Here is a 72,089-nt window from a genome sequence, read left to right as displayed (position 1 = left end):
GGAGCTAGCAAAGCTATTGGAAGCCGGATTCATCAGAGATATAAAACATCCGGACTGGCTAGCAAACCTGGTGATGGTACCAAAGAAGGACAAATCCTGGCGCCTATGTGTCGATTTTAAAGACCTCAACAAGGCTTGCCCAAAGGATCCCTTCCCTCTCCCCCGCATCGATCAAATTATCGATGCCACCGCAGGACACGATTCATTGTGTTTCCTCGACGCATATTCTGGCTACCATCAAATCATGATGGCAGAATCAGACCAAGCCGCAACGGCATTTACCACACCATACGGGCCATTCTGCTTCAACACAATGCCCTTCGGGCTCAAAAACGCCGGTGCAACATATCAGTGCATGATTCAGACATGTCTGGCAAGCCAGATCGGTAAAACAGTGGAGGCATACGTAGATGATGTGGTCGTCAAAACAAGACATGTTGAATCTCTAGTAGATGACTTGAGGATCACATTTGATAATCTTCGAACATACGACATCAAGCTCAACCCGGAAAAATGTGTTTTCGGCGTCCCAGCCGGAAAGATCTTGGGCTTCACTGTATCCAGTAGAGGAATTGAAGCCAATCCAGCCAAGATCCAAGCTCTGTCGCAATTGGATATCCCAAAGGACCTCAAACAAATACAAAAGTTAACCGGATGTGTGGCGGCTCTAAGCCGCTTTATCTCCCGCCTGGGAGAAAAAGGCCCTCCCCCTTTACCACCTCCTTCGGCGCACCGAACACTTCAAATGGACGGACGCAGCCACGTCCGGACTCGACGAAATAAAAGCCATACTGGCAACAAACCCAGTCCTGGCCGCGCCAAACATCAGCGAACCAATGCTATTGTACATCGCAGCAACACATCAGGTTGTAAGCGCAGTGCTCGTCGTCAAATGAGAAGAGGACGGACACAAATTCCCCCTTCAAAGGCCTGTCTATTATGTGTCCACTGTCCTCACTCCCTGCAAATCACGGTACCCGCATTATCAAAACATTGCGTACGCGGTATTCATGGCATCCCGGAAGCTACGACACTACTTCCAAGAGTGTTCAATAACAGTAGCCTCGGAAGTACCACTCAATGACATTATTAACAACCGTGACGCAACGGGCCGGATCGTGAAATGGGCCATCGAGCTCCTCTCGTTCGACATAACTTATAAGCCACGACGAACCATCAAGTCACAAGTTTTGGCCGATTTCGTCGCAGAATGGACGGAGGCCGAACTCCCTAAAGAGTACGACACATATTCAAATTGGATCATGCATTTCGACGGATCCAAGATGTTGGACGGACTGGGGGCTGGTGTAGTTTTGACGTCCCCCACAGGAGACACAGTTCAATACGTACTACAGATTATGTACACAGACTCCAACAATGCAGCCGAATATGAGGCCCTTTTACATGGTCTCCGGATGGCAGTATCCATGGGCATTCAACGCCTAGAGGTGCGCGGGGACTCGAACCTCGCAATATCCCAAATAAATGGAGACTTCGATGACAAAGATCCAAAGATGGCAGCTTACCGTAACGCCGACCTAAAAATGTCAGCTCGGTTCGAAGGGCTTGAATTTCACCACATAGCCCGGGAAAATAATCAGTCGGCAGATATCCTGGCACGCATCGGCGCAAAACGTGATGTAGTCCCCCCAACATCTTCTTGGAAAGGTTGTTCAAGCCATCCGTAGTATGGGAAGGGGAGCCGCACAACAACAGCCCAGACCCAACCGCACTGCCTGACAACGAACATTTTGACACAATCGGCGGCTCTGCCAATGAAATAACACCCTCAGCCCACGTAATAATGGCCGTCATAGCCCCGTGGACAGAACCATTCCTCACCTACCTTACTAGGAAGGAACTCCCCGAGGACCAAAATGAGGCACGCTGCATAGTGCAGCGATCCAAAGCCTACAAAGTCCATGAAGGAGAGCTTTATAAGAAAAGCACTACCAGAGTCCTTCAAAGGTGCATCTCCGAAGAGGAAGGGCGGGACCTCCTGGCTGAAATTCATGCCGGACTCGGTGGTCATCACGCTGCAGCTCGGTCCCTTGTAAGCAAGGCCTTCCGTACAGGCTTTTATTGGTCGACGGCTCGGGCAGATGCCCAGGACTTAGTCCAAAAATGCACCGGTTGCCAGCTCTTTGCAAACCAAAGCCATATGCCACCTACTGCCCTCCAAACCATCCCCATCACTTGGCCTTTCATGGTCCCGGGGCTTGACATGGTTGGACCGCTTAAAGGCGGAACCCATAAGCACAAATACTTACTGGTCATGGTGGATAAGTTCACCAAATGGATAGAAGCCAAGCCAGTTAAGACGGCCGAATCCGGACCTGTGATAGACTTTATATCCGGGGTTGTACACCGTTACGGCGTCCCCCACAGCATCATCACTGATAACGGCATGAACTTCACGGCTGACGAGGTAAAACTCTGGTGCAAAACATGGGCATCAAGCTCGATTATGCTTTCGTCTATCACCCACAAACCAATGGCCAGGTCGAACGTGCAAATGGTCTTATCATGAGTGGCATCAAACCCAGGTTAGTGCGGTCCCTCACGGAATCTAACACACACTGGGTAGAGGAGCTCGACTCCGTACTCTGGGGGCTGCGGACCACGCCAAATCGTACCACTGGATACACACCATTCTTCATGGTGTACGGCGCTAAGGCAGTTTTGCCTTGCGACATAATTCATGACTCACCTCGAGTGCGCATGTACGAAGAAAGAGAAGCCGAGCTCGATCGGCAGGACAGTTTGGACGCATTAGAGGAGGAGCGTGACGTGGCAAAGGCCCATTCCGCATTTTATCAACAGCAGGCTCGAAGATACCAAAGCAGAGAAGTATGGGCCAAAAATTACAACGTTGGCGAACTAGTTCTACGCCTTCCGGACAAGAAAAAGGACAAACTCAAGCCCAAGTGGGAAGGTCTCTTCATCATCGACCAAGTCCTGACTGGTGGTGCGTACCGCCTGCGAAGTGCATCGGATAACCGACTCGAGCCGAACCCATGGAACGCCGCCCGCCTCCGAAGATTCTATGCCTAGCGCCGGATCCCGTGTTCGTCTCCTTACTCTGTCCATTTTTTATATATACCTTCTGCCGTACATTTCTCTCCTTCTCTCTCTCTTCCCCTCTTATAGCCTTTATAGGCTCACAAAGTGACGCGCTATCCGCGCTCAGCAAACCTGGGGGCTTCTTTCGGCAGCAGCTTACTTCTACGGGCTTCACGCCCAACACATGTGTCAAACTTCCGCATGTACCTTTTATTCACCACTATATGCATCGATATGACTTAAGTTTTGGCCAAGCTGGGTTGCCTAGCTCCTGTGCTTACCCCTATGTTCCCGATTGTTCGTCTAGGCGGTAAAGGGAGCACCTCTGCGATTGTTACTGCCGAGTCAGCCGGACGTGTACCTCAGACTGGGTGAAGCCGAAAGCTAGCGTTCTTAAGGGAATATTTGGTCGGTGAACTAAAGACGATCTTTTTTATTTTTTCCACGTGCCCCCAGATGTTTTTTCAGCGTTTCTCTTCGCAGCATGGACATGCACTTTAGGGCATGCCTCCCAGGGAAAGGAACCCCTAACGGAACTATTCTCCCTGGAAGATGTTTCTTACTAACCATGTAATATAACATAACTAGTCGGGCACTTGTCTGTTCACGCCACAATGACCCCTACGCCTAGTCTCCACGCATTCCCCGGTTCCTATATAACCGCATGGGAATTCGGACACACTCCAGACCGTCAGGTCCCGAGGTTGAAGCGAAAAGGTCGGCCATGACAAATGATCTACAATCCGGCTAGAAGGCATTATAAATGTCAATTAAAATTACATAGTCATTTTGACTGACTGTACTCCTCCTCAATACCATCTAACAGGCTGTCCAATTTACAGTCCTGCTGGGAATACTTTGCGGCCAACTCCACTTGGCCGTATACTAAGCTCACAGGGATCTCCTTCCCATCGGGCCCTACAGGACCAACCTCGGCCATATGGTTGGGGTCGTCTTGTGAATATCGCGTCTTCACCATGGCCCAGGCCTCCCTAGCGCCTTGACGGCAGGCTGATATCTTCCACAACTGGAATCGCCGCCGTGCTCCCCTCAGCTTCTCCGCAAGCTCCCCAAGACCTTCGGGTGTGGAGACGGATGGCCACAGGACTTGGGCGACGCCTCGCATCGCCTGCCAAACTCGATCGAGCAATTGCAAGAGCTCGAGAAGAAGGTCACCCATAGAACCGGGCATCTCCTCTGCAGGACGACCTGTTAACATACCTATGGATATTGCTCTGTTAATCAACGGCACCGCCGAACTTTCTTTTAAAAGGTTCGCTCAAGCACTTACTAAATATGCCGCGTCGAAGCCACTGATTCTCCTTCACAGAGTCTGACAGCTGGGCCCAAACATCTTTTAGCTCGACGCCCAGCCGGGTGTTGGCATCTTGGAGAACGTTCTCCCCCCCATCACCTTTAATAGCACCCTCTCACCAGCCTTTAGTAGGCGTTCAAGGTGTTGCCTTTCCGGATTCAATCCGGCGCCATCTGCGATTTTATTTGTCAGATTCGCACACAAGCCACGCTTCACCACATACTTATCTTTCGAAACGAATATTACCAGAGGGGGTCTCCTTAGGCTCCCCTGCCGCGGCTAGTGTGGCCTCTAGTTGGGCTTTGCACTCTTCCAGCTCCTGGGTCAGTAGGAAATTCTTTTCTGTAAGAACCTGCATTTCAAATGATCCTTAAACCAGTTATTCTAACTGTTTTCAGTCTCGGGGGCTACTGCTACATATATATTTATCAAAAATTTCTTACCCGTATGTATTTTACATATTGCTCCGTGGCTCTGGCTAGACCATTTTGAGCGGCACGGAGGTGTGCATCTCCCGAATTGAAGGCATCTAATGCCTCTTGGGAGAAGCAAGCGTCGCGAAGAATTGTCCAGCGACGCCTGTGGTTCATGGCACTTTCCACCTCTGAGTTGGTGGCAGATAACCCGTCCGCATCTTCCTCGGAAGAACGTCTGGCACACGCCTTGCATTCGCTTCCGCCCCCGGACCAGGCCTTGGAGCCTGGCTGGTGGAGGCACGATTAGCAGCCTCTCCGGATATAGCCCGGCGAGGTCTCTTCATCCTGAAAAGGGCACGAGTGTCAAGTGTGCCTCGAAGGTATAACAACTGGGATAAAGGGGCGTGCCATACCTTCGCGTTGACGCCTCGGTCTGGACTACACCTCTTTTCCGCCCATGGGGCCCTGCGGCCCCTGGTTGGTTTGTCGCCACAGGTTCGGCCTTCTGCCTCAGAAACCTCCCCTACAAAGTTCGGTTGCAATCAGGAAATTAAACACGCGTGGACGGATCCCTGTCCGAGGTACAAGGACTTTGGTCTTAGGTACCTGGGGTGTTTGAATTAACCCTGGGTAATCGGCCATAATGGCCACCAAGGCGCTTTCCTCGCTCAATTGATGGAACACTCCATCAATCAACTCCACAGATATGTCCGGATCCTCCTAAGAGGCCGGGTCGAGAGACCGTCCTGAGTCCTCAGGTTGTGGAGGCGGGCTGCTTATGTCCTTTATGGCCCGGCGCAGTTCCTGCGTTGAAGTCATCAGACTAAGTATTTAACAATGGGAACACTAAACGGATGAGCAAGTAAAAGCGACCACTTACCCAGCTTGGGGGATTGTGCATAGAGAATCCACCCTGTGGGTTGACGCGGAGAAATTCCTCCTCTTCCCCCATGTACAAAGTGGACAAGATGTTTAATAGAGCGGCAAGTGAATCTGGCCCTTTATGGCCGTAGCGGGTGGCGTCGTCCTCCCCGTTGAAATCCCACATGGGGTGGCTTCTGTACTGAAGCAGCTGCACCCCCCGCATGATGCATTCGGCCATAACTCCGATCATGGTTAGTCCGGAATGGGCTAACAATCTTATTCGGCCCATGAGATAAATGATGTACCTGTCGCTTTCCCTTTGAGGGCTCCGTGGACGCCAGCTTAGGCGCTTTTTTAAAGGAGCACTATCGAACTCTGGGAGGCCGATCCGGACAGGATCCGACAGCGGGACGTCTTCTATATAGAACCATTCCGAGGGCCAGTCTTTGGATGCCTTCTTTGGGGTTCCAGACAGATATCCGGTCCCGGCGATGCGCCATACTTCGGCTCCGCCCACTTGATACATTGACCCTTTCTTGGAACGGGGCACGAGGCAAAATAGCTCCTTCCACAGTCCGAAATGAGCTTCGATACCCAGGAACAGCTCGCAGAGGGCTACAAAGCCCGCGATATGCAATACTGAGGCAGGCGTGAGATGATGTAGCTGGAGGCCGTAGAACTCCAGCAACCCCCGGAGAAACGGGTGGATGGGAAATCCGAGCCCCCTTATTAAGTAAGGAACAAGGCACACCCGCTCTCCTTTAGATGGATTAGGGGCATTCTCTGCTTGCTCTCCGCTGTTGTAGACGGCGAGACCGGCTCGGACCGGGACCATATAGGCCGGGGGGAGAAATCCTTTGGTCTGAAGCGTCACTAGCTTGCTGTGCGGAGTAGAACATCTCTCCCAATATCCAGGCTTAGGGCTAGAAGGACGAGAGGAGGAGTTGCGGCGGCTGGCCATGGTGGAAGGGACTTTTGTCGGATGCGCTCTGATGAACACTCGTGGAGGGGAGAAGGTGTGGATTGGATCTAAATCCTCGTCCCCTTAAAAAGGGCAACTCATTCACGCAGCTAGGGGTGTGAACGTAAAAAACACTCAGACTTTTCATATTCGTTTGACACGTGGAAACGGCCATTATTGGGCGTAGAAGCCAAGGAGCGCAACATCTACAAGAAACCGGACTTTATTCGAACAGGTACACAGAATTTGGAGGAGAACCCGCCTTGCAATGCCGAAGACAATCTGCGCACTGGACTCATCGTCATTGAAGCCTGGTTCGGGGGCTACTGAGGGAGTCCTGGATTAGGGGGTGTTCGGATAGCCGAACTATACCTTCAAGCCGGACTCCTGGACTATAGAAGCCAAGGAGCGCAACATCTACAAGAAACCGGACTTTATTCGAACAGGTACACAGAATTTGGAGGAGAACCCGCCTTGCAATGCCGAAGACAATCTGTGCGCCGGACTCATCGTCATTGAAGCCTGGTTTGGGGGCTACTGAGGGAGTCCTGGATTAGGGGGTGTTCGGATAGCCGAACTATACCTTCAAGCCGGACTCCTGGACTATGAAGATACAAGATTGAAGACTCCGTCCCGTGTCCGGAAGGGACTTTCCTTGGCGTGGAAGGCAAGCTTGGCAATACAGATGTTCGGATCTCCTACCATTGTAACCGACTCTATGTAACCCTAACCCTATCTGGTGTCTATATAAACTGGAGGGTTTTAGTCCGTAGGACAACATACACATCAACAATCATACCATAGGCTAGCTTCTAGGGTTTAGCCTCTCTGATCTCGTGGTAGATCAACTCCTGTAATACCCATACCATCAATATTAATCAAGCAGGACGTAGGGTTTTACCTCCATCGAGAGGGCCCGAACCTGGGTAAAACTTCGTGTCCCCTGCCTCCTATTACCATCCGGCCTAGACGCACAGTTCGAGACCCCCTACCCGAGATCCGCCGGTTTTGACACCGACACTTTGCCTGGTCATCCTCTTAAGAAACCTGAAATACTTGATATCTTTTATAATGCACTAACTGATGCTTCCAGAGATTACCTGGATAGTTGTGCTGGTTCTCTTTTCAGGGAAAGAACACTGGATGAAGCTGAAATTCTATTGAATAATATGTTGACAAATGAAAATAATTGGGCACCTCCTGAGCCACCTCCTGAGCCAGCTCCTGCTCCAATTACTGAGCCTATTCTTAAACCAACTCCGAAGAAGAGAGGTGTTCTATTCTTCAGTCCCGAAGATATGCAAGAGGCAAAGAAATCTATGAAAGAAAAAGGTATTAAAGCTGAAGACGTTAAGAATTTACCTCCTATTGAAGAAATACATTGTCTTAATTCACCACGTGTTGAAGAAACATATTATCTTAATTCTTTATTTATTGAAGAACCCCCTGATCCCGATATCCCGACACAGGTAGTAAAGGTAAATTCTCTCTATAGATATGATAAAGCTGAAGTCCCTCCTACTAAAATTGCTAGTCAGTGCTTGGATGAGTTTGATAACTTTATGTTTAAGCAAGATGACTTCAATGCTTATTTTGGTAGACAATTAAAAGAAAATGCTTATATGACTGAATGCTTGGGTGATTATATGGCTAATATTAAAGTTGAACTTAAACTTGTTAGAAAACATGCTTCTATGGTTACCACTCAAGTTGAACAAGTACTTAAGGCTCAAAAATAAGTGCTTGATGAAATGAATAGTAAGAAAAATGATTATGCTGTTAGAGTGGCTACTAGAACTGGTAGAATGACTCAGGAACCTTTCTATCCTGAAGGCCACCCTAAGAGAATCGAGCAAGATTCTCAAAGAAATAATATTGATGTTCCTAGTCCTTCTAAAAAGAAGAAGAAGAAAAATGATACAACTATGCAAACTTCTAGTGAACCTATTGCTGAACCACCTGATAATCCAAATGATATTTATATGTCTGATGCTGAAACAAAATATGGTAATGAACATGAACCTAATGAAAATATTAATGATGATGTTCATGATGATGCTCAACCTAGTAATGACAATGATGTAGAAGTTGAACCTGCTGTTGATCTTGATAACCCACAATCAAAGAATCAACATTATGATAAAAGAGACTTTGTTGCTAGGAAACATGGTAAAGAAAGGGAACCTTGGGTTCAGAAACCCATGCCTTTTTCTCCGAAACCATCCAAGAAAAAGGATGATGAGGATTTTGAGCGCTTTGCTGAAATGATTAGGCCTATCTTTTTGCGTATGAGATTAACTAATGTGCTCAAAACAAATCCTTATGCTAAATATATGAAGGATATCATTACTAATAAAAGAAAGATACCAGAAGCTGAAATTTCCACCATGCTTGCTAATTATACTTTTAAGGGTGGAATGCCAAAGAAACTTGGAGACCCCGGAGTACCTACTATACCTTGCTCCATTAAAATAAATTATATTAAAACTACTTTATGTGATCTTGGAGCCGGTGTTAGTGTTATGCCTCTCTCTTTATATCGTAGACTTGACTTGAATAAGTTGACACCTACTGAAATATCTTTGCAAATGGCTGATAAATCAACTGCTATACATGTCGGTATTTGTGAGGATGTGCCTGTTGTGGTTGCAAACGTTACTATTTTAACGGGCTTTGTTATACTTGATATTTCCGAGGATGATAGTATGTCTATTATTCTTGGAAGATCTTTTCTTAATACTACAGGGGCTATTATTGATTGCAACAAAGGCAATGTCACTTTTCATGTCAATGATACTGAGCATACGGTACACTTTTCGAGGAAACAACCTCAAGTTCATAGTATCAACTCTATTGGAAAAATTCCATCGATTATATTTGGAGGTTTTGAATTTCCTCTTCCCACTGTCAAGAAGAATTATGATATTCTTATTATTGGGGATGTGCATATCCCCGTTGGGGTAACTTAGTGTTATTCGAAATTTCTCCGGTTTCATGATTATCGAAATGAGTTTGTTAACAAGACTTGATCAACCTTGTTAGTGGATTCTTTTTGATGAGCATGAGATGGATGAAACTAGAAGCACAAACTTCTGTACCCTCTCTATACTTTCTGTTAATTAGTAGAAATAAAGTAAAAATAGTATTTTTCTGTCTCTTTCCTGACTTACCCGTGCAATATAAAAATATCCCGAAAATAAAAGTCCTCAGAATGCCAAGCCAATTTAATATGATTTTTCGGGAATATTTGAGGATTTACTATGCAAAAATTACCGCGGGAGGAGCTGCCACCTGGCCACGAGGGTGGTGGGCGCCCCCCCCCCTCTAGGGCGCGCCCCCTGCCTCGTGGGCCCACGGTGGCCCTCCTCCACTTATCCCAACACCCATCTTCTTCCTCTATCTCACACAAACCCGAAAAACCAACTCAAGCACGAGTTCCAGCCACTTTTGCTGTTATTTTCGATCTCCTTGCTCAAAGCACCTCTCGCAAAACTGCTTGGGGAGATTGTTTCTTGGTACGTGACTCCTCCATTGGTCCAATTATTTTTGTTCTAGTGCTTTATTCTTTGCAAATGCGTGCTGCATAGGTCACCATGTTCTTGAGCTTGCATGTCAAATTTATATGGTTCAAAGTAGTTCTAATGCTTGATATAGGCTCTAGGCACTTGTAGGAGTAGTTGCCATCAGTTTTATTAAAGTTGGTTCATTTTTGTTTGAAGTTATTAAAAATTTCGGATTATTTCAAAAAAATAATGAGGAGATTTTTGAGGGGCTCATCGAGCCAAAGCTCGAAGGAAAAGGCACCGAAGCCTAAGTATAATTTGCCACGCACCGCGGAGATTCGGGCGTGTGAATGGCCTTCTGAAGATTTCTTGAGAGCAGCCGGTATCTATGAAGATTTTCATGAATTGGCTCACAATGCAGGCCTCACCGCTTTCCTCCACGACCAATGCGATCAATATCTCTTACTCAAAAATACATTTGTGCAAAACTTTCATTTTCATTCTAGGAACTCACCACCTACGGTGGAGTTTCATTTATATGATGAGCATAAGGAGATGTCACTTTATGATTTCTGTCAGATTTGTTTAGTCCCTTTTAAGGGCAAGACAGAAGAACCACATCATGATGATGTGGCTGGGTTTATTGATACTATCACTGTAGGAGAAACTAGACAGGTTTCCGATGCACGAATCACTAGCATACATTTTCCTGTTTTACGTTACTTTGCATTATTTGCTAGTCGTTGTTTAATTGGACGCAGAAACTGTGGAAACCTTAGTATCCCTGATATAATTATTCTGCACCACGGTTTATACAGTGATAACACTTTAGTATGGTCGGTATTATTGCTAGACGGTTAAGTATGAACCGTACCAAAGGCCCCATCTTTGGAGGTGTCTATGCCACACGCCTAGCTGCACATTTTAACATACCTATTAGGCATGCTGAGAAGGAAGAAAAGGTGCTGCCCCGTGTTTATATAGATCATAAAAGTATGGTGGCACATGATTTTATTGTTAAGAATAGGGCAGGAGAGCTTAAGTATCAATTGTTCTTTAACAAACATCATCCTGAGACCATTATCCTGCCTACTCCTTCTTTGTTTAATTTTGTAGGACCCTACCTCGTTACGTGGGCTGCCGTCCAAGCTTACAAGAATCCTGCACCAGCCCCGGAACATGAACCACAAGACTACGACCCCAACAACTATTATTATGGATATCCGCCAGGCCAGCCGTGGCCATAAACCAACTTAGGCCAAAAGCCTAAGCTTGGGGGAGTATGTATTTCTCACTGACATTACATTTATGTTCACACACACTCATTGCTAGATGTCGGTGCTCATACTTTTTCACTGTAATATCCATGCTAGTTTAGTTTCCTTTTCATGCTTTCTTGTGTGTTTGTTAAACCTTAAGAAAAACAAAAAAATAGTAGTAGTTTATTTTTCTGCTGTAGCAGTAATAATTAAAAAGAAAACCCAAAAATATTTCCCGTTCTTCTTTTGCTTGTTGGGAGCTTTCCCGTGTAAATAGTTTTATTTCTTTTCTTTTCCTTGGGGGCCAGTAGGAGAAGACCATAATTAAATTGTTGAAGTGGCTCTTATATGCATTATTGTTGATTTAACCAAGAGCCCATATTGCCTTGTCTTCTCCTGTTTATTGAATGCTCGCAGATTCCAGCTTAGTCCAATGCACGTACACACTTATTATTATTCACACCGTTTGGTCGTGCAAGTGAAAGGCAATTATGATGATATATGATGGACTGACTGAGATGAGAAAAGCTGGTATGAACTCGACCTCTTTTGTTTTTGTAAATATGATGAGTCCCTCGTTCTTGATTCAGCTTATTATGAATAAACATGTTTGCAATGACAATTAGAGATCATAGTTGCTTGTGCCATGCTTGATTAGCTATGAGTTATAATGGTTTACCTTGTGTGCCAACATGCTATTGCGATGATTATGATGTGGTATGATGGGGTGGTATCCTCCTTTGAATGATTTAAGTGACTTGACTTGGCACATGTTCACGCATGTAGTTGAAACAAAATCAACATAGCCTTCACAATATTTATGTTCATGGTGGATTATATCCTACTCATGCTTGCATCCAATGTTTATTAATTTTAATGCATGTACATGGCTGTTGTCGCTCTCTAGTTGGTCGCTTCCTAGTCTTTTGCTAGCCTTCACTTGTACTAAGCGGGAATACTGCTTGTGCATCCAATCCCTTAAACCCCAAAGTTATTCCAGATGAGTCCACCATACCTTCCTTTATGTGGTATCTACCTGCCGTTCCAAGTAAATTTGTATGTGCCAAACTCTAAACCTTCAAATAAACATTCTGTTTTGTATGCTCAAATAGCTCATGTATCAACCAAGGTTGTCCTTATCTTCCGTGTTAGGCGGGTTATTCTAAAGAGGAGTGGACTCCGCTCCTCACTCGCGAGAAAATGGCTGGTCACCGGGATGCCTAGTCCCATGCTTTATGCAAACTAAATCAAAATTAATTGCAAACAAAACTCCCCCTGGGACCTGATGTATGTTGGAGGAACTCGTTGTTTCGAGCAAGCCATGGATTGATGCTTGTTGGTGGAGGGGGAGTATAAACTTTACCATTCTGTTTGGGAACCGCCTATAATGTGTTTAGCATGGAAGATATCGCCATCTCTTAGTTGTTACGTTGACAATGAAAGTATACCGCTGAAAATACAAATTATCTCTATTTCAAAACTGAGCTTTGGCACCTCTACAAATCCCTGCTTCCCTCTGCGAAGGGCCTATCCATTTACTTTTATGTTGAGTCATCACCCTCTTATTAAAAAGCACTAGCTGGAGAGCACAGCTGTCATTTGCATTCATCACTGTTAATTTATATTGGGTATGACTATGATTGGATCTCTTTTACCATGAATTACAATGTCTAGTCAGTCCTTGATCTTTAAAGGTGCTCTGCATTTATGTTTTGCGGTCTCAGAAAGGGCTAGCAAGATACCATCTTGTTATATCATATTATGATTGTTTTGAGAAAGTGTTGTCATCCGAGATTTATTATTATGGCTTGGTAGTTGATTATGCTATTGATATGACTAATCATGAGACCTGAGAATTATTGCAAATGTGGTTAGTTATGATCTATGCTGAAAACTTGAATGCTGGCTTGACATAATTACAACAACAAGAGCAAACAGAGTTTGTAAAAGTTTTTCTTTCTTTCAGTTTGTCAACTGAATTGCTTGAGGACAAGCAAGGGTTTAAGCTTGGGGGAGTTGATACGTCTCTGTTGTATCTACTTTTCCCAACACTTTTGCCCTTGTTTCGAACTATAACTTGTATGATTTGAATGGAACTAACCCGGACTGACGCTGTTTTCAGCAGAATTACCATGGTGTTGTTTTATGTGCAGAAAACAAATATTCTCGAAATGAACTGAAACTCCACGGAACATCATAGAAAAAAATAAAAAATCCTCGCCAAAGATGAAGACCAGGGGGCCCACACCCTTCTCACGAGGGTGGGGGCGCCCCCCTAGGGCGCGCCCCCTACCTCATGGGCCCCTGGATGCCCTCCGACGCCAACTCCAACTCTATATATTTGCTTTCGTAGAGAAAAAAATCAGAGAGAAGAAATCATCGCGTTTTACGATACGGAGTCGCCGCCAAGCCCTAAAACCTCTCGGGAGGGCTGATCTGGAGTCCGTTCGGGGCTCCGAAGAGGGGTATTCATCGCCGTCGTCATCATCAACCATCCTCCATCACCAATTTCATGATGCTCACCGCCGTGCGTGAGTAATTCCATCGTAGGCTTGCTGGACGGTGATGGGTTGGATGAGATTTATCATGTAATCGAGTTAGTTTTGTTAGGGTTTGATCCCTAGTATCCATTATGTTCTGAGATTGATGTTGCTATGACTTTGCTATGCTTAATGCTTGTCACTAGGGCCCGATTGCCATGATTTCAGATCTGAACCTATTATGTTTTCATGAATATATGTGAGTTCTTGATCCTATCTTGCAAGTCTATAGTCACCTACTATGTGTTATGATCCGGCAACCCCGAAGTGACAATAATCGGGACCACTCCCGGTGATGACCATAGTTTGAGGAGTTCATGTATTCACTATGTGCTAATGCTTTGTTCCAGTTCTCTACTAAAAGGAGGCCTTAATATCCCTTAGTTTCCAATAGGACCCCGCTGCCACGGGAGGGTAGGACAAAAGATGCCATGCAAGTTCTTTTCCATAAGCACGTATGACTATATACGGAATACATGCCTACATTACATTGATGAATTGGAGCTAGTTCTGTGTCACCCTATGTTATGACTGTTACATGATGAACCGCATCCGGCATAATTATCCATCACTCATCCGGTGCCTACGAGTTTTCCAAATACTGGTTCTCGTTTATTTACTTTCTCGCTGCTACTGTTACAATCACTACAAAATACCAAAAACATTACTTTTGTTGTCTTTACTTTTGTTGCCGCTACCACCACTATCATATTACTTTGCTACTAAACACTTTGCTGCAGATACTAAGTTTCCAGGTGTGGTTGAATTGACAACTCAGCTGGTAATACTTGAGAATATTCTTTGGCTCCCCTTGTGTCGAATCAATAAATTTGGGTTGAATACTCTACCCTCGAAAGCTGCTGCGATCCCCTATACTTGTGGGTTATCAGATGCATATTGTGAGGATTGCCATTTTCATCGAACTTCATAAGAGAATTTACCTCTACCTCCTTAGGCATTAGTGGTGTATTAAGCCCATGTATTTCTTCAGTAGGAGGTAAATTTTTAACATCCTCAGCTTTAATACCTTTTTCCTTCATAGATTTATTTGCCTCTTGCATATCTTCAGGACTGAGATATAATATACCCTCTTCTTCGGAGTGGGTTTAGGCGGTGGTTCAGGAATAGTCCAATCATCATAATTTTTCAATATGTTATTCAATAATTCTTCAGCTTGAGCAACAGTTCATTCCCTGAAAACACAACCAGCACAACTATCTAGGAAGTCCCTAGAAGCATCGGTAAGTCCATTATAGAAGATATCTGAATGCTAGAATGAAATGTGATCCTAAGTTTGCTACTTCACCTCTATCATTGCAAACTCTAGACCATCTCTATCATTGCAAACAAGAATATCTCTAGTTTCTTCTTCACTCATAACATAACCTTCCGGTAGCTTAGGCAATTCATATCTAGGAAGGCTAGTTCTAGCAGGTGCTTCAGGAGTTTTAGTTTCAAGCTCATCATCAGATTCAACAACATCATGTTGTATAACTAGCAATTTTTCTATCAAGAAATTCACCAAGTGGCACATCATCATTATCAAGCAAGGTACTAGCATCATCATAAGAATCATTCATAGTAGAAGTAGCATCATCAATAACTTGCAACATATCAGGATTAATAGCATGTGGTCGTGTTGCAAGATTACTCATAACAGAAGGTGAATCCAAAGCAGAACTGGATGGCAGTTCCTTACCTCCCCTCGTCATAGAGGGATAAATCTTAGTCTTTGGATCGTTCAGATTCTTCATAGTGATAATATGATAATAATCCCAAGTGACTCCACAAATATAGCTATGCTCCCCGGCAACGGCGCCAAAAAAGGTCTTGATAACCCACAAGTATAGGGGATCGCAACAGTTTTCGAGGGTAGAGTATTCAACCCAAATTTATAGATTCGACACAAGGGGAGCCAAAGAATATTTGAAGGTATTAGCAGCTGAGTTGTCAATTCAACCACACCTGGAGATTAATTATCTACAGCAAAGTAATCAGTAGCAGAGTAGTTTGATAGTTTTGATAGTAGTGACAATAGAAATGGTAACAGTAATAGTGGTAGCAATATTTTGTAGCAAGTGTAATAGTGATGATAGCAGTAGTAACGCAGAAAAATCAATAAAGATAAATTCGTAGGCATTGGATCGGTGACTTGTTGGATGATATTCATCATGAGACAGTTATAACCTAGGGCGATACAGCACTAGCTCCAGTTCATCGATATAATGTAGGCATGTATTCCGTAAATAGTCATACGTGCTTTACTAAAAGAACTTGCATGACATCTTTTGTCCTACCCTCCCGTGGCAGCGGGGTCCATAATGGAAACTAAGGGATATTAAGGCCTCCTTTTAATAGAGAACTGGAACAAAGCATTAACACATAGTGAATACATGAACTCCTCAAACTACGGTCGTCATTAGGAGTGGGCCCGGTTGTTGTCACTCCAGGGTTGCCGGATCATAACCGTAGTAGGTGACTATAACTAGCAAGATTGGGTCTATAACATAGATATAATGATGATAACATAAACGGTTTAGATCTGAAATCATGGCACCCAGGCCCAAAGTAACAAGCATTAAGCATGGCAAAGTCATAGCAACATCAATCTAAGAACATAGTGGATTCTAGGGATCAGGCCCTAACAAAACTAACTCGATTACATGATGAATCCCATCCAACTCCTCACCGAGCAGCGAGCCTATGAAGGAATTACTCACTCCCGGTGGGGAGCATCATGGAATTGGCGATGGAGATTGGTTGGTGATGATGAAGAACGAAGATTCCCCTCTCCGGAGCACCAAACAGACTCCAGATTTGCCCTCCCGAGGAAGAACAGGGCCTGGCGGCGGATCCGTCTTGTGGATCACGATAATTCTTTCTCCCATGATTTTTTCTGGAATAATGTGAATTTATAGCATCAGGGGGGTCATCAGTGGGGCCACTAGGTGGGTACAACCCACCTGGGCGTGCTAGGAGAGGGGAGTGCGCCCTGATGGGTTGTGCCCACCCAAGGGCCCCTCTCCGGTGGGTCTTGGCTCCAGAAATTCTTATTATTGATATAAAAAATCCTCAAAAAGTTTCGTTCCATTCTGAGAACTTTTATTTGTGGACAAAACAACACCATGGTAGTTCTGCTAAAAACAGCGTCAGTCCGGGGTTAGTTTCATTCAAATCATGCAAATTAGAGTCCAAAACAAGAGGAAAAGCGTGAGAAAAAGTAGATACGTTGGAGACATATCAGGCGCGCCCTCCGACCTTGTGGTTGACTCGTGGACCCCCCCCTGACTTGTTCTCGACGCCAAAACCTCTTATATATCCCCAAACCTCTAGAACAGAACCTAGATCGGGAGTTCCGCCGCCGCAAGCCTCTGTAGCTACCAAAAACCAATCGGGGCCCTGTTCTGGCACCCTGTCGGAGGGGGAAATCATCACCGGTGGCCATCTTCATCATCCGGTGTTGGGGAACGCAGAAATTTCAAAATAATTCCTGCGCACACGCAAGATCTATCATGGTGATGCATAGCAACGAGAGGGGAAGAGTATTGTCCACGTACCCTCATAGACCGTAAGCGGAAGCGTTATGACAACGCAGTTGATGTAGTCGAACATCTTCATGATCCGACCGATCCTAGCACTGAAGGTACGACACATCCACGATCTGCACACGTTCAGCTCGGAGACGTCCGGCGAACTCTAGATCCAGCTGAGCGTCGAGGGAGAGTTTCGTCAGCATGACGGCATGATGATGGTGATGATGAAGCTACTAGAACAGGGCTTCACCTAAGCACTGCAACGATATGACCGAGGTGGATTATGGTGGAGGGGGGCACCGCACATGGCTAAGACAATTGTCAACTTGTGTGTCTATGGGGTGCCCCCTCCCCCATATATAAAGGAGTGGAGGAGGGGGAGGGCCGGCCCTCTAGGGCATGCCCTGGAGGAGTCCTACTCCCACCGGGAGTAGGATTCCCCCCCCCCCTTCCCTAGTTGGACTAGGAGAGGAAGGAAGGGGAGGAAGGAGGAAGAAAAGGGGGGCCGGCCCCCCACCCAATTCGGATTGGGCTTGGGGGGGAGCCCCCTCCTAGGATTCCTTCTCCTCTCTCCCACCATGGCCCCATAAGGCCCATATACTTCCCGGGGGGTTCCGGTAACCTCCGGTACTCCGGTATATTCCTGAACTCACCCGGAACCATTCCGATGTCCAAACATAGGCTTCCAATATATCTATATTTATGTCTCAACCATTTCGAGATTCCTCATCATGCCCGTGATCACATCTGGGACTCCAAACAACCTTCGGTACATAAAAACACATAAACTCATAATATCGATCGTCACTGAATGTTAAGCATGCGGACCCTACGGGTTCGAGAACTATGTAGACATGACTGAGACTCATCTCCGGTCAATAACCAATAGCGGAACCTGGATGCTCATATTGGTTCCTACATATTCTACGAAGATCTTTATCGATCAAACCGCATAACAACATACATTGTTCCCTTTGCCATCGGTATGTTACTTGCCCGAGATTCGATCGTTGGTATCTCAATACCTAGTTCAATCTCGTTAATGGCAAGTCTCTTTACTCATTCCGTAATGCAACATCCTGTAACTAACACATTAGTCACATTGCTTGCAAGGCTTATAGTGATGTGCATTACCGAGAGGGCTTAGAGATACCTATCTAATACACGGAGTGACAAATCATAATCTCGATCTATGCCAACTCAACAAACACCATCAGAGACACCTGTAGAGCATCTTTATAGTCACCCAGTTACGTTGTGACGTTTGATAGAACACTAAGTGTTCCTCCGATATTCGGGAGTTGCATAATCTCATAGTCATAGGAACATGTATAAGTTATGGAGAAAGCAATAGCAATAAACTAAACGATCATTGTGCTAAGCTAACGGGTGGGTCAAGTCAATCACATCGTTCTCTAATTATGTGATCCCGTTCATCAAATGACAACACTTTTTCCATGGCTGGGAAACTTAACCATCTTTGATTAACGAGCTATTCAAGTAGAGGCATACTAGTGACACTCTGTTTGTCTATGTATTCACACATGTACTAAGTTTCCGGTTAGTACAATTCTAGCATGAATAATAAACATTTATCATGATATAAGGAAATATAAATAACAACTTTATTATTGCCTCTAGGGCATATTTCCTTCACCCGGTGCCCTCCATGACGAGGAGGGAGTAGTTCACCCTCAGGGGTGAGGGTATGTACCAGTAGCTATGTGTTTGATCTCTCTCTATCGTGTTCTTGACATGGCATGATCTTGATGTACCGTGAGCTTTGCTATTATAGTTGGATCTTATGATGTTTCTCCCCCTCTACCTTCTTGTAATGGATTGAGTTTTCCCTTTGAAGTTATCTTATCGGATTGAGTCTTTAAGGATTTGAGAACACTTGATGTATGTCCTGCATGTGCTTATCTGTGGTGACAATGGGATATTCACGTGATCTACTTGATGTATGTTTTCGTGATCAACTTGCGGGTTCCGTGACCTTGTGAACTTATGCATAGGGGTTGGCACACGATTTCGTCTTGAATCTTCGGTAGAAACTTTGGGGCACTCTTTGAAATTCTTTGTGTTGGTTTGAATAGATGAATCTAAGATTGTGTGATGCATATTGTATAATCAAACCCATGGATACTTGTGGTGACATTGGAGTATATAGGTGACATTAGGGTTTTGGTTGATGTGTGTCTTAAGGTGTTATTTTAGTACGAACTCTAGGGCTGTTTGTGACACTTATAGGAATAGCCCAATAGATCGATCAGAAAGAATAACTTTGAGGTGGTTTCGTACCCAACAATAATCTCTTCGTTTGTTCTCCGCTATTAGTGACTTTGAAGTGACTCTTTGTTGCATGTCGAGGGATTGTTATATGATCCAATTATGTTATCATTGTTGAGAGAAGTTGCACTAGTGAATGTATGAAACCCTAGGCCTTGTTTCCAAGCATTGCAATACCGTTTTCGCTCACTTTTACCACTTGTTACCTTGCTGATTTTATATTTTCAGATTACAAAAACCTATATCTACCATCCATATTGCACTTGTCTCACCATCTCTTCGCCGAACTAGTGCACCTATACAGTTTACCATTGTATTGGGTGTGTTCAGGACACAAGAGACTCTTTGTTATTGAAGGAAATGTGCCCTAGAGGCAATAATAAAGTTGTTATTTATATTTCCTTATATCATGATAAATGTTTATTATTCATGCTAGAATTGTATTAACCGGAAACTTAGTGCATGTGTGAATACATAGACAAACAGAGTGTCCCTAGTATGCCTCTACTTGACTAGCTCGTTAACCAAAGATGGTTATGTTTCCTAGCCATAGACATGTGTTGTCATTTTATGAACGGGATCACATCATTAGAGAATGATGTGATAGACAAGACCCATCCGTTAGCTTAGCATAACGATCATTTAGTTTTATTGCTATTGCTTCCTTCATGACTTATACATGTTCCTCTGACTATGAGATTATGCAACTCCCGAATACCGGAGGAACACCTTGTGTGCTATCGAATGTCACAACGTAACTGGGTGATTATAAAGATGTTCTATAGGTGTCTCCGATGGTGTTTGTTGAGTTGGCATAGATCAAGATTAGGATTTGTCACTCTGTGTATCGGAGAGGTATCTCTGGGCCCTCTTGGTAATGCACATCACTATGAGCCTTGCAAGCAATGTGTCTAATGAGTTAGCCATGGGATGATGCATTACAGAACGCGTAAAGAGACTTGCCAGTAACGAGATTGAAATAGGTATGATGATACCAACGATCGAATCTTGGGCAAGTAACATGCCGATGACAAAGGGAACAACGTATGTTGTTGTGCGGTTTTGATCGATAAACATCTTCGTAGAATATGTAGGAGCTAATATGAGCATCCAGGTTCCGCTATTGGTTATTGACCGGAGATGTGTCTCGGTCATGTCTACATAGTTCTCGAACCCGTAGGGTCCGCACGCTTAACGTGCGATGACGATTTGTATTATGAGTTATGTGATTTGATGACCGAAGATTGTTCGAAGTCCCGGATGAGATCACGGACATGACGAGGAGTTTCAAAATGGTCGATAGGTAAAGATTCATATATTGGAAGGTTACATTCGTACACCGGAATGGTTCGGGTCGTTTCGGATAAGTTTCGGAGTACCGGGGGTTACCAACCCCCCCCCCCCACAGTTGCACACCTCGGTCATATTGTCGCAGTGCTTAGGTGAAGCCCTGCGCCGGTAACTTCATCATCATCGTCGCCACGCCGTCTTGCTGGCGGAACTCTCCCTCGTCCTCAACTGGATCAAGAGATCAAGGGACGTCATCGGGCTAAACGTGTGCTGAATGCGGAGGTGCCATACGTTCGGTGCTAGGATCGGTTGGATCGCGAAGACGTTCAACCGCATCAACCGTGTTACTAAACTCTTTCGCTTTCGATCTACGAGGGTACGTGGGCACACTCTCCCATCTTGTTGCTATGCATCTCCTAGACAGATCTTGCGTGATCGTAGGATTTTTTTTTGAAATACTACGTACCTCAACAGTGGCATCAGAGCTAGGTCCATGCGTAGATGTTATATGCACGAGTAGAACACAAAGAGTTGTGGGTGATAATAGTCATACTACTTACCAGCAATGTCTTACTTTGATTCGGCGGTATTGTTGGATGAAGCGGCCCAGACCGACATTACATGACCGCGTTCATGAGATTGGTTCTACCAACGTGCTTCGCACACAGGTGGCTAGCGGGTGTTTGTTTCTCCAACTTTAGTTTAATCGAGTTTGACTATGCCCGGTCCTTGTTGAAGGTTAAAACAGTGCACTTGATGAAAAATTGTTGTGGTTTTGATGCGTAGGTAAGAACGATTCTTGCTAGAAGCCCGTAGCAGCCACGTAAAACTTGCAACAACAAAGTAGAGGACGTCTAACTTGTTTTTGTAGGGCATGTTGTGATGTGATATGGTCAAGACATGATTATATAAATTGTTGTATGAGATGATCATGTTTTGTAACACAGTTATGGGCAACTGGCAGGAGCCATATGGTTGTCGCTTTATTGTATGAATTGCAATCGCCATGTAATTGCTTTACTTTATCACTAAGCGGTAGTGATAGTCATGGAAGTACTAGTTGGCGAGATGACAACGATGCTACGATGGAGATCAAGGTGTCAAGCTGGTGATGATGGTGATCATGACGGTGCTTTGGAGATGGAGATCAAAGGCACAAGATGATGATGTCCATATCATATCACTTATATTGATTGCATGTGATGTCTATCCTTTATGCATCTTATTTTCCTTAGTACGACGGTAGCATTATAAGATGATCTCTCACTAAATTTCAAGGTATAAGTGTTCTCCCTTAGTATGCACAGTTGCTACAGTTCGTCGTGTCGAGACACCACGTGATGATCGGGTGTGATAAGCTCACGTTCACATACAACGGGTGCAAGCCAGTTTTGCACAAGCAGAGTACTCGGGTTAAACTTGACGAGCCTAGCATGTGCAGGTATGGCCTCAAAACACTGAGACCGAAAGGTCGAGCGTGAATCATATAGTACATATGATCAACATAGTGATGTTCACCTTTGAAAACTACTCCATCTGACGTGATGATCGGACATGGTTTAGTTGATATGGATCACGTGTTCACTTAGATGATTAGAGGGATGTCTATCTAAGTGGGAGTTCTTAAGTAATATGACTAATTGAACTTAAATTTATCATGAACTTACTCCTGATAGTATTTGCATATCTATGTTGCAGATCAATTGCTCGCGTATAGCTTCCCTGTTTTATTTATGATATGTTCCTAGAGAAAACTATGATTGAAAGATGTTAGTAGAAATGATGCGGACTAGCTCCGTGATCTGAGGATTATCCTCATTGCTGCATAGAAGATTATGTCCTTGATGCACCTCTAGGTGACGAACCTATTGTAGGAGCAGATGCAGACGTTATGAACTTTTGGCAAGCTCGGTATGATGACTACTTGATAGTTTAGTGCGCCATGCTTTACGGCTTAGAACCGGGAAATTCAAAAATGTTTTGAATGCCATGGAGCATATAAGATGTTCCAAGAGCTGAAATTGGTATTTCAGACTCATACCCGAGTCGAGAGGTATGAGACCTCTGACAAGTACTTTGCCTACAAGATGGAGGAGAATAGCTCAACTAGTGAGCATGTGCTCAGAATGTCTGAATACTACAATCGCTTGAATCAAGTGGGAGTTAATCTTCCAGATAATATAGTGATTTACAAAGTTCTCTAGTCACTATCGCCAAGTTACTGGAACTTCGTGATTAACTATAATATGTAAGGGATGACAAAAAGATTCCCGAGCTCTTCACGATGATGAAATCAGCGAAGGTAGAAATCAAGAAAAGCATCAAGTGTTGATGGTTGACAAGACCACTAGTTTCAAGTAAAAGGGCAAGGGAAAGAAAGGGAAATTCAAGAATAATGGTAAGCAAGTTGCTACTCCCATGAAGAAGCCCAAAACTAGACCCAAGCCTAAAACTGAGTGCTTCTACTGCAAAGTAAATGGTCACTGGAAGTGGAACTGCCCTAGATACTTGGCGGATAAGAAGGATGGCAAAGTGAACAAAGGTATATTTGATATACATGTTATTGATGTGTGCTTTACTAGTGTTTATAGCAACCCCTCAGTATCTGATACTGGTTCAGTTGCTAAGAGTAGTAACTCGAAACGGGAGTTGCAAAATAAACAGAGACTAGTTAAGGGCGAGGTGATGATATGAGTTGGAAGTGATTCCAAGGTTGATAAGATCACCATCGCACACTCCCTTTACCTTCGGGATTAGTGTTGAACCTAAAATAAATGATATTTTGTGTTTGCCTTGAGCATAAGTATGAGTGGATCATGTTTATTGCAATACAGTTGTTCATTTAAGTCAAAGAATAATTGTTGTTCTATTTACATGAATAAAACCTTCTTGTAGCGACCAGACCTCAAACAGTCCAATCTCTGTGCTCAGGTGTCATCCTTGGATCAGTAATGCTGACACCACACAGTACTTGAAGGATTTATAACAGAGTAGCAATCACACACTTATTACATCGAGTGTCTCAAAAGAGAACTTATTACAATAAATATGACTTAAGGCCATCTAATAACGATAACAGCGGAAGGCTTGGAAGATAAGTGAGTCCATCAACTCCAACAGCATCACTGAGTATAGAACCACGACCTAAAAGCACCTTAATCGTTGTCTGAGAAGTCTGCAACATTAACGTTGCAGCCCAAAATGGGTCAGCACATGGAATATGCTGGCAATGTAACACATAGAGAGTAATGGAAGAAATAGGCTATACTACATGCATATTTGGCTGGTGGAAAGCTCTATGGTTATAGTTTTGCGTAAAGCCAAGTTTTCCCTACTGCAAAGGAATAAATTTTATTTAACTATCATGGTAGTTGTTAAACAATCAGAATGGTTGACAGCATTCTCAATCCCAATTAAGCAGCATCATTAAACAAAACCTGACAAATTAATTTTAGAGTAACATGATGAGATTCACATGATAATCTAGGTACTAGATACTCAAGATGTCCATAACCGGGGACATGGCTAACCATGATTAGTTTATACACTCTGTAGAGGTTTGCGCACTTTTCCCCACAAGACTCGATCTCCTCCATTGGATTTCTCGCACTACATGGTGTTTGAGAAACGGATGACTGAGACATAGTCTTTCAGAAGTGCTAGCACCTTACAAACAGGTAGACCATACCAACCTACATCCCCTACATCTGCTAGTCTACCACTATAAGAGTTCACACGACTTAGTCAACTATGCTAGAGCCCATAGTAGCTTGTGGCTGCACACGGAAGTTTCTAGCATGAATAATCTCATGATCCCTTTGAGCCTGGGTGGCGGTCCAAAAGAAAATAGGCAATCGCTGGAATACCCAGGTGCCTCAATCCACCCAGATGTGTATTTAAGTTGCCACCTTAGATAAACCATTAATTTAACAATCTCACATCTGTCATGGAAACACTCACCCAATCCACGTCTACTAGCATAGCAATAGCATAATAAGCAAACGTAGAAGTAACTCCCAAAGGTTTGATAATAAACAGGTAATAGGTTCTACCTCAACTACTTCCCAAACCCACAATTTAATTAGATCCTAATCATGCAAAGTGTGAGGATTGATCTAATGCAATAAAACTGGGTAGTAGGAGGTATGATCAAAGTGTTACTTGCCTTGCTGATGATCCGCAAAACCTAGCGATTCGAAGTAGCAAGCGGCGCACTCCGGGTACTCTATCGCAAACAACAAGCATACAATAAGTACTCAACTAATGCACAGGTAAAACTCAAATAAGAGATATAACCAGAAAGTTCAACTTAAAAACTCCGGTTGGCAAAAAGAATCAAAACGAATGAAGCAACGAAAGACAAACGGCAAAAGAAACAAGCTTCGTATACTATTCTGGATCTAGGGCAATTTTATAGTGACAAAAACTTGTTTGAGTTGGTTAAACGGAAAGAGGGTTTCGAGACGAAACTCCAGGCGCTTGAATCGCCTAATTCCGATAAACGATCGAAAAGTTATACTAAAACGAACATCGGATCAGAGATCGCGATCGGAAAAATCGCGGATTTAATCTGAGAAAAAGAAAAATGATGAACGTTCATTAAAACGAACGAATGGGCGAACGCTCGCTAAATAAATAAACCGGAAAAGCCGATCTATTTAAAAAACGAAATTAAAAAAACGAACGAACCGACGGAAAACCGATCGGTTTTCTAAAAAACCGGCGGCGAGATCTACCTTCGGCGGCGGATCCGGCGGCGGCAGCGGCGGTGGGCTAGGGGCGGCTAGGGTTTCGGTGGGGGTGGCGGCTGGGCCTCCCGGTTATTTAAAGCCGGCCGGGCCGGGAGTCCAGGTCGGACACGGTCCGGTAAGTCGGTTGCGTGTTTTTTTAAATAGTTACGCTCAGAAAAAAACAAAAGGAATAATAAACAGACTCCAAAAATCCCGAAATAAACTTTCCCCGGCTTATAAAATCAAGACGCATAGGACGAACATTTATTTGGGGCCTAAATGCAACTTTTAAAAACACACATTTTTCCTAAATTCAAATAAAATAGCAAATAAAACCAAAATAAAATCTTATTTGATTTTTTATTAAATCCTCAATATTTCTTTATTTTTGGAAAGTCATTTTATTCCGACTGTCATATTTTGATAATAGAAATAATTGAAGATAAAACAAATAAAATCAAATGATCCTATTTTCAAAAATTTGACAAAACTCAAATATGAAAATAACAAAATCCCCAACTCTCTCTGAGGGTCCTTGAGTTGCGTAGAATTTTCTAGGATCAACCAAAATGCAATAAAATATGATATGCAATGATGATCTAGTGTATAACATTCCCATTTGAAAATTTGGGATGTTACAAACCTACCCCCTTAAGATGAATCTCGCCCTCGAGATTCGGGTTGGCTAGAAAATAGGTGAGGGTGGTCCTTCAGCAATTCATCCTCTCGCTCCCAGGTGGCTTCATCCTCCGTGTGGTGGCCCCATTGAACTTTGCAAAACTTGATAACCTTGCTGCGGGTGACTCGACTGGCATACTCTAGAATCTTAACTGGTTTCTCCTCATAGGTCAAATCACTGTCCAACTAAATCGCTTCCAGTGGCACTGTATCTCTCAGCGGTATATCAGCCATCTCTGCGTGGCACTTCTTCAACTGGGAAACATGGAACACGTCGTGAACTCCTGACAATCCTTCGGGCAACTCCAACTTGTAGGCTACTTCCCCCATACGCTCCAAAACCTTGTATGGGCCTACAAAACATGGCGCTAACTTTCCCTTAACTCCAAAGCTCTTAACTCCTCGAAGTGGTTATACTCGAAGATAAACTCGGTCTTCGACTTCGTAAACTGTTTCCTTGCATTTTGAATCTGTGTAGCTCTTCTGCCTGGACTGGGCTACCTTGGGCCTATCGCGAATCAATTTTACTTTCTGTTCAGACTCCTTAATCAGATCCGGTCCAAACAACTGGCGGTCTCCAACTTCATCCCACGACAATGGGGTCCTGCACCTCCTTCCGTACAAGGCTTCGAAAGGGGCCATCTTCAAACTGGATTGATAACTGTTGTTGTAAGAGAACTCTGCATATGGCAAATTCTCGTCCCAACTAGATCCATAATCTAGCGCACAAGCTCTCAGCATATCCTCCAAAATCTGATTGACTCTCTCGGTCTGTCCATGTGTCTGCGGATGGAAGGTTGTACTAAACTCCAGTCTGGTACCCAAAGTTTCGTGCAACTGATTCCAGAACTTTGAGGTAAACTAGGTTCCTCTATCTGACACAATGCTCCTTGAAACTCCATGCAGACATACGATTCTGGTCATGTATATCTTTGCCAACTTTGCACTGGTATAGGTAGTCTTCACTGGAATGAAATGAGCTACCTTTGTCAAACGATCGACTACAACCCAAATCGAATCATAGCCTGAATGAGTTCTGGGTAAACCCGTAATAAAATCCATGACTAACTTATCCCACTTCCATTCAGATATCGGCAATGGCTTTAGCAATCCTGCTGGCTTCTGATGCTCTGCCTTTACTCTCTGACATACATCACAAACTGCTACATACTCCGCAATATCCTTCTTCATTCCGGTCCACCAGAAAATATCCTTCAATTCCAGATACATCTTGGTATTTCATGGGTGAATCGAATAGGGTGAATCATGGGCCTCTTGCAGAATTAACTTCCTGATCTCCGGATCATTAGGCACATAAACACGATCTTCAAACCATAAGGTATCATGCTCATCCTCACGAAATCCCTTAGCTTTTCCTTTGCTCATTTTCTCTTTTATTGAGGCAATCTCCTTGTCAGTCTTTTGGGCGTCTCTGATCTTATCCATCAAAGTAGACTGAATCTCCAATGCTGCTACATAGCCTCTTGGTACTATTTCCAAGCATAGCTCACGAAGGTTTTCTGCTAACTCCCTTGGTAAATCTCCCGTCATTAGTGTGTTAACATGGCTTTTACGACTCAACGCGTCAGCTACTAGGTTAGCCTTTCCGGGGTGATAATGCAATTTCATATCATAGTCCTTGATGAGCTCCGACCATCTCTTTTGCCTGAGATTCAACTCCTTCTACGTGAAAATATACTTCAAACTCTTATGATCCGTGTACACCTCACAATGGTTTCCAATGAGAAAGTGTCTCTAGGTTTTCAATGCATGCACTATGGCTGCTAACTCCAAATCATGCGTAGCATAATTTAACTCATGAGGCTTAAGCTGTCGTGAGGCATATGAAACAACTCTTCCTTCCTGCATAAGCACTGCTCCAAGTCCTCGACGTGAAGCGTCGCAATACACCTCATAATCCTTGGTCTGATCTGGCAAAATCAACACTGGTGAGGTAACCAAACATTTCTTCAACTCCTGGAAAATAGCCTCACATTCCTCAGTCCATATGAACTTGGTATCCTTTTTCAACAACTCCGTCATAGGCTTCGCAATCTTTGAGAAATTCTCAATAAATCTCCGGTAGTATCCTGCGAGTCCAAGAAAACTCCGGATCTCTCCAACTGTTGTTGGGGCTTCCCAATTTGTCACGGTATCAACCTTAGTGGGATCTACTGCTATACCTTCTCCGATATAACGTGTCGAGAAATCCAACTTCCTTCAACCAAAACTCACATTTGCTAAACTTGGCATATAATTGATGTTCTCTGAGCTTTCCAAGAACCAAACGCAAATGCTCCTTATGCTCCTCTTCATTCTTCGAGTAAACCAGGATATCATCAATGAACACTACGACGAACTTATCCAAAAACTCCATAAACACTTTGTTCATCATGTTCATAAAATATGCAGGTGCGTTAGTCAGACCAAATGACATAACGGTATACTCGTACAGCCCATACCTGGTGGTAAAAGCCGTCTTAGGTATATCCTGTTCTCGAATCTTCAACTGGTGGTATCCTGATCGCAGATCGATCTTGGAAAATACCTTAGCTCCTTGCAATCGATCAAACAGATCATTGATCATCGGTAGTGGGTACTTGTTCTTGATGGTTACTTCATTCAATCCTCGATAATCAACAACCATCCTTAACGATCCATCCTTCTTCTCCACTAGAAGTACTGGCGATCCCCAAGGTGAAGAACTTGGGCGAATATATCCTTTATCCAGTAACTCCTTAATCTGCTTCTTAATCTCCACCAAATCCTTTGCGGGCATCCTATATGGTCTCTTAGATATTGGCCCTGTGCCTGGCAAAAGCTCAATCAAAAACTCAATATCTCTATCCGGTGGCATGCCTGGCAACTCTTCTGGAAATACATCAGGGAAATCTTTCACCACTGGTACTTCCTCCTGCACAACTCCTGTTAAACAATTTACTTGAGTCCTTTTCGGCACATGTCGGGATACATACTTGATCCTTCTCCCTTCTGGCGTGGTAAGTAAAATTTACTTACTGGCACATTCAATATTTCCTTCGTACTTTGATAACCAATCCATGCCTAATATCACATCCAATCCTTGAGATTCCAATACTATTAGGTCTGAGGGAAATACATAGTTACCAATCCTTAATGGTAACCGATCACACCATAGACTGGCCATATACTCTGCTCCAGGCGAGGTTACTAACATGGGTGATCTAAGGGCTTGGGTTGGTAGTTTATACTTATCCACAAATCCCCTTGATATGTATGAATGTGATGCACCAGTATCAAAAAGAACGAGTGCAGTAGATGACTTAACCAAAAACTTACCGATTACTGCATCCGGCTGCTCTTCAACCTCCTCCACATTAACGTGGTTCACCTGTCCCCTGTTGAAAGGGTTCGGCTTCTTCCCAGAGCTTCCATTGCCATTTCCATTCTGGGATTCAGGACATTCATTGGCATAATGTCCGGTCTTCTGGCACTTAAAGCAAGTGACTTGGCTCAGGTCTCTCTTGGCTGGGGTCGATGGGTTGGTGCGGTTCTGGCCGTTGCTTCCTCCATTCCCATTACCATTCTTGGTGCCATTGTGATTGTGCGAGCTACCTCCTCCATGGGTATGCTGAAAATGTCCTCCCGGTCTAGGGGTAAAACGTGGCTTCTGCTGAGCTCCTGAATTGTACTTCCCTTGTCCATACTTCCTCTTGCGATTCTCAATCTGTTGCTGCTTCCCTTCAATCATGAGAGCACGATCTACCAACTCCTAATAGTTGTTGAAGGTTGCTACCATCAACTGCATGCTCAACTCATCATTCAGTCCTTCCAGAAACTTCTCCTGCTTAGCTGCATCCGTAGCAACGTCATCTGGGGCATAACATGCTAACTTACTAAAGTCCTCCACATACTGGCCAACTGTCCGTCCTCCTTGGCGCAAGTTGCGAAACTCTCGCTTCTTCATGGCCATAGCTCCTGCTGAAACATGGGCAGTACAGAAGCCTGCTGAAACTGGTCCCACGTGACAGTGTCGACAGGGAAAGTGGCTGTGAAATTCTCCCACCATGATGTTGCGGGTTCTTCAAGCTGATGTGCGGCAAACTTCACCTTTTCGGCATCTGTGCATCCTGCGTGGTCAACTCTCTAGCTGTCTTGCGGAGCCAATCATCTGCTACTATCGGCTCGGTGCTACTGGAAAACACCGGCGGATTCAGCCTAAGAAAACGGGCTAAGTGATCAACAGGTGGTGGTGGTGGTGGTGGGTTGTTGTTGTTGTTCCCCTGATTCTGATTCTGGACTAGCAACTGCATCAATGTGTTCTGCTGCTGGATCAACTGAGTGAGCTCCGGTGGGAAGGTAAATCCGGGGTCACGTCTCGGAGGCATCTGAGGGTTTAGAAAAGATGAGATTTAAGAATAGAGGGGGTCTAAAGAGAAAACACTACCCATATGCACATGAGGCAAAAGCAAACAATTCACTTCATTCAATCAATCAAACAAGGGCATACAATCGATCTAACTATCGCAAAAGTGCTCGGACTACTATATTTACATGGTGGACTACTACTACTGATGGGGTGGTCTACTAGAAATATTCTTCGGTTGCAGACTCCATGATATCTGCTCCAGCTTCATCAACATAGTCATCATCGCTATCATCTGGATCCGAGTCGGTGTCGTCGATGATGATGTAGTCTTCCGGGCGAATCTCCTTGGGTTCTTCGTCTTCTTCTACTGGTGTAGGGCCTCCCATAAATATTCCAATCTTCTTGATCAGATCGTCATTCTTCTCCACTAATACTTCGATTTCCTCTTCATAATCTTCACGTGTAGCCTTGAGTTCTTCCTCCAGTTCCTTGATTCTTGTTCTTGCCTTCTTCAGATCTATCATGTCGGCGCACATCTGGTTCTCCTGACGTCGAATGTGCTGGTTTAACTCCTGGATAAAAGCTGCAATTGATCTATCCTTCCTGGTGCTGATCATCTCCCAGTGCTCATCTCGGCGCCCACAAATCTGGTAGATAGTATCCTTGAGATCATTGCGGTAAACTTCTCCAATGCGTCCCATGGCGATGTGAGCTGCCATGCTCTTTCCTAGACTCCAGGTTGGTGCATCAAAAGAAAACTCTATGGGCTCAGTGACTGGCATGAACGTCCTTCCTGGAACTTGAACTTGAATCATCCAGCGCTCTTCTTCAGGTAGAGTGGCGTTGTAGGTTCCGGTGAAGCTTGGTACTCCTATGTTCAGGTATCTAGTGACTTCCTTCAAGTGACGTCCAAAGGGTGTATCTTCATCCGGTTGTGTGAACTTGTTCCTTGCATCCGCCATCCTAAAAGAGTAGAAAAGATGAGAAGTCAGAATGAGAAGAGTGAGTAGTGATCTAGGTCTTTTGCTTAGTGGTCGTGTCCTACAGTCAGCATGTGCTCTGATACCATCTTGTAGCGACCAGACCTCAAACGGTCCAATCTCTGTGCTCAGGTGTCATCCCTGGATCAGTAATGCTGACACCACACAGTACTTGAAGGATTTATAACAGAGTAGCAATCACACACTTATTACATCGAGTGTCTCAAAAGAGAACTTATTACAATAAATATGGCTTAAGGCCATCTAATAACGATAACAGCGGAATGCTTGGAAGATAAGTGAGTCCATCAACTCCAATGGCATCACTGAGTACCTTAATCTTCGTCTGAAAAGTCTGCAACATTAACGTTGCAGCCCGAAACGGGTCAGCACATGGAATATGCTGGCAATGTAACACATAGAGAGTACTGGAAGAAATAGGCTATACTACATGCATATTTGGCTGGTGGAAAGCTCTATGGTTACAGTTTTGCGTAAAGCCAATTTTTCCCTACTGCAAAGGAATAAATTTTATTTAACTATCATGGTAGTTGTTAAACATTGAGAATGGTTGACAGCATTCTCAATCCCAATTAAGCATCATCATTAAACAAAACCCAACAAATTAATTTTAGAGTAACATGATGAGATTCACATGATAATCCAGGTACTAGATACTCAAGATGTCCATAATCGGGGACACGGCTAACCATGATTAGTTTATACACTCTGCAGAGGTTTGCGCACTTTTCCCCACAAGACTCGATCTCCTCCATTGGATTTCTCGCACTACATGGTGTTTGAGAAACGGATGACCGAGACATAGTCTTTCAGAAGCGCTAGCACCTTACGAACGGGTAGACCGTACCACCTACATCCCCTACATCTGCTAGTCTACCACTGTAAGAGTTCGCACGACTTAGTCAACTATGCTAGAGCCCATAGTAGCTTGTGGCTGCACATGGAAGTTTCTAGCATGAATAATCTCATGATCCCTTTGAGCCTGGGTGGCGGTCCAAAAGAAAACAGGCAATCGCTGGAATACCCAGGTGCCTCAATCCACCCAGATGTGTATTTAAGTTGCCACCTTAGATAAACCATTAATTTAACAATCTCACATCTGTCATGGATACACTCACCCAATCCACGTCTACTAGCATAGCATAGCATAATAAGCAACGTAGAAGTAACTCCCAAAGGTTTGATAATAAACAGGTAATAGGTTCTACCTCAACTACTTCCCAAACCCACAATTTAATTAGATCCTAATCATGCAATGTGTGAGGATTGATCTAATGCAATAAAAACTAGGTAGTAGGAGGTATGATCAAAGTGTTACTTGCCTTGCTGATGATCCGCAAAACCTAGCGATTCGAAGTAGCAAGCGGCGCACTCCGGGTACTCTATCGCAAACAACAAGCATACAATAAGTACTAATCTAATGCACAGGTAAAACTCGAATAAGAGATCTAGCCAGAAAGTTCAACTTAAGAAGTCCGGTTGGCAAAAAGAATCAAATCGAACGAAGCAACGAAAGGCAAACAGCAAAAGAAACAAGCTTCATTTACTATTCTGGATCTAGGGCAATTTTTACAGTGGCAAAAACTTGTTTGAGTTGGTTAAACGGAAAGAGGGTTTCGAGACGAAACTCCAGGCGCTTGAATCGCCTGATTCCGATAAACGAGCGAAAAGTTAAACTAAAACGAAAATCGGATCAGAAATCGCGATCAGAAAAATCGCGGATTTAATCCGAGAAAACGACGAACAGGTTAACGAACGAACGTTCGTTAACTAGATCTAAACGAAGAACGCGTTTGTTAAAACGAACGAACGGGCGAACGCTCGCTAAATAAATAAACCAGAAAAACCAATCTATTAAAAAAATGAACTAAAAAACCGAACGAACCGACGGAAAACCGATCGGTTTTCTAAAAAAACTAGCGGCGAGATCTACCTACGGTGGCGGCGGCACGCTAGGGCGGCGGCGGTCGGCGGGCTAGGGGTGGCTAGGGTTTCAGTGGGGAGTGGCGACTGGGCCTTCCGGCTATTTAAAGCCGGTCGGGCCGGGTGTCCAGGTCGGACACGGCCTGGTAAGTCGGTTGCGCGTTTTTTTTAAATAGTTACGCTCAGAAAAAAAACAAAAGGAATACTAAACGGACTCCAAAAATCCCGAAATAAATTTTCCCTGGCTTCTAAAATCAAGCCGCACAGGATGACATTTATTTGGGGCCTAAATGCAATTTTGAAAAACGCGATTTTTTCCTAAATTCAAATAAAATAGCAAATAAAACCAAAATAAAATCTTATTTGATTTTTTATTAAATCCTCAATATTTCATTATTTTGGGAAAGTCATTTTATTCCCGTTCTCATATTTTGATAATAGAAATAATTGAAGATAAAATAAATAAAATCAAATGATCCTATTTTCAAAAATTTGAGAAAACTCAAATATGAAAATAACGGAATCCCCAACTCTCTCCGAGGGTCCTTGAGTTGCGCAGAATTTTCTAGGATCAACCAAAATGCAATAAAATATGATATGCAATGATGATCTAGTGTATAACATTCCAAATTGAAAATTTGGGATGTTACACTTCTATGGTCATACACTCAATATAAATGGTTTATTGAATCTCGATGGTAGTGATACACATATTCATAATATTTAAGCCAAAAGATGCAGAGTTAACAATGATAGTGCAACTTATATGTGGAACTGCCATTTAGGTCATATTGGTGTAAAGCGCATGAAGAAACTCCATGCTGATGGACTCTTGAAATCACTTGATTACAAATCACTTGATGCTTGCGAACCATGCCTCATGGGCAAGATGACTAAGACTCCGTTCTCCGGAACAATGGAACAAACAATAGACTTATTTTAAATAATACATACTGATGTATGCGGTCCGATGAGTGTTGATGCTCGTGGCGGGTATCGTTATTTTCTGACATTCACAGATGATTTGAGCAGATATGGATATATCTACTTGATGAAACATATGTCTAAAACATTTGAAAAGTTCAAAGAATTTCAGAGTGAAGTGGAAAATCATCATAACAAGAAAATAAAGTTTCTACGATGTGATCGTGGAGGAGAATATTTGAGTTACGAGTTTCTACAATGCGGAATAGTTTCGCAACTCACGCCACCTAGAACACCACAGCGTAATGGTGTGTCCTAACATAGTAACCGCACTTTATTAGATATGGTGCGATCTATGATGTTCTTACTGATTTACCGCTATCGTTTGGGGTTATGCTTTAGAGACGACTGCATTCACATTAAATAGGGCACCATCGAAAAATCTGTTGAGACGACACCATATGAACTATGGTTTGGCAAGAAACCCAAGTTGTCGTTTCTTAAAGTTTGGGGCTACGATGCTTATGTGAAAAGGCTTCAACCTAATAAGCTCGAACCCAAATCGGAGAAATGTGTCTTCATAGGATACCCAAAGGATACTGTTGGGTGCACCTTCTATCACAGATCCGAAGGCAAGATATTCGCTGCTAAAAATGTATCCTTTCTAGAGAAGGAGTTTCTCTCGAAAGAAGTGAGTGGGAGGAAAGTAGAACTTGATGAGGTAATTGTATCTTCTCCCTTATGGGAAAGTAGTTCATCATAGAAATTAGTTCCAGTGATTCCTACACCAATTAGTGATGAAGCTAATGATGATGATCATGAAACTTCTGATCAAGTTACTATCGAACCTCGTAGGTCAACCAAAGTAAGATCCGCACCAGACTGGTACGGTAATCTTGTTCTGGAGGTTATGTTACTTGACCATGACGAACCTACGAACTATGAGGAAGCGATGACGAGCCTAGATTCCGCGAAATGGCTTGAGGCCATGAAATGTGAGATGGGATCCCTGTATGAGAACAAAGTGTGGACTTTGGTTGACTTGCTCGATGATCGGCAAGCAGTAGAGAATAAATGGATCTTCAAGAAGAAGACTAACTCTAACGGTAATGTTACTATCTACAAAGCTCGACTTATTGCGAAAGGTTTTCGACAAGTTCAAGGAGTTGACTACGATGAGACCTTCTCACCAGTAGCGATGCTTAAGTCTGTCTGAATCATGTTATCAATTGCCGCATTTTATGATTATGAATTTTAGCAAATGGATGTCAAAATTGCATTCTTTAATGGGTATCTTAAAGAATAGTTGTATATGATGCAACCAAAAGGTTTTGTCGATCCAAAAGGTGCTAACAAAGTGTGCAAGCTCCAGCGATCCATTTATTGAATGGTGCAAGCCTCTCGGAGTTGGAATATACGCTTTGATAGTGTGATCAAAGCATATGGTTTTATACATACTTTTGGAGAAGCCTCTGTTTACAAGAAAGTGAGTGGGAGCTCTATAGCATTTTTGATATTATATGTGGATGACATATTGTTGATTTGAAATGATACTAAATTTCTGAATAGCATAAAAGGATACTTGAATAAGAATTTTACAATGAAAGACCTCGGTGAAGCTGCTTATATATTGGGCATCAAGATCTATAGAGATAGATCAAGATGCTTAATTGGACTTTCAGAAAGCACATACCTTGATAAAGTTTTGAAGAAGTTCAAAATGGATCAGTCAAAGAAAGGGTTCTTACCTGTGTTACAAGGTGTCAAGTTAAGTCAAACTCAATGCCCGACCACTGTAGAAGATAGAGAGAAAATGAAAGTAATTCCCTATGCCTCAGCCATAGGTTCTATCATGTATGCAATGCTGTGTACCAGACCTAATGTGTGCCTTGCTATTAGTTTAGCAGGGAGGTACCATAGTAATCCAAGAGTGGATCACTGGACAACGGTAAAAACATCCTGAAATACCTGAAAAGGACTAAGGATATGTTTCTGGTTTATGGAGGTGACAAAGAGCTCGTCATAAACAGTTACATCGATGCAAGCTTTGACACTGATCCGGATGACTCTAAGTCACAAGTCAGATACATATTTATATTGAATGGTGGAGCTGTTAGTTGGTGCAGTTCCAAGCAGAGCGTCATGGTGGGATCTACATGTGAAGCGGAGTACATAGCTGCTTCGGAAGCAGCAAATGAAGGAGTCACGATGAAGGAGTTCATATCCGATCTAGGTGTCATACCTAGTGCATCAAGTCCAATGAAAATCATTTGTGACAATACTGGAGCAATTGCCTTGGCGAAGGAATCCATATTTCACAAGAGAACCAGACACATCAATAGACACTTCAATTCCATCTGCGATCAAGTCAAGGAGGGAGACATAGAGATTTGCAAGATACATACGAATCTTAATGCGCATACCCGTTGACTAAGCCTCTCTCACGAGCAAAACATGATCAACACCAGGACTCCATGGGTGTTAGAATCATTACTATGTAATCTAGATTATTGACTCTAGTGCAAGTGGAAGACTGAAGGAAATATGCCCTAGAGGCAATAATAAAGTTGTTATTTATATTTCCTTATATCATGATAAATGTTTATTATTCATGCAAGAATTGTATTAACCAAAAACTTAGTACATGTGTGGATACATGGACAAACATAGTGTCCCTAGTATGCCTCTTCTAGACTGGCTCGTTAACCAAAGATGGTTAAGTTTCCTGACCATAGACATGTGTTGTCATTTGATGAATGGGGTCACATAATTAGAGAATGATGTGATGGACAAGACCCATCCGTTAGCTTAGCATATATGATCGTTTAGTTTTATTGATATTGCTTTCTTCATGACTTATACATGTTCCTCTGACTATGAGATTATGCAACTCCCGAATACCATAGGAACACCTTGTGTGCTATCAAACATCACAACATAACTGGGTGATTATAAAGATGCTCTACAGGTGTCTCTGATGGTGTTTGTTGAGTTGGCATAGATCGAGATTAGGATTTGCCACTCCCTGTTTCGGAGAGGTATCTCTGGGCCCTCTTAGTAATGCTCATCACTATAAGCCTTGCAAGCAATGTGACTAATGAGTTAGTTGTTGGATGATGCATTATGGAACAAGTAAAGAGACTTGCTGGTACCGAGATTGAACTAGGTATGATGATACCGACGATCGAATCTCGGGCAAGTAACATACCGATGACAAAGGAAACAACGTATGTTGTTATACGGTTTGACCGGTAAAGATCTTTGTAGAATATGTAGGAGCCAATATGGGCATCCAGGTTCTGCTATTGGTTATTGACTAGAGATGTGTCTCAGCCATGTCTACATAGTTCTCGAACCCGTAGGGTTCGCACGCTTAACGTTCGATGACGATTTGTATTATGAGTTATGTGATTTGATGAACGAAGATTGTTCGGAGTCCCGGATGAGATCACATACATGACTAGGAGTCTCGAAATGGTCGAGACATAAAGATTGATATATTGGATGATGTTATTCGGACATCGGATGAGTTCCGAGAGGTACCGGATAATTATCGGAGTGCTAGAGGGTTATCGGAACCCCTGGGGGAACTAATGGGCCTTAGTGGGAAGAGAGGAGGAGGCGGCCAAGAGGTGGGGCGCCCCCCCCAAGCTCAATCCAAATTGGGAAGGGGGACGGCCCCCCTTTCCTTTCTCTCCCTCTTCCCTTCCTTCCCCCTCCTAGTTGGACTAGGAAAGGAGGAAACCTACTCCTAGTAGGAGTAGGAATCCCCCCTTGGGGCGCGCCCTAGGAGGCCGGCCCTCCCCCTCCTCCACTCCTTTATATACGGGGGAGGGGGCACCCCATAGACACACAAGTTGATCTTAGCCGTGTGCAGTGCCCCCCTCCATAGATTTCCACCTCGATCATACTGTCATAGTGCGTAGGCGAAGCCCTGCGTCGGTAACTTCATCATCACCGTCAACATGCCGTCATGCAGACGAAACTCTCCCTCGGCCTCAGCTGGATCTAGAGTTCGAGGGACGTCATTGATTTGAACGTGCACAGATCGCGGAGGTGGCGTGCGTTTGGTACTTGATCGGTTGGATCGCGAAGACGTTCGACTACATCAACCACGTTACTTAACGCTTCCGCTTTCGGTCTACGAGGGTACATAGACATACTCTCCCCTCTCGTTGCTATGCATCTCCTAGATAGATCTTGCATGATCATAGGAAATTTTTTGAAATACTGCGTTCCCCAACACTTCCCTCTCTCTCCCTCTCTTCGAAAGGAAGGGGGCTCCAACTAGGATTGGGAATCCTAGTTGGACTCTCCATGGCGCGCGCCCTCCTTGGGCCAGCCACCTCTCCTCCCCCTTTATATACATGGGAGGGGGCACCCCAAAGGCCAACCAAGTCTTCTCTTATCCTTGTGCGGTGCCCCCCCTCCACAGTTACACACCTCGGTCATATCATCGTAGTGCTTAGGTGAAGCCCTACACCGGTAACTTCATCATATTGTCGCCATGACGTCATGCTGATGGAACTCTCCCTCATCCTCAACTGGATGAAGAGATCAAGGGACGTCATCGAGATGGACGTGTGCTGAATGCGGAGGTGTCGTACTTCGGTGCTAGGATCGGTTGGATTGCGAATACGTTCGACTACATCAACCGCGTTACTAAACACTTCCGCTCTCGGTCTATGAGGGTATGTGGACACACTCTCCCCTCTCGTTGCTATGCCTCTCCTAGATAGATCTTGCATGATCGTAGGAATTTTTTTGAAATACTATGTTCCCCAATAGTTATTTGGTTGCAGGGTTGTTTGAGAGAGACCATCTTCATCCTACGCCTCCCACGGATTGATAAACCTTAGGTCATCCACTTGAGGGAAAATTTCTACTATCCTACAAACCTCTGCACTTGGAGGCCCGACAACGCCTACAAGAAGAAGGTTGCGTAGTAGACATCATGGAGTAAGATGCAGCCTTACGAAATTGGACATCCAATGGACGAGTGCCTTCATCAATAACAACAAGCTTTTCTTTTTCATCAACTGAGGAAATTGTCCTTTTGAGGACTTCAATAGAAGGTAAAAGGCTGAAGTGATTCTGAAAGCCAATCTTGTATGGAATTGAAGACCTGCTTCTGATGAACCTCATAATCCAAGGAGCATAGGGCTTTAAGACAGTGCAACATTGGACAAAGCCCTCGTGATGAAATTGTGATAGTTTATGGGAATGCCATGAATGATGTTGAACAACAGATTCTTCATGATGCCAACAACTTCTTCTTCAGAATTATGGCCTTTGATAGGACTAAGGATTTTGGTCAGAATGCGATAGACTGTCCTGGGCACATACATCAAATCCTTCACAAGGAAGGTGGTTCTCGGAGCTTAGCCTGGATGCAAAGGCTTCATCAACACTTGCATGACATGATTTGGAGGTTCAGGTTTCTCATAAATAAGCCATGCACCTTTTGCCGGAGGACTAACTAGAATGGCATGAAGCAATTCAGTCGCTGGAGCTTTGAAGTGAGTGTTATCAACCATCCAGTACAGTACCCATGAGTTGACATCTCAGACATTTCCAGAGAGATGCAGGGTTGCATAGAACTGAAGAATTAGCTCTTCATTCCAATCACATATGTTGGCACAAAAGTTGGGTAGTCCAACTTAACGAAGAACATTCGGAACTAGAGTAAAGCATGGAATAGACTCCATATCCACATGAGGAATTTGCCGGTGTTGGAAGACTTTGTCCTTGCCAAAAAGAACTAAGGAATAGAAATTCATCTGACTTGCGGTCCAAAACCTCTTGCACCTTAATCTTGCTGAGCCATAGGGATTTTCTTCAGTGAAGAAATGACGCTCAGCGAAGAAATTGGCATTGTCGAATTTCGGCCTCCTAGTGCCAGACTGAGGATTTTTAGGCTTGGGCTGAAGATTTGAAGTATTAGGCCTCACAACCTCTTGAGGTACAGCTTCAGAAGCAACAAACCGAGGAATTGAAGCGGCAGTTTCATCAGCAGCAGTCTGAGTCTCCATTTCATCAGCTGATGTAGCTGAATTTTCTTCAGGAATGGACTGGACAGAAGTTTGATGACTTCCACATCCAGTCTGTATCTCTTCAGTCTGCACAGGGGACTAAGGAATTTGATGGAGAGGTGTGGCAATTGGTGAATTTGCGTGAAGAGTTTCCCAATATTCATCATTGAGAACTAGAGTGGTTGAATGAATGTCCACATCCTCATCAATTTCTTCTATGCCAGCCTCTTCAGTAGTAAACTGAGGCTGAGGCGATGATACCAGTGGAGTTGAAGCATTTGCTTCTATCTCAATTTCTTCATCAATCTTCTCTAAGGAAGCAACATAATGATTTTCTTCATCATTGTCATCATCTGGAATGGCATATTCTTCACCAAAAGGAACTATCTCCTTTGATGGCACTGCAGAAATGGGGATTGCATCAATTGGTTCTGTTTAGGAACTTGTCAAAATCCTCATTTTTGGGGGAGCTAAGGATTCTGCAGATGTTGATGCCTTCCTTTTCTTAGCGGCTTCCTTTTCCGCAGATTTTGTTTTCTTCACTTCTGATGCAGAAGGAAGTGTGATTTTCTTCACCCTTGAAGATTTTGCAGGAAGAGCATGTGATGAAGTTGGTGTAGTTTCTTAAGGCACGACTGATGCAGTTGCCCTGGCATTCTCAGTTTCTTCAGGCTCAGCAGATTCTTCAGCTGGCATGGGATGTTCTTCAGGTGCAACATTGGGTGTCGCCCTAGCAGTTTCTTCATCAGCCTGAATTTCTTCAGTTGCGCTTGTAGATTCTTCAACAGGTTGTGCAGATGTTCCAGCCTGAGGAATGTGCGGTTGCGATTGAACAGCAACACTAGCATTGTGGTCCTTGATGGTCTTGTCGGTGGTGTTGACGAATCTGACCTTGGCACCTAGCCAATCAGCATGACAGCGGTCAAAATATTCACTGAGGCCTTTGATTTCCTGTTGCACTATGAGAAGTTCTTCTGGCGTCAAGGTCAGAATGTTCTTCCTCGGAAAGCGCTCTTTCTTGTACTGGTCCTTCTTGATTCTTCTGGCCTTCTCAAATTTTTCACTTTTCTTCACCTATGAAGGCAGTCAGTATCTGACTTTGACCAAGAGTCAGATTCAGGTCAGGAAGAGGATTATTTGGATCTTTATGCCAAATATCTATGAAGTCGAGGATTTTCTTGGGATCCAGCATAAGAGGAACAGAGATGCCTTTGGCTCTTGCATCCCTTTGTTGCATGTCTCTGATGATTACAGTGAGTTCATCATCATCAGCCTCATCATCAGTTTCTTCAACTGAAGGCTCTTTGAAAGCCATTTATTTCTTATGAGGACTTGGCCTCTTACTACACCCAGAAATGGACTTGACCTTCAGCAGTGTTGGACCACTTGAGGAAATATGTATGGGCTGAGGAAGTTACAGATGCTCCTGAGGCGATTGAGAATCCAGCAGTCCGCTGACACGTTGCAAGATGCACAGGTGTTGAGGACTTTGTGGCAGCAACTGAGGATTTTGCAGCAACATAGGGAATTGGTGCTGCCCTTGAGTAAGTTACCCGAGGAGTTTGCTCTGAGGGATTTGCAGTTGCTCTAAGGGCTTCGCAGTTGAGGAACTTGGACGTGAGGGCATTGAGCTTGAAGATTTTGGCTTCACAGCTGATTTCTTCAGGATGGCCTTCTTTGGCGTTGTTCTACTGGCAGAGGCCTTAGCGGCAGCAGCAACTTGAGAGTCCTCATTGAATTTCCTCACAGATTTAGCTGCAATTTTCTGAAGCTTTGCTTGGTGCTTGGTCCATTCCTTAGGAGATTCCTCACCACGCTTGATGCTGGTAGGATCAGCTCTTTGGTCAGCAGCCAGAGGTGGTCTTACGCATTGAGGATTTACATCGAATTTCTTCATGTACTTTGGAGTAACATAATGATATTCCCTCCATTCCTTTGCCCATCTTCTCTCAATTCTCTGAATGCACATTTTGCACTACGTTTTGGTCTCTTTCCCATGAGTATCTTTGTTAGGAGTGCAGTAATCATCATAAATATCCTCAGGGGTTTCAAATGTTGTGTTTGTCTCAGGCTTCTTTCCACCTTTCTGAGGTGTTTTCCCTTCAGCCATTTTCCACACTTGAGGATTCTGAACTTTTGAATATTATGAGGAAGTATGCAATTTTTCTTCGAGAGACGCTGCAAATGAGTTAAGTTGATGAGAACCTAGAGATTCATCAGCAGACTGTACCTATGAACAGAGTATAGGTGTGAAGAATTTGAAGAGGTCATATGCATTCTCAGAAGTTTTTCAAAATGTATCAAGTTGAGGAAGTTGACCATAGATGTCTTGAGGAATTTCACTAAGTGTTCTTGACTCAGGTTCCAGAGTTGTACAGATTTGATAATCCACACAATTGATGAATCTTGAGAAAAATCATAACTTAGAGAACTAAATCAAAGTAAAGAAGCTTTGCGGTGTTTAAGAGGTAGATTGTTGAAGAATAAACACCCTTTGAGGATTTTGTGAAAATCATAAGAATTAAATAGGCAGTAAAATTAGATTTTAATTACCCTCGATGAAGAACACGATGAAATGAGAGTAGGAATGGAGAAGTTCATCAGTCCAGATCTCCCACGCTCTAATTGGCGCTGGGAGACAGCTATGGTGGCTGCGGAATGAAGATATCCGCGACCGATGCGAGTACGACGGCAAGGAGGTCAAGGAAGTGAAGCTCTTCCTCTCCGGCAACGATGAAGCTTAGCGGCGGCACTAGGTCAGAGCTCGAGCGAGGAGAGACGAGGTCGAGCGGAGTAAATGAGGTAGTGAAAGGGAGGGCTATTTATAGCTGAGGTGGAAAACTAAACCCCCGAAGATTTTGGACATTCATACCCTGACCCTTGCTATCCTATCGACATGTGTCACCCACGTACTGAGTAGTTGAGATCATGGGGGGTCGTGGGTGAGTATTATAATCCAATTGTGGGAAGTTGGAAAGGTTTGAGCGGCAACTACCAAAAAATAGATAGGAAAAAATTTAATGTTTCGTTCGCAAATTCTTCAGCTGTCAAGGACACAGTGAAGACTTTGAACAGATTTCAAATACTTCCTTTGTACCATAATATTTTTAGTTGGGGAGAACTAGACCAGTTCTCTCCAACTACAAATATTATGGTACACATGGAGTAGAACGCATATGAATAATTTGTGAATAGACTGGGTTGAGTTTAGCATAGAGGGGGAACAGGTTCGATCACATTCACTTAGAGGAAAATCAACTTGAAGAATTAGCAATAAGTGAATGTTGTTGGGGACATAGAAAAAATCAAATATATATATAGTCAATGAACAACACCAGTTGAAAAGTTGAGGAATTTAAAATTTTGAAGAATTTGCAAAATGACAAAAACTCAATTTTGAAGGTTTACAACTATGGTTGGTGGCATGACCCACCGTATTAGAAGGATGATTTCAGACACCGCGTACAATTGTCGTAGGTCTTTGAGAATCAAATTCTTCATTAATTTCTTCACACTTAGAGGGTTAGTCTTCATTGATTGAAGAAAAATGTTACTTCGTGTGTTGCACAGCAGAGTCATCAATTTTGCATAAGTGTTAAGATGTGTGCCCTTTCAAAGAACATTCGAAGATTTTAAGATATTTAGCTCACACCGCAACTTGCAAAGTCTCTTCTCATCCAAGGGCTTTGTGAAGATATCCGCCAGTTGTTCTTCAGTCTTCATGTGGTCAATGAAGATATGGCCCTTCAAAACATGATCTCGAAGAAAATGATGACGAATCTGGATGTGCTTAGTCTTCGAGTGCTGAACTGGGTTGGGAGCAATCTTGATGGTACTCTCGTTGTCGAAGTAGAGAGGCACATTCTTCACATTTATGCCATAATCCTTGAGGGTTTGCTTCATCCACAACAATTGAGCACGGCAAGAACCAGTAGCAATATACTCAGCTTCAGCAGTAGACAGTGATACACAGTTCTGCTTCTTCGAGGACCAACATACTAAGTATCGTCCGAGGAAATGACATGTGCGTGATGTTGACTTGCAATCGACCCAATCACCAGCATAGTCAGAGTCAGAATATCCAATGAGATCAAAAGCCGAGCCCTTGGGATACCATAATCCAAGTGTTGGAGTGTGAGCTAGATATCAAAGAATATGTTTCACAGCATTATGGTGTGATTCTCTTGGTGTAGCTTGTAAACAGGCACACATGCAAACACTAAGCATAATATATGGCCTAGATGCACATAGGTACAATAAAGAGCCAATCATGGAGTGGTATACCTTTTGATCAAAATCTTTCCATTTTTGTTGGTGCAGAGTTGGCCATTTGTGGGCATAGGGATTTTGTCGCCTTTGCAATCTTGCATGCAGACTTCCTCAGAACATCCTTGAGGTATTTTTCTTGAGATATGAAGATGCCATTGCGTTGTTGACGAATTTGAAGACCTAAGAAGAATTTCAATTCTCCCATCATAGACATTTGATAGTATTCACACATCATATAGGCAAATTCATCATTGTAACGTCTATCGGTATAGCCAAAGATAATATCATCCACATATATTTGGCACACCCATAATTCATCATCGTAAGTTTTTGTGAAAGGAGTTGGGTCAAGTGAACCGGGTTTGAAGCCTTTCTTCATGAGGAATTCCTATAGTGTGTCATACCATGCCCGAGGGGCCTGCTTGAGGCCATAGAGGGCCTTATTGAGTCTGGAGACTTTGTTAGGATGCTTAGGATCTTCAAAACCTGGGGGTTGAGCAACATATACTTCTTCCTCAAGTTTACCATTGAGGAATGCACTTTTCATATCCATTTGATATAAGATGATATTATGATGGTTAGCATAAGCAAGCAATATGCGAATAGCTTCAAATCTAGCAACAGGTGCAAAAGTTTCATCGAAATCAATTCCTTTAACCTGTGTGTAGCCCTGAGCTACAAGACGAGCCTTATTCCTTACCACTAGGCCATTTCCGTCTTGCTTGTTGCAGTAGTTCCACTTGGTACCTATGATGTTGTCCTTCCAAGGATCTGGTCGCTTGACAAGTTCCCACACGTTGTTAAGCTCGAATTGATGCAATTCCTCTTGCATTGCTTGAATCCACTCAGGCTCCAAAAATGCCTCATCAAGTTTGGTGGGATCTATGGTAGAAACAAAAGAAAAGTGCCCACAAAAGTTAGACAAGTGTGAAGCTTTTTAACGTGTGAGGGGACCTGGTGCATTGGTGTTGTCGAGGATTTTGTCAATCTGCACTTCATTGGCCATGCGAGGATGAGAAGGTCGACGACTTTGATTGGGCTGAGCATTTTCTTCAGTGCCATTTTCCTCAGGTGCACCAGCATGAAAGTCTTCACTGTCTGGTATAACTTCTTCAGCAGGTTCTTGATATGTCTCCAACGTATCTATATTTTTTTATTGTTCCATGCTGTCATATTATCAATCTTGGATGTTTTATAATCGTTTTATAGTCATTTTATATCATTTTTTGGTACTAACCTATTGACATAGTGCCAAGTGGCAGTTCCTATTTTTTCCATGTTTTTTACATCACAGAAAATCAATATCAGACGGAGTCCAAATGCCACGAAACTTTACAGAGATTTTTTTATGGGCCAGAAGGAACATGTTGGGCCCTGGTTGCACCTGGGGGGAGTCCCGAGGAGGGGACAACCCACCAGGGTGCGCCAGGAAGCCCAGGCGCGCCCTGGTGGGTTGTGCCCACATCGGGTGCCCCCTGGACCGCCTCTTTGCTCTATAAATACCCCAATATTTCCAGAACCCTAGGGGAGTCGACGAAATATTCATCCAGTCACCGCAGAGTCCAGAACCACCAGATCCAATCTAGACACCATCTCGGATGGGGTTCACCACCTCCATTGGTGCCTCTCCGATGATGCGTGAGTAGTTCTTTGTAGACCTTTGGGTCCGTAGTTAGTAGCTACATGGCTTCATCTCTCTCTCTTGATTCTCAATACAATGGTCTCTTCGAGATCCATATGATGTAACTCTTTTGCGGTGTGTTTGTTGGGATTCGATGAACTTCGAGTTTATGATCAGATCTATCTTTTTATATCCATGAAAGTATTTAAGTTTATTTGATCTCTTTTATGCATGATTGCTTATAGCCTCATATTTCTTCTTCAATATTTGGGTTTTGTTTGGCCAACTTGATCTATTTATCTTGCAATGGGAAGAGGTGCTATGTAGTGGGTTCGATCTTACGGTGCTTGATCCCAGTGACAGAAGGGGAATCGACACGTATGTATCGTTGCTACTAAGGATAAAACGATGGGGTCTATCTCTACATAGATAGATCTTGTCTACATCATGTCATCATTCTTATTGCATTACTCCGTTTCTCCATGAACTTAATACACTAGATGCATGCTGGATAGCGGTCGATGTGTGGAGTAATAGTAGTAGATGCAGGCAGGAGTCGGTCTACTAATCTTGGACGTGATGCCTATATAATGATCATTGCATGGATATCGCCATAATTATTTGAAGTTCTATCAATTTCCCAACAGCAATTTGTTCACCCACCGCTTTGCTATTTTTCTCGAGAGAATCCATTAGTGAAACCTACGGCCCCCGGGTCTCTTTCTCATATTATTTGCCTTCGCGATCTATTTTTATTTGCTTTTATTTTCAGATCTATTAAACCAAAAATCCAAAAATACCTTGCTGAAATTTATTTTATTTGGCATTCGATCTATCAATATTTACAACTCTCTCACGTTCGTTTGCTATCTTGAGGCGCCGTTGTCGTGGTTCTAAGCCTGACAGTAGAGTGGGGGGTAGGTATGAAGAGGCAAGGTCCTAGCTATGGAGAGGTTGTAAGCACAAAGGATGTACGAGTTCAGGCCCTTCTCGGAAGAAGTAACAGCCCTACGTCTCGGAGCCCGGAGGCGGTCGAGTGGATTATGAATGTATGGATTACAAGGTGCCGAACCCCTCTGCCTGTGGAGGGGGGTGGCTTATATAGAGTGCGCCAGGACCCCAGCCAGCCCACGTAGGAGAGGGTTTAAGGTGAGTTAAGTCTGGGGCGTTACTGGTAACGCCCCACATAAAGTGCCTTTACTATCATAAAGTCTACTTAATTATAGGCCGTTGCGGTGCAGAGTGCCTTTTGACCTCCTGGTGGTCGAGTGAGTCTTCGTGGTCGAGTCCTTCAGGCCAGTCGAGTGAATCCTCGTTGGTCGACTGGAAGGCGACCTCTTCTAGGGATGTCCTAGGGTAAGTTACTTGGAACAGGTCCATGACCCTACCCTAGGTACATAACCCCATCATTAGCCCCCGAATGGATTGAGGCTTCGAGTGAAGAAGGAGTTGATGTCGTTTCCGATTAACCTTTGCGCTCTAGTTGTGCGCTGTTCTGGATCAAAGAATCTCTTCGTTGACAGGGAGCAATTTGTCTTCGGTCGACTCGATCCATTCTATTTTTGCGTCGAGTGATCTTTCGAGCTTCGACGATCTCCGAGCGACGGATCGCCGAAAACACCGCGTCTGACAGACTGATTTGTTGCTCGCGGATTCCGCGGGGTGCGAAATTTGGGGGCGCGCGCGAAGCGGGGCAGACCGCGGCGTTCGGATGGGACGGGGCATAGACGCCTCGATCTCCGCGCCGCCTTTCTCGCCACGTATCCAGTCCCCATAACTGCTCCCAGATATGATTAATCGACCGGGCCCACATGTCAGTCACTCGGAAGGGACCTTATAAATGTGCCCGGCGAGGATTTCTGCGCTGCGCCTCAGCATTCTCTTATTCTGTGTGAACTTTATCTCTGGTCGACGCTGAGGTTAGTCGACTGATCCTTTGGAGTTGCAGTGCTGCTACTTCTGAGACCTCGGCCCGGGCCGATGACCACGAGATGGAGGACGCAGCAACTTCGAATCCAGGTACTGTGTACTTAATACCATTCTTAGTCGACTGGCTCGCGATCTCTGATCCTGATCCTTCTCCGCAGCTCCACCCAACACTGTTATCGATCTTCCTGATGATGATGAGGATGAAGAGCCGCTGAAGCACAGGAGGAGTCGGAAAGCGTCCGCCAGTAAGGTGCCTCAGGATGTGCCGGCGCCTGAAATTCTGACTGTGGAGGAAGAGAACACCACTCGACACACGGTGTCCTTCGCGAATCCACTGACGAGTGTTCAGCAGCCTTCCCTCTTCACGACGCATCACGTCCCAGAGGACCAAGCTGGTGCAGCGAAGGAGGCAATACGCCAGGCGGGACTCATGATGGAGCAGCTGAAGACCATCCGGGATGCGAGCCAGGCAGCTTATGACGCCAGCTCTGCCCTCCAAAGCAATGTCCAGGTCAGTCGACTGCTGTTTGTTCTGTTGGATATGCTACCAGAAACTTTGCTTTTCCGGGATTTATATTAGTCACCCGCTGGGTGTGTCGAATAAACTCCGTGTTAGCGGGGGCACGCTGAGTGCACCCGCTGGGTGTAGTCCCCAAGGCTAAGGTCGACTGCTGGCAGTCGACCTTAGGCTTTATGATGTCAATCTTTCTGTCAGTCGACTAGTCGACTGGATTTCGCAAACCGGTGGGGGCACGCTGAGTGCACCCACTGGGTGTAGTCCCCGAGACTGTGGTCGACTGCTTTGCAGTTGATCACAGTCTTAGAGAATGCATCTCGCACACTGTTTTTTTTTTTAGGTCGACTGGTCGACTTTGTCTTCAACAAGATTAGTGGGGGCACGCTGAGTGCACCCACTGGGTGTAGTCCCCGAGACTACGGTCGAATGCTTGTATTCGGCTGTAGTCTTAGAAACGTGTGTTTTTCCCTTTTTCACTCGGAAGTGAATTATTTTTGACATTTAGTCGATTGGTTCTTCGCAGAACTCCTGTGATCTTGTGGCTCGCTACTCAGAGCTGGAACAGAAGCATACTCAAGTCGAGCTGAGCTTGAAGCTGGTTCAGGAGAAGCTGGCAAAGGCAAAGGAGGAGACTGAAGGTATGTTTGGTGAGACCCTGACGACCGCTTTTCCCCTTGCTTGTTTCAACATCTGATCTTGCTGTGACTTGCAGGTAAGGTAAGGGAGGCCCAGCAGAAGAAAGACCTTGAGCTAGCTGAGAAGACCAAGCTTGCTGACGAGAAGTTAGCTTCAGTCACCAAGCTCGAACAAGACAATACCAACCTGAAAACTGCTCTTGGGATTGCCAACAAGGAAGTCAGTCGACTGAGAACTGACAAAGCTGCCTTGACCGACCAAGTCAGCAAATTGACTGAGAAGAAAACTGAACTGGAGGCCTTCCTGAGTGGCTTTGCCAAGAAGCTGTTTCTTATGCTCGAAGGTAAACCTCCATGTTTGGCAAATATTTCCAACTGTGGCTTCTTCCACTCGACTATCCCCATGACTTAGTGATCACCCATGCAGAATTTTGTCAAAACTTTGAAGAGGAAACCAGCCGACTGGAGCCAAACCTTGACCCCGTCAATTCTCCGGTGAACGACGAAGTTGCCATGGATGTTTTCCGACTGGAGTCTCGTGTTGCAGCTGTCGTGGACTATCTCGCAAGGCTGAAGGCCGCCACTTCTCGCATCGACTCGACGCTCTGGCCTGAGGAGACACTTCAGAATGACCTTGAGTCGCTGATGGTCCGCTTGAACACGATCCCTGGTCGAGTGCAAGAGTGGAAGAAGTCCTCGGCTCGGTGTGGTGCAGATGTCGCTCTGTGTCTGGCCCGAGTCCACTGCAAAGATGCACGAGAGGAGAAGCTGGCGGCCCTTCGGGTGGCCAATACCAAGAAGCACGACTTCAGGTCTTTTATGGAGACTTTCCTTGCAGCTGCCACTCGGATCGCCGACGGAATTGACCTAGATGAATTTGTTGCACCTTCCAGCCCTCCACAGGAGGGGTAAAAGACTTCTTCTGGCTCGACTCTTTAAATTTGCCTCGGTATGCCGAGTGGAATTGTAACCGACAAACTTTAACAGGCTTGACGCCTGAGCACTTTCGGTTCCTTTAGATATCAATTCAAACTTGAATTTGGCGCTTGAATATGATTGCCTTCGGCTCAAAATGTCTTTTGCAGGTTCAAAGCAAGGCGCCTTTTCTGCAATCGACCTATTCTTTGGTCCACTTAGGCGAGCACTGGGCTGCAGCTAAGCTTCCGAGTGAGAGGGTCGCTCTTCACTCGGTAGGTTTTTTGTTACTTAGGCGAACACGAGGCTGCAGCTAAGCCTCCGAGTGGAAGGCTGGCTTACCACTCGGTAGGATTTTGATAACTTAGGCGAGCACGAGGCTGCAGCTAAGCCTCCGAGTGAGAGGATTTCTCTTCACTCGGTAGGATTTTGATAACTTAGGCGAGCACGAGGTCGCAGCTAAGCCTCCGAGTGGAAGGCTGGCTTACCACTCGGTAGGATTTTCACAACTTAGGCGAGTGCTTGGACTGCAGCTAAGCCCCCGAGTGGAAGGCTGGCTTACCACTCGGTAGGATTTTGATAAACTTAGGCGAGCACGAAGCTGCAGCTAAGCCCCCGAGTGAGAGGATTGCTCTCCACTCGGTAGGATTTTGATAAACTTAGGCGAGCACGAAGCTGCAGCTAAGCCCCCGAGTGAGAGGATTGCTCTCCACTCGGTAGGATTTTGATAAACTTAGGCGAGCACGAAGCTGCAGCTAAGCCCCCGAGTGAGAGGATTGCTCTTCACTCGGTAGGATTTTTATAACTTAGGCGAGCACGAGGTCGCAGCTAAGCCTCCGAGTGAGAGGATTGCTCTCCACTCGGTAGGATTTTTATAACTTAGGCGAGCACGAGGCCGCAGCTAAGCCTCCGAGTGGAAGGCTGGCTTACCACTCGGTAGGATTTTCACAACTTAGGCGAGTACTTGGACTGCATCTAAGCCCCCGAGTGGAAGGCTGGCTTACCACTCGGTAGGATTTTGATAAACTTAGGCGAGCACGAAGCTGCAGCTAAGCCCCCGAGTGAGAGGATTGCTCTTCACTCGGTAGGATTTTTGTAACTTAGGCGAGCACGAGGCTGCAGCTAAGCCCCCGAGTGAGAGGATTGCTCTTCACTCGGTAGGATTTTTGTAACTTAGGCGAGCACGAGGCTGCAGCTAAGCCTCCGAGTGGAAGGCTGGCTTACCACTCGGTAGGATTTTGATAACTTAGGCGAGCACGAGGCTGCAGCTAAGCCTCCGAGTGGAAGGCTGGCTTACCACTCGGTAGGATTTTGATAAACTTAGGCGAAACGGATTCGCAGCTAAGCCTCCGAGTGGGAGTCTGGCTCACCACTCGGTAGGATTTTTACAAACTTAGGCGAAACGGATTCGCGGCTAAGTCACCCACTGAGGGGGAGTTTTTATGTGGACAAAAATAAAGAGTGATGACACTATTATTTCTAAACCCATGAACTACAGAAGTACTTTATTGCAACTCATCCGAGTGATAAAACTTAAGTGTAAAATGGGCGGAGTAGCTCCGCGTTCCAAGCTCGGGGCTCGTCGATATTATGCTCGACGTTGTAAAGACGGTACGCCCCGTTGTGGAGAACCTTGGTGACGATGAAGGGGCCTTCCCAAGAAGGAGCAAGCTTGTGTGGTTTGTGCTGATCCACTCGGAGAACCAAATCCCCTTCCTGGAAGGCTCGACCTCTCACATTTCGGGCGTGGAAACGGCGCAGATCTTGTTGGTAGATGGTCGACCGGATCAGAGCCATCTCCCTTTCTTCCTCTAAAAGGTCGACTGCGTCCTGCCGCGCTTGTTCAGCTTCTGCTTCGTTGTAGATTTCGACTCGAGGAGCATTGTGGAGAAGATCACTCGGCAAGACTGCTTCGGCTCCATAGACCAAGAAGAATGGAGTTCTTCCGGTCGACCGATTGGGCGTGGTCCGCAGTCCCCAGAGTACAGATGGAAGTTCGTCGACCCAAGCTCCAGCCGCGTGTTTGAGATCACGCATCAGTCGCGGCTTCAGTCCCTTGAGAATCAGTCCATTAGCTCGCTCTGCTTGTCCATTCGACTGCAGATGGGCGACTGATGCGTAGTCGACCCGTGTGCCCTGGGAGTTGCAGAAGGCTCTGAATTCCTCTGAGTCAAAGTTCGACCCATTATCCGTAATGATGCTGTGCGGGACCCCATATCTGAATATTAGTTCCCTGATGAAGCTAACAGTAGTACCGGTGTCGAGGCTCTTGATTGGTTTAGCCTCGATCCACTTGGTGAACTTGTCGACTGCCACCAGTACATGCGTGAAGCCACTTCGTCCTGTTCTCAAAGGGCCGACCATGTCCAGCCCCCAAACTGCAAAAGGCCAGACGAGTGGGATGGTCTTCAAAGCTGACGCAGGTTTGTGCGACATATTCGAGTAGAACTGACATCCCTCGCACTTATCCACTATCTCCTTTGCCATCTCATTCGCCTTGGGCCAGTAAAATCCGGCTCGGTATGCTTTGGCCACGATGGTCCGGGAGGACGCATGATGACCACAGGTCCCCGAGTGAATATCATTGAGGATGAGTCGACCTTCTTCTGGTGTTATGCACTTCTGGCCGACTCCAGTCGCACTTTCTCTGTATAATTGTCCTTTGATTACGGTAAAGGCCTTAGATCGACGGACGATCTGTCGAGCCTCTTCCTCATCCTCCGGAAGCTCTTTCCTCAAGATATATGCGACATACGGAATCGTCCAGTCGGGAATGACCACCAAAACCTCCATGATCAAGTCGACCACTGCTGGGACTTCCACTTCAGTCGGATCTGTGGCGCTCTTAGGCTGCGGAGTTTCTTCGGTGAAAGGGTCTTCTTTGACTGACGGAGTATGTATATGCTCCAAGAACACACCACTCGGAATGGCTTCTCTCTTGGAACCTATCTTTGCTAGATCATCAGCTGCTTGATTTTTCAGTCGGGGTATATGATGGAGCTCCAACCCCTCGAACTTTTTCTCCAGCTTCCTCACTGCACTGCAGTATCCAGTCATGGCTGGGCTTCTCACGTCCCACTCTTTCATCACCTGATTGACCACTAAATCTGAGTCGCCATAGACCATTAGGCGACGGACGCCGAGTGAAATGGCCATGCGCAACCCATATAGGAGGGCCTCATATTCTGCCTCATTGTTGGAGGAATCAAAGTGAATCTGGAGCACATATCTGAGCTTATCTCCTCTGGGGGAAACCAGGACAACCCCAGCACCGGAACCATTCAACATCTTAGAACCATCGAAAAACATGGTCCAATGCTCCGAGTGAACTTCAGTCGGCTGCTGCTGTTCGATCCACTCGGCGAGGAAATCTGCTATTGCCTGGGACTTAATGGCTTTCTTTGCCTCAAACTTGATATCAAGGGGAAGAAGTTCAATCGCCCATTTGGCCACTCGACCAGTTGCATCTCTGTTGTGCAAAATCTCTGATAGTGGAGCGTCGCTGACGACTGTGATTGAATGGTCAGAGAAATAATGGGCAACCTTCTTTGTGGTCATGTATATTCCATACACAAGCTTCTGATAATGAGGATATCTCTGCTTGGATGGAGTCAAGACTTCAGACAAATAATACACTGGGCGCTGAACTTTGAGAGCTTTTCCTTCTTCTTCCCGCTCGACCGTTAGCACAGTACTGACGACTTGTCCTGTGGCTGCGATGTAGAGCAACAGAGGCTCTTTGCTGATTGGAGCAGCAAGCACCGGCTGGGTGGAGAGCAGAGCTTTTAGCTCGGCAAACGCTGCATCAGCTTCTGGAGTCCACTCGAACTTGTCAGCCTTCTTCATCAGTCGGTAAAGAGGCAATGCCTTTTCACCGAGTCGTGAGATGAATCGACTTAATGCGGCCAAGCATCCAGTAAGCTTCTGGACATCGTGCACTCGCACAGGGCGTTTCATTCGGAGAATAGTGCCAATCTTTTCTGGGTTGGCGTCGATTCCCCGTTCGGAAACGAGAAAACCGAGTAACTTGCCACCAGGAACTCCAAATGTGCACTTTGATGGATTGAGCTTGATATCATACCTTCTGAGGTTGGCAAATGTTTCGGCGAGGTCAGCGAGCAGGTCGGAACCTTTTCGTGACTTGACAACAATATCATCCATATAAGCTTCCACATTCCGACTGATTTGAGTGAGTAGACACTTCTGGATCATTCGCATAAATGTGGCTCCGGCATTCTTGAGGCCGAATGGCATGGTGATATAGCAGAAGCACCCGAATGGAGTGATGAAAGCTGTTTTTACTTCATCGGGCCCATACAGACGGATCTGGTGGTACCCGGAGTAAGCATCTAAAAAAGACAACCTCTCGCATCCCGCGGTCGAGTCAACAATTTGATCTATGCGAGGGAGAGGAAAGTGATCTTTCGGGCAGGCCCGGTTGATGTGCTTGAAATCAATGCACATTCGGAGCGACTTGTCCTTCTTAGGAACCATGACGACATTAGCGAGCCACTCGGAGTGGAATATCTCTCGGATAAATCCTGCCGCCAACAGTCGAGCCACTTCTTCACCGATGGCCTTTCTCTTCTGGACGGCGGACCGTCGAAGATGTTCTTTGACTGGCTTTGCAGACGAGTCGACTCTTAGGCGATGCTCAGCCAGTCCCCTGGGAACACCTGGCATGTCAGCGGGCTTCCATGCAAAAATGTCCCAGTTCTCACGGAGGAACTGGATGAGCGCTTCTTCCTATTTTGGGTCGAGTGTTGTGGAGATGCGGGTCGGAGCTTCTTCGGGGTCGGTCGGGTGAATGTGAACAGGCTTCGTCTCACCGGACGACTGGAATGCAGATTCTGTGGCGGGCTTCTTGGATCGCAGCAAGTCACTCGGATCTGCGTTTTGCTTGTATTCTTCGAACTCGACCGCTGTCACTTGGGAATCGGCAATTTTGGAGCCCTTCTGAAAGCACTCCTCTGCCTTTTTCCTATCACCGGTGACAGTGATCACACCTTTGGGACCGGGCATCTTCAATTTGAGGTACACGTAACATGGTCGAGCCATGAACCGTGCATAGGCTGGTCTCCCCAAAATGGCATGATATGCACTTTGAAAATCCACGACCTCAAACGTCAACTTTTCTTTGCGAAAATGCTTTGAGTCGCCAAACACTACGTCCAAAGCTATCTGGCCGAGTGACTCGGCCTTCTTCCCTGGTATAACTCCATGGAAGCTCATGTTACTAGTGCTCAGTCGGGACATCGGAATGCCCATACCTTTCAACGTGTCTGCATATAACAGATTCAGCCCACTTCCACCGTCCATCAGCACCTTTGTCAGTCGAGTGCCTTCGACAACTGGATCGACCACCAAAGCTTGCCTCCCAGGGGTGGCAATATGAGTCGGGTGATCAGATTGGTCGAATGTGATGGGTGTTTGAGACCACTTCAGATAATTTGCCTTTGCTGGGGCAACCATGTTAACCTCTCGGTTAATCACTTTCAGTCGACTTCTGCTTTCCACATCTGCGAAGATCATCAGAGTGGAGTTGATATGCGGATATCCTCCCTCACTGTCCTCTTTGTCTTCGGCCTTGTCCGACTCCTTCTCCTTGTCCTTAGACTGTTTTCCCTGAAACTGCTGGATCAGGAGTCGACATTGGCGAGTGGTGTGCTTTGGGTAAATGATATTCCCCTCTTCATCTTTCTTCGTGTGGATGTGGCACGGCATATCCATCACGTCGTTCCCTTCTTTATCCTTCACCTTCTTGGGGTTCCAGGATCCTTTTGGTTTCCCCTTAGACTTTCCTTGAGTCACGGCCAGAGCCTCACCAGGAGCTGCCGGTTCAGCCTTCCGCTTCTGTTTCCGACTGGTGTTTCCTTTTTCCGACTGACTCGGCTTGTGCTTGCCGCTTCGGAGTCGGTCTTCTTCTTCGCCGTTGGCGTACTTGGTAGCAATCTCCATCATCCGACTCAAGGTCATGTCACCGGTTCGACCAAATTTCAAACTCAGTTCTCTGTTCTTGACACCATCTTTGAAGGCGCATACTGCCTGATGGTCAGAGACATTTTCCACAGTGTGGTGCAAAGTGATCCACCTCTGAATATACTCTCTGAGAGTCTCATTGGTTTTCTGCACGCAGACTTGCAACTCTGTCAATCCCGCTGGTCGCTTGCAAGTCCCTTCAAACGTTCTGACGAACACTCGGGACAGATCTTCCCAAGTGTAAATGCTGCTAGGAGGTAATTGAGTCAACCATGCCCTGGCAGAACCTTCCAACATGAGGGGCAAATGCTTCATGGCCACCTCGTCGTTCCCACCACCGATCTGAACTGCCACTCGGTAGTCTTCAAGCCAAGTTTCAGGCTTAGACTCACCAGTGAACTTGCTGACTCCTGTTGCCAACCTGAAATTGGGGGGGATAACCGCGGCTCTGATAGCTCTGCTGAAACATTTAGGACCAGAAACATGTACTCGACTGCTCGTGCGCACATCTCTGTCGAGTGCGCCTCGATGGGCTCTGTTCCGGTCGACCAACCCTTGCACGATAATGGATCGCGCGTCAAAGCCTGGCTCTCTATGGTCAACTGGAACCCTACGCCCTGTACTGTACTGACGCCTATCATCTGGCTGCCGAGGAGCGTAAGACCCACCCCTCGGAGGGGAATAGGGCACTCGACGCCTATCATGTCGGTCGAGTCTGTCGCCATATTGATCTCGCCGGTTCTCACGCCCTTCGCGCCGCGGAGGCGATCTGGGGCTGTGAGCCGACTGAACCGTATTCACAGTGACAGATCGACTGTGAATTCTATTGCACGACTGAGACACGGCTGAATTCTGATCTCCTGCTGCCCGGAGCAGATCCCTGATCTGCAGCAAACCTCTGCCAGCCTCTGACTGCGAAGGCTGAATGGACTCTGCTATACGGGTCGCAGCTGCTAAATTCTGAATTGGGGTTCGATATACCTGAGTCGGCGGGAAGAGTTGACGTCGACTGGTGTCGGGAACTCGTTGCCGCGCGCGCTCGTCGAGTGCTCGCTGAAGGTTCTCCAGTCGAGTGCGCTCGGCCAAATTGGCCAGACGCGCCTCCTCCAAGGCACGAGCCTCGGGGGTTTCTCCTGCGATGGGAATACGCAGGGGATCCTCGTTCCTGCGGCGAAGCTCTTCTCTTTGCAGAGAGTCGAGTGGTTCGGGCTGGTACTCTTCGTAGCCTCGAGCAGGGTCGCCGCCGTCGCCTGCTCCACCACCGCGGGCGAAGCCAGGAGGGCTGTGGGGCCCGTCGACCATCAAGATTTCCGCCGCTGGATCACTGCTTCCGCACTCGGATGCAGTCTCTCCGGAGCCAGTCGACTGATCGAACAAGCCGTAGAGAGATTCGTTGGGCTCGATTGCCGCAACTTGTGTAGTGGTCGACTGGAAAGCCACCGCGTGACTCACCCATCGCTGAAGCCTCGACCGGCCTGAGCGCTTGCGCTGGCGGGAGACCGGGAGGGTGGAAGATGGAGGAGCCGACCGATACTGGGTCGATGGTTGCCGCAGCAGAACGCCGCGGACACATGCGCGAAAATGCGTCGCACCGCGGACGGGGAGCGCATCTACGTCGAGTGGAGCCTCCTGGAGCCATGCGGAGTCGTCGGCGATGAAGGTGAGAGTGCCGAGACGGATCTCTTGACCCTCGATCAAAACTCCAGCAGACACCATGATGAAAATACTCGGAAGAATCGCAACTTCTCCACAAAATCGCTAAAACACCTGCCCCACAGTGGGCGCCAACTGTCGTGGTTCTAAGCCTGACAGTAGAGTGGGGGGTAGGTATGAAGAGGCAAGGTCCTAGCTATGGAGAGGTTGTAAGCACAAAGGATGTACGAGTTCAGGCCCTTCTCGGAAGAAGTAACAGCCCTACGTCTCGGAGCCCGGAGGCGGTCGAGTGGATTATGAATGTATGGATTACAAGGTGCCGAACCCCTCTGCCTGTGGAGGGGGGTGGCTTATATAGAGTGCGCCAGGACCCCAGCCAGCCCACGTAGGAGAGGGTTTAAGGTGAGTTAAGTCTGGGGCGTTACTGGTAACGCCCCACATAAAGTGCCTTTACTATCATAAAGTCTACTTAATTATAGGCCGTTGCGGTGCAGAGTGCCTTTTGACCTCCTGGTGGTCGAGTGAGTCTTCGTGGTCGAGTCCTTCAGGCCAGTCGAGTGAATCCTCGTTGGTCGACTGGAAGGCGACCTCTTCTAGGGATGTCCTAGGGTAAGTTACTTGGAACAGGTCCATGACCCTACCCTAGGTACATAACCCCATCAGCCGTACCCCGAAAGGGATTGACAACCCCTTTAACATGTCGGGTTGCGAGTATTTGTTATCTGTGTGCAGGGGCTATTTACGTTGTGTTGCTTGGTTCTCCTACTAGTCTGATAACCTTGGTTTCATATCTGAGGTAATTACCTACCACCGCTATGATGCATCATCCCTTCCTCTTTGGGGAAATACCGATGTAGCTTCAAGAGACATCAAAAGGAATTTCTGGTGCCGTTGCTGGGGAGGATTTTCAACATATACCAGGTTCCTAATCACAAATCTCATCTCCTCTCAATTTACATTATTTGCCATTTGCCTCTCATTTTCCTCTCCCCCACTTCACAAAAAATGCCGTTTTATTCGCCTCTCTTTTTCATTCGCCAGTTTTTCGCCATGTCCGATCTTAAAAGAGCTAAGAGTTTTCTCCCGAGTCTTAATGTTTTGGATAACCCCTCTGTCCTCTCCAAGCTCATAAACAATGATGCTATGGAAGGATCTACCGGGGTTGTTAAGGAAAATCTTAACCATTGTGATGAAGATGATCCCGTATTTTTTCTCTATTTACTTGATGAATCTTCGAAAGATGCTTGGGATAGGTTATTAAGAATATGAGCTAGCTATGTGCCCCAATACCAGATAGAGATATACTTGAAAAGTTTTTATGATGGTTTACCTTCTTCCTTCAAGAAAGTTTTAGATTTTATATTTGAAAATGGTTTTCTTGAAGGGGATGTCATTGATACTTATGAGAAGATGGAAGCTATATTTGGGCACCCCGAAGGAGAAAATGTTGAATCTACCACCCTTATGTGCTTTTATCAAAATGAAAAAAATTAAAGAGATGAAGGCTAGTTTAGATAAGAATTTTCGCGACATGCTTAATCTTTCTTCTGCTATCAATGGGCATGTGCTTTCACAAAATAGAAAAGTAAATGCCATTGATAGACAATTTTCCCTTTTCTTTCCAAAGTACAAGGATGACAAAACTTAGATCCTTGCTTTATGCCTAGCTAAGAGCGTAAAACTATAGCGCTTGTTGGGAGGCAACCCAATAAATAAATTTTGTTTTTGCTTTTTGCTTCCTGTTTTTGTGTGTTAACATAATTATGCTACTGTTATGATTGTGCTTTTATGTTTTAGTTAGTGTTTGTGCCAAGTAAAACCTTTAGGATCTTCTTGGGTAATAGTTGTTTGATCTTGCTGAAAAAATAGAAACTTTTACACTCACGAAATTAATTTTTGTTTTTTACCAGGGAGCGATAAAATGCCCATTCTACTTGAAATAGATAAATATACAAATTTCTCAGGTCGTCCTAATTTTACAGAATTTTTGGAGTGACAGAAGTATTCAAAATTGTCAGATTGCTACAGACTATTCTGTTTTGACATATTCTGTTTTCTTTGTGTTGTGTGCTTATTTTGATGGCTCTGTGGCTTTCTTTGATGAGTTTTTGCCATAGAAAAGTTGGAATACATTAGATATAATACAAGAACAAAATATGAATTGTTTTTATACATCACTTATAGTAGTGGTTTATTATTCTTATATTAACGGATCTCACGAAGGTTTTGTTGAGTTTTGTGTGATTGAAGTTTTCAAGTTTTGGGTTATCTTACGATGCATGAAGGAATGATGGAAGAGCCTAAGCTTGGGGATGCCCCGAAATCCCAAGCTATTATCCAAAAATGAGCAACCAACTAAGCTTGGGGATGCCCCCGAGTGGCATCCCCGCTTTCTTCCAACGATCATCGGTATTTTACTTGAAACTATATTTTTATACGTCACATGATATGTGTTTTGCTTGGAGCATCTTGTACGATATGAGTCTTTGCTTGTTTAATTTTGTGTTTTAAGTCATCAATCCTTGCTTGACACACCTATTTTAAAGAGCCAAAATTATGTCATGACTTGTTAGAATTGCTCTCTATGCTTCACTTAAATTTTTATGAGCAATGGACTAGCTCTAGTGCTTCACTTATATCTTTTTGAGCATGGTGTGCTTTAGTATTTTTTGAAGAAATGCTCTCTTACTTCACTTAGATTTATTTGAGAGTTAGTAAAATTTTCAAGAAATTCTCTCTTGCTTCACTTAAATTAATTTGAGAGAAAGAAAAATATTATGTTCATGATCTTCACTTATATTTGTTGGAGCTTGTCAAAAGCAACACATGAAAATTAGTCCCAAAGTGATAGATATCCAAGAAGGATATAATAAAAACTTTCATGAAGATCATTGGACAAAATAAACTTGACTCTTAGTAATAGTTTTGAGATATGATGATGTGATATGTGAGTTATGTTGGTGAGTAATTATGCTTTAGTAAGAATATTGGTGTCAAGGTTTGTGATTCCCTATGCAAGTACGAAAGTCAATAGTCATGCAATGAAATTATATCCTACTTGTGGTGCATTATTCGGTGTTATTTATGCTTAATGCTTGTTTATGAGATTATTCGTTTCTTAGTTAGTCACTTCCCAATCTTTTGCTAGCCTTCATTTTGCACTAAGTATGATCACTACTTGTGCATCCAAAAACCTTTAACCCAGTTTTGCCACTTGACTCCACTATATCTACCTATATGTGATATTCTTTTGCCGTTCTAAGCAAATTTTCATGTGCCATCTCTAATTTTCAAAATAAACTTCTCTTTTGTGTGTTTGTTTCTCTCGCGGAGCGGTGAGAGGTGGCTAATATTTTCCATGCTAGATGTGTCATTCTCAAGATGAGTTTTTATTCACTTGTCATTGCATGAGAGTAAGGCAAAGGTATTAGTGATGCCCAGTCCTGAAATGCAAAAAATTGAATTTACTTTATGTTGTTAAATAATAAATTCCATGGAAAGTGTTGGTATGGAGGGCAACCATGGATACGGCTAGCCATGGAAAGTGAAAGTTATGGTGGAAAAAGGAATAAACTTTATTTTCTGTTTCGGAACCACCTATGATATATCTATGCATGGAAAGTATTGGGAACTCTAAGTCGTTTTCGTTGGTGGGATGGATACACCTCTCAAAATGTTTTTATCTCTAGGTTTTTCGCTTTGAGCTCCGGCACCTCTACAAATCCGTACTTCCCTCTATGAAGGGCCTTTCTTTTACTTTATGCAATTTTTATTTTTGAATTTGAGTCTCCATCTTCTCTTATAAAAGCACCAACTAGGAGGCAATATGATCGTACTTAAGTATTGGGTATAGCTAATATTCGAGTGTGTTTCATGAATGGATCAATGTTTGAGCATGATGGGCTAGGGATAGCTTATTTTAGCATTGATATTTTTGAAAGATATGGTGCATTGTTGATATGCTTGAGTATCTAAATTATCATGTCAAAACTAGATTATTGCTTTGAACAACTAAAAGTCCAATTGTCCATGCTATAAAGAAAAGAATATGATATGACATGATAGGCAGCATTCCACATCAAAAATTCTGTTTTTATCACTTACCTACTCGAGGACGAGTAGGAGTTAAGCTTGGGATGCTGATACGTCTCCAATGTATCTATAATTTTTTTATTGTTCCATGCTGTTATATTATCAATCTTGGATGTTTTATAATCATTTTATAGTCATTTTATATCATTTTTTGGTACTAACCAATTGACATAGTGCCAAGTGCCAGTTCTTGTTTTTTCTGTGTTTTTTACATCGTAGAAAATCAATATCAGATGGAGGCCAAATGCCACGAAACTTTATGGAGATTTTTTATGGACCAGAAGGAACATGTTGGGCCCTCGTTGCACCTGGGGGGAGTCCCGAGGAGGGGACAACCCACCAGGGCGCGCCAGGAGGCCCAGGCGCGCCCTGGTGGGTTGTGCCCACCTCTGGTGCCCCCCTGAACCGCCTCATTGCTCTATAAATACCCCAATATTTCCAGAACCCTAGGGGAGTCGAGAAATATTCATCCACCCGCCGTAGAGTCCAGAGCCACCAGATCCAATCTAGACACCATCTCAGATAGGGTTCACCACCTCCATTGGTGCCTCTCCGATGATGCGTGAGTAGTTCTTTGTAGACCTCCGGGCCCGTAGTTAGTAGCTAGATGGCTTCATCTCTCTCTCTCTCTCTTGATTCTCAATACAATGGTCTCTTGGAGATCCATATGATGTAACTCTTTTGCGGTGTGTTTGTTGGGATCCGATGAACTTCGAGTTTATGATCAGATCTATCTTTTTATATCCATGAAAGTTTTTGAGTTTCTTTGATCTCTTTTATGCATGATTGCTTATAGCCTTGTATTTCTTCTCCAATATTTGGGTCTTGTTTGGCCAACTTGATCTATTTATCTTGCAATGGGAAGAAGTGCTTTGTAGTGGGTTCGATCTTATGGTGCTTGATCCCAGTGATAGAAGGGGAACCGACACGTATGTATCATTGCTACTAAGGATAAAACGAGGGGTCTATCTCTACATAGATAGATCTTGTCTACATCATGTCATCATTCTTATTGCATTACTCCATTTCTCCATGAACTTAATACACTAGATGCATGCTGGATAGCGATCGATGTGTGGAGTAATAGTAGTAGATGCAGGCAGGAGTCGGTCTACTAATCTTGGACGTGATGCCTATATAATGATCATTGCCTGGATATCATCATAATTATTTGAAGTTCTATCAATTGCCCAACAGTAATTTGTTCATCCACCGCTTTGCTATTTTTCTTGAGAGAAGCCACTAGTGAAACCTACGGCCCCCGGGTCTCTTTCTCATATTATTTGCCTTCGCGATCTATTTTTATTTGCTTTTATTTTCAGATCTATTAAACCAAAAATCCAAAAATACCTTGCTGCAATTTATTTTATTTGGCGTTCAATCTATCAATATTTACAACTCTCTCACATCCGTTTGCCTATCTTGAGGCGCCGTAGCCCGAAAGGGATTGAAAACCCCTTTAACACGTTGGGTCGCGAGGATTTGTTATCTGTGTGCAGGGGTTGTTTACGTTGTGTTGCTTGGTTCTCCTACTGGCTCGATAACCTTGGTTTCATATCTGAGGGAAATACCTACCGCCCTTGTGCTGCATCATCCCTTCCTCTTTGGGGAAATACCGACATAGCTTAAAGTGACATTGGTTCTTTAGTGGGTATAATATCCTTAGTAGCCTTGAGCTTAATGGGTTCCCCAGGAGGCAATTCGTCTAGCACATGAGGTAGGTGCTCTCTTTGCGAGCCGTTAGTCTCATCGAACCGCACATCTACAGTTTCAACAACCTTGTGGTGATGGGAGTTAAAGACTTTGTAGGTGTGCGAGTCCTTTCCGTAACCAAGCATAAAACCATCATGTGCTTTCAGTGCAAATTTGGAATTGTGATGAGGATCTCAAATCTAGCATTTAGCACTGAAGACATTGAAATAACTTACATTGGGTTTCTTGCCTGTGAGGAGCTCATATGAGGTTTTCTTGAAGAATTTTTGAAGATATACACTGTTGATGATGTGGCATGCATTATCAATAGCCTCGGGCCAGAAGTGATGAGGTGTCTTGCATTCATCAAGCATAGTGCGAGCCATCTCAACAAGTGTCCTGTTCTTGCGCTCCACGACGCCATTCTGTTGAGGAGTGTATGGAGCAGATAGCTCATGAGTAATACCAAGTTCATCAAGATAGTCATCAAGACCAGTGTTCTTGAACTCAGTCCCATTGTGAGTCCTAGTATGCTTGATCTTCACACCGAAGTTCGCCGAGGCCCTTAAGGAAAATCGTTTTAAGACTTTCTGCACTTCAGTTTTGTACATAATGATATGCACCTAGGTGTAACGAGAATAATCATCAACAATAACAAAGCCATATAATGATGCTGCATTTGTTAGTGTGGCATAATGAGTGGGGCCAAAGAGGTCCATGTGAAGCAATTCAAAAGTACGAGTGGTAGTCATGATAGTCTTCGAGGGATGCTTGGATCTGGTCATCTTTCCAGACTCACAAGCCCCAGAAAGATGATCTTTGAGGAATTTGACACCCTCGATGCCGATGACATGCTTATTCTTCACAAGAGTGTGCAAGTTCCTCATGCCAGCATGACCGAGTCATCGATGCCATAGACAGCCTTGTGAAGCTTTTACAAGTAGACATGTGGCAAGCTGTGGTCCTGCAGAGAAATCAACAATATACAAGTCTCCTCTCCTAAAGCCTTCGAAGACTTTGGATTTGTCAGATTCCATGAGTACTATGCAATGATATTTTCCAAAGATGACAACCATATAAAGATCACAAAGCATTGAGACGGACATGAGGTTGAATCTGAGATATTCGACAAGCATGACTTTGTCCATGTGTCGCTCCTTGGAGATTGCAACCCTTCCTAGACCCAATACCTTGCTTTTTTTCCTTTGTCAACATAGGTAATATACTTCAGATGCATGGAGATAGTGCATAGTCCATCAGTAAGTTCTTGTCACCAGTCATGTGATTTGTACATCCACTGTCGAGGACCCACTCAGTAGCTTTGAGATATTCATCATGCGGACAAATTAGTGCATCTTACGAACTCATACACTTCAGAGTGAAGAATATGACATCAAATTCGTTAGATAGAATTTCATCAAGTGGTACGATAGATACAACAATATAAGGACGTGAGAAATGAGTAATTCATTTCTTCATGATTAGCTTGCGTCCTTTCATGCATTCTCAGGTCTCCAGCAAATTCTTCAGACGTTCAAGTTTGTCTGGAGACCCGACCATGCATGGGAGATTAGTTCTTTTTCTTCACCACCCACATCTAGAGGGGTGGCAAAGAGTTCATCATTCTGCGAGCTCCATATGAGAAAGGTGGCATTGAAGCCAGTGCACTTCGTTTCACAGAAGAGGGGTTAGAGTATGCATATGAATAAGTAGAGAAATTCTTCGAGGACTTATGAACATAATGGTTTGAATAATAATGCACATATTCATGACTCTTAGATTTTCCCTATGAAACAGAAGCATTAGCACGAGGATAAGTGTACTTTTGACCATATGAGGAATTTGATCCACATGAAGAATTTGATCTGGGGTTCCTGTTCTTCATAGGTGGTGTCATGAGGACATTCACCTGAAGACTTTCATGGCACCTTTTGGGAACCCAGATTTTCTTCATAGGGGGGCCGTTCCTGCAGTTAGTTCCAACATATCTAGCAAACACTTCACCATTCTGGTTTTTGAACAGTTTATAGTTGGAGTCAAATGACTCATCAGATGAACATAAAGATTCACATGTAAAGTCAGATAAAGTAAAAGGATCTACAGGAGGTCCTTTTGCAGCAACCCATGAGGTTCTGGGATACTGCTCAGGCTTCTAGTAGGATCCATCAGCATTGAGTTTCCTCTCAAATGCAATACCCTCTTTCCTAGGGTTCCTGTTCAGGATCTGCCTTTTAAGCACATCACAAAGGGCTTGATGCCCTTTGAGGCTTTTGTACATGCCTGTCACATACAATTCCTTCAACCCTGCATTTTCGTCAATGATACATGTGGTATCCTCGGATGAGAACTTGTGACCACATACATAGTTGAAGAAGTTGCAGCAATAGAAGCATTTGAACTTTCAGGTGAAGAATTAGCAGGTTCACATTTGATGCATGTCGAACAGGGTGCAATGAACTCTTCCTGAGCGGAACTGGTCTGTTGAGCAACCAAGGAATCATTTTCCCTTTGAAGATCATCATGAGTCACCCTTATTTCCTCAAGATCTTGCTTTCTTTGAAGAAATTCACAAGAAAGCTTCTCATTATCGGCTAAGAGAGTTTCTGTAGCGATCCGACCTCAAACGGTCAAATCTCTGTGCATAAGTGTCATCCCTGGATCGGTAATGTTGACACACACAATACTTGAAGGATTTATAACAGAGTGCAATCACACACTTATTACATCGAATTTCTCAAAAGAGAACTTATTACAATAATATTGCTTAAGGACATCTAAATAGGGTAACAACGGAAGACTTGGAAGATAAAGCGAGTCCATCAACTCCAACGGCATAGCTGAGTGCACGACAACGACCTAGCACACCTTACTCTTCATCTGAAAAGTCTACAACATAATACGTTGCGGCCCGTAACAGGTCAGCACATAGAATATGATGGCAATTATAACACTGTAGAGCAATGAACATGTAACAGCTATAAATATATGCATATATGGCTGGTGGAGGCTCTCTGGTTAAAGTTTTTGCCCAAAGCCAATTTTTCCCTAATGCAAAGGAATATATTTTATTTAACTACAAGATTTGTTGAAAACATTGAGAATGGAAACCCCATCTCAATCCCAATTAAAGTAATCATCAACCCAACAAATTAATTAAAGTAAAGTGATGAGATCAACATAATAATTCAAGCACCAAATACTCAAGATGTCCATAACCGGGGACACGACTAATCACCATTAGTTTGTACACTATGTAGAGGTTTGCTCACTTTTCCCCACAAGACTCGATCTCCTCCGTTGATTTCTCGCACTACATGGTGTTTGAGAAACGGATGACCGAGACACAGTCTTTCAGAAGCATTAGCCCTTTCGACGGGTAAACCGTGCCACCTACATCCCCTACATCTGCTAGTTTACCACTGAAAGAGGTCATGCAACGTACTCAACTATGCCAGAGCCCATAATGGCTTGTGCCTGCACACAGAAGTTTCCAGCATGAATAACAATATGATCCCTTTGAGCCTGGGTGGCGGACCATAGGATGATCACACGGATTTCCCGGGATCTCCTTGGACAACACTGGATTACCCCAAGTGCCCACAAACAATCCACACATATGTGCATTAAAGTAGTCACCTTAAATAAACCCTTAGTTCATAATAATACTCACAACTGTCATGATTCTCTCAAACCAAACCACGTCTACGAGCATAGCATAGAAGTATAAGCAATATGTAGAAGTAACTCCCAGTGTTTGAATGATAAGGGAAATAGGTACTACCTCAACTACTACTTCCCAATACCCACATGTTTAACAGATCCTACTCATGAAATGTTTGAGGACTGAAACTAATGCAGAAAAACTGGGTAATAAGGGGTATGATCAAAGTGTTACTTGCCTTGCTGACGATCTGCAAACCCTAGAGACTCGTAGTAGCATGCTTCGCACTCCGAAAATTCTATCGCAAACAAATAATAGTATACATAAGCACTCAAGCATAGATGCAAGGGTAAAACTCAGATAAGAAAGTCCAAACTGAAAGTTCAACTAAAGTGCTTCGATTTGCAAAAAGAATCAATCAAATCGGAGCTGTGAAACTCAAACTACGATCAAAAGAGGTTCGAATTCAAATCTGCTTGCAACCAAATTTTAAATTGTCAAAATCATATTCAAGTTGATTAACTGGAAAGAGGGGTTCGAGACGAAGATTTTGGCGTTGGTTTCACTGGATTTGGACGAACGGTTAAAAGTAACGAGGGTTTGAAGATCAGGGGCAAATCTGTGATAAAAATAATCATGGATAGGTCCCTGGCCGAAAATAAAATAGAAGAAAAAGACTAATGAATGAACGTTCGCTATCGAACGAACGCGTTTGCGAACAGAGGCGTTCGGGTGAATGTTCGCTAATTAGCGAGAACCGAGAAATATCCTAAATCTAAAATAAAGCCGAACTAAAAACAAAACCGAAAAAACCCGGCGGTTTTTACCGGTTCGCGAGGAAAACCGGCGGGTCGGCGGCTCGGGCGAGTCGGGGGCTCGGGCGAGCGGCGAGCGACGGCGAGGCGGCGCGACAGGGTCCGGCGAGCGGGGAGGAAGCGCGGGCGGCGGCTGCGGCTGCGGCTGCGGCGGGCGGCAAGCACGGGCGGGGGTGGCGGCTGCGGCTGCGGCGGGCGGCAGGCGCGGTGGCGGCGGCTGCCGGTTGCGGCGGCTCGGTGTGAGGGAGGAGGCGGTGGGGTTGGCGGCGCTTATAAAGGCCTCGGGGGGGCTCCGACTTGGAGGCAAAGCCGGGCGGCGGTGGCGGCGGCGGCTCACCGGACTCCTAGGAGTCTGTGCCGGCCACAGCGACGGGAGGCGGTTGGCGGCGCAGCCTACTGGGCTGCTGGGTTGGCTGGGCTTCGGCCCAGTCGGTGCAAACTCTTTTTTTTAATAAATTCCGCCGAAACAAAAATCCTATTAAAATATAAAAAATTCTAAAAAATGCCAAAAACAATTTTCACCATCTAAATAAAATATTTAGAACAAAGTGAACATTTTTCTGGCCTAAAATGCAATTTTGAAAAATGCATATTTTCTAATTCAAATAAAATCTCAAATAAAATCCAAATAAAATAATTATTTGATTTTAAAAAAATATATGATATTTCTCTCATATTTGAAGAATTCATATTATCTTCTCTCTTTTATTTTGATATTTGGAATATTCAGAGAGAAAAAACTAAAACCAAATTGATCCTCTTTTCAAATTTGAGAAAATGCAAATATGAAAATATACGAAATCCCCAACTCTCTCCTTGGGTCCTTGAGTTGCTTAAGATTTCTAGGATCACAACCAAAATGCAAATAAAATATGATATGCATATGATGACCTATGTATAACATCCAAATTGAAAATTTGGAATGTTACAAACTTACCCCCCTAAAGATGAATCTCGCCCTTGAGATTCGGGTTGGCTAGAAAATAGGTGCAGGTGGTCTTTCCGTATGTCTTCTTCTCACTACCGGGTGGCTTCATCCTCGGTATGGTGGCTCCACTAAACTTTGCAAAACATGATAACCTTGTTGCATGTAACTCGGCTGGCAAATTCGAGGATCTTGACTGGTTTCTCCTCGTAGGTCAGATCACTCTCCAACTGAATTGCTTCCAGGGGCACTATATCTCTCAGAGGAATATCGGCCATGTCAGGATGGCACTTCTTCAACTGGGAAACATGAAACACGTCATGAACTCCTGACAGTCCTTCAGGTAACTCCAACTTGTAGGCAACTTCTCCCATACGTTCCAACACTCGATATGGTCCTACAAATCTCGGGGCTAACCTTCCCTTAACTCCAAAACGTTTAAATCCTCGCAGTGGTGACACACGAAGATATGCTCGATCTCCAATCTCATAGACTACCTCCTTACATTTGGTGTCGGCAGAACTCTTCTGCCTGGACTGAGCTACCTTCAGTCTATCTTGAATCAACTTGACCTTATCTTCAACTTCATCCCACATTAATGGTGTCCTGCATCTCCTTCCACACAAGGCTTCAAAAGGGGCTGTGATAGCCTGGCTTAATAGGGATGATAGACTACTCATATCAATAAGGAATTCCTTCTTTTCCGGGAGCCCATTCGGACAGAACTCCAAAGTTAAGCATGCTCAGCTTGGAGTAGTGTCAGGATGGGTGACCGATCAGGAAGTTGCTCCCGGGTGCGCATGAGTGAGGACAAGGTGCACAGAAAAGACTAGTATTGATCTGTGGGGCCAGTCTAGATCCCGCCAGAAGTAACGACCACCGGCGGGTGTGTCCGGGGTGTTACAAGTTGGTATCAGAGCCGACCCTCACGGTTACACGGATGGTTGCGGACAGGTGCGCGGTCATGTTGTTCATGACGTTTGTGACCCGTCGTGGCACCCATCATGGCACATGTACCGGACTGGATGCACAGACGTATGTGCCAAGAGGGAACATTCCTGTGGCCCGACGAGGACGTCGGTTCCTCTGAGTGGGGGTGTATGTGATAGCCTGGCTTAATAGGGATGATAGACTAGTCATATCAATAAGGAATTCCTTCTTTTCCGGGAGCCCATTCGGACAAGACTCCAAAGTTAAGCGTGCTCAGCTTGGAGTAGTGTCAGGATGGGTGACTGATCGGGAAGTTGCTCCCGGGTGCGCATGAGTGAGGACAAGGTGCGCAGAAAAGACTAGTATTGATCTGTGGGGCCAATCTAGATCCTGCCAGGAGTAACGACCACCGGCGGGTGTGTCCGGGGTGTTACAGGGGCCATCTTCAAACTAGCGTGATAACTGTTGTTGTATGAAAACTCTGCGTAAGGCAAATTGTCATCCCAACTAGATCCATAATCTAGCGCACAAGCTCTCAACATGTCCTCCAGAATCTGATTAACTCTTTCTTTCTATCCATCTGTCTCTGGGTGAAAGGTTGTGTTGAACTCTAGCCTAGTACCCAAAGTCTGGTGCAGCTGATTCTAAAACTTCGAGGTAAACTATGTTCCTCTATCTGGTACGATGGTCCTCGAAACTCCATGCAGACATACGATCCTGGTCATATATATCTTGGCCAACTTCGCGCTTGTATACCTGGTTTTCACTGGGATAAAGTGAGCTACCTTGGTCAAGCGATCAACTACTACCCAGATTGAATCATATCCCGATCAGGTCCTGGGTAATCCGGTGATGAAATCCATGCCGAGCTTGTCCCACTTCCATTCTGGTATCGGCATGGGCTGCAGTAATCCTGCTGGCTTCTGATGTTCCGCCTTCACTCTCTAACATACATCACATACTGCTACGTACTCGGCAATATCTTTCTTTGTACCCGTCCACCAGAAATGCTCCTTTAAATCCAAATACATCTTGGTGTTTCTGGGGGTGAATTGAGTATGGTGAGTCATGAGCTTCCAGAAGTATTAACTTCCTGATCTCGGCATTATTGGGCACATATACACGATCCTCAAACCATAAAGTTTCGTGCTCATTCTCACGGAAACCTTTCGCTTTTCCTTTGCTCATCTTCTCCTTTATCTGAGTAATCTTCTTATCATCCTTCTGAGCTTCCCGAATCTTTCCCAATAATGTAGAATGAACCTCCATTGTTGCCACAAAACCTCTTGGAACTATCTCCAAACGAAGTTCCTTGAGATCGTTAACTAACTCCTGCGGTAATCCTGCGCTTACGAGGGTGTTGACATAAATCTTCTGGCTCAAAGCGTCTGCTATGACATTGACCTTTCATGGATGATAATGCGGCTTCATATCATAATCCTTTATAAGCTCCAACCATCTCCTCTATCTGAGATTCAGCTCCTTCTGAGTGAAAATGTACTTCAAACTCTTATGATCTGTGTATACATCACAATGGTTTCCAATAAGAAAATGTCTCCAGGTCTTGAGTGCATGCACTATGGCTGCTAACTCCAAATCATGGGTGGCATAATTCAACTCGTGAGGTCTCAACTGACGTGAAGCATATGAAACAACTCTTTCATCCTGCATAAGTACTCCTCCAAGTCCTAAGCGAGAAGCGCTGCAATACACTTGGAAATCCTTGCGTATATCCGGAAGAATCAGCACTGGGGCTGTAACCAAACATTTCTTCAACTTCTGGAAAC

The sequence above is a fragment of the Triticum aestivum genome, chromosome 4A (assembly GCF_018294505.1).
Source record: "Triticum aestivum cultivar Chinese Spring chromosome 4A, IWGSC CS RefSeq v2.1, whole genome shotgun sequence".
NCBI lineage: Eukaryota > Viridiplantae > Streptophyta > Magnoliopsida > Poales > Poaceae > Triticum > Triticum aestivum.
The sequence above is the reverse complement of the archived record's forward strand: the minus strand, read 5'-3'. Positions refer to the sequence as shown.